Genomic DNA, 72,089 nt, shown 5'->3' with positions numbered 1-72,089 from the left:
AAGCAGAAATATAACCACTTCCACCGTATCCTGCCGTGGAGTGGACCAAGGTACAAAGAGCCCTTTGTTCTGCAGCCATGGCTTGACTGGAAGAGTGCCGGAATGCAATTGAAAAAGAATGATTTTGCACCAGCTCTGACAGGCATACGTTATTTGCAGAAAACCTGAGACCATTGAACACAGCTTCTTGGAGTGCCATGACTAAGTTTTCCTCTGGGATATCTTGAAGCGAACTTTGAAAAAGGAATTGCCAATAACGCCATTCGGTATCCGATATCTGCCATGCGCCGACCCTGAAGGAGTGGCGAATTACATGATAATATTATGTATGCATAGCGTATGGAAAACACGTATGGATGTCAGGAATGAGCGAACCGTTGTACACCCCGCTCGACACTACTTCATCGAGAGCGGGGTATACCTGAGAGAAATTCTGCGTGCAAAAGATAATTCTCCGGAGTGGCTACCTGTACTGGACCAGCTGGCTTCAGTAAAGCCCTTTTAAATCTTGTGCTTTAGGCAGAACGTGCCTAGTGCTTTTAGCATTCCTTTTGTTTTGCTTTGTTGTTGTGTATTCAGAGTGTATGCTGTGTGTTTAAAAAAATTGGTAATAAAGAAAGAAAATGCCGTGGTGTAGTGGTTAAGGTGCGTGATTGCTGACTGAAAAAACCGAAGTTCGAAGCACATGTTAAATTTTTTTCACTTTTCCTTTTTCCTTTTTTTTTCTTTTTCTTTATTTTTCTTTTTCAAATGCAGTGGTGTTATTTTATAGCTCTGCGTGATTTTCCAGCCTGTCGTCTAGTTTTTTCTTTTCTGAAACAAGGGCCACGGACCATACAGGAATTTCCGGAATGAGAGCTCCACGCGGTTTCATTTCGGTTCAGCCTGTATCATTAACCAGAAACCGGACGAACGCGTCATTTCTGGAACTGATACCGGGCAGAGTATTCCGCTTCTGAACAGAAGCCGGGCCAATCGACCAAGCTCAACCGGATGACCATGCCGGACATGCCAGCGCACTAAATAAGCATGATACCAAACATATTATACAACTATTCTGTATATAAAGAGCACGCTTCGTTTCCCAAATACCTCGAAAATACGAAGCCGTCGAAGTGCGCGCTAGCAAACATATACGCGCGTCGCGTCGCTTTTGCGCGTACAACAGTCGCTGCAGTTCGTACGATATTGCGGTGCGTCTTCATATCTGCGACTGTAGATCTGCCACCTTCAACGCGAAAGTGGAAGCACGAACGTGTCGTTTCGCTAGCGATGACAAAAAACTGTTCGAGAAAAATAAACAAACATCGCTGACCATCGAAAGATGCGCAGATAGCCGCACATCGCGCGACGCGTTCTCGAATGTTTACATATTGAAACCGCTCAGTCGGAAGTGTATTCATTGACATCGATGCTCCGCTGGTAGCACGTGAAGCTAAAACGCCCAGTACTACAAGTAGTAGTGCACCGGATATCTCTGTATGTAGGAAAACTTACAAACGTTCGTAGACAATGAAAAACACATCAGCACTAGTAAATTATGATATCTTGAGGTTTGCCTTCAATAAAGCGGTGTGTTATAAAGATACGGCACATTTGTGAACCCTCGTGATAGCCTGCAAAGATATTCAGTGCGTTTAAAGGGCGATCGGTGAATTACGGCCACAAATTCTACAGACAAGGAAAATATACAAAGTACGAAAGAGCAAAAGTAGCCACATATACTGAATACTAACCACTGTAACCGTAATCTAAACTTGTAGTCTAAAGGCTCATTTTCTTTCGAAGCCAAAAGAATAATTTTCTTCGCGCGGCAACTCAGTATCTAGGCTCGGCGCACTTGGCCCCTTGGCTGGCCACAACTAAGCCAATAGGCCACGGCATGAGAGCCACAGCCTTCTACAAGGAGGTAGTGCAGTCCCTGGCGCTGCTGCAGAGGCTTTTTTTCGTGGGAGTACCTGCGCGCAGTAAAGCCGAGAAAGCTTTATTGGGACTTGCTGGCACAATTTCTGCAACCTTCAGTATATCGACAACCACCCATAGGGGTGGGCAAGACTGATGTTCTCAAGCGAGTCAGGAAGCTGCCCGTTCCAACAGGCTCCAAGGATATCTCCCGTTTCCACACAGGAGTTTTTCCCGTGAAAGCTCGTCAGGAAGAGCGTGGTTTCGTCCTACCATGGGGCGCAAACTGTCTCCTGTGTGGCCGACGGGAGACCGCTCAACATTTCTTTATGGAATGCAACACGGCGCACATCTTCTGGGACGAACTACGGGGATTTTTCGCCACGGATTTGGAAGTCACATGGCCAGGGCTCTTGTGTCTCGACGCGTCTTGTAATCGTCCAGAGCTTCGATACATTGTGATAGTGCTTGCGTTGCATGCCCTTTGGCGTGCGAGCGTGGATGTGGTGGAGTGTGTGCGTTGGCCGAAACCAGCGTGGCGGCACCTATTGGACAAAACAGAGTGGACAATGAGTGCACTAGAGTCCTCTGGCACCGACGAAAACCTGCAGGAGGAACTACAGCGAGGCTGCCGCGCTGTGATTGTCTTCAAGACCCGCCAGTCCGAACGGTTTGGGTGCCGCTGATGCTTCACGCAGCGTTGCCCGTGTTTTTTTTTTCCCTTTTTTTTCTCTCCTCTTTTCTGGTTTTCCCCTTTGTCCTTTAGTGGCGCATTTTAGGCTTATACGTTACACTTTTTGTGACCCTTTCTTACCAGTCCTCTCGACATAATTCTCTGTTGTGCTTAATCTCCCCTCACGTTTCCTATGGCCGACGTTAACACGAGAAGCAATCAATGCACTCGGCTATTGGTTGAGTTGCAGCCTTGTACATATATTTATTTATTTATTTATTTATTTATTTATTTATTTATTTATTTATTTATTTATTTATTTATTTATTTATTTATTTATTTATTTATTTATTTATTTATTTATTTATTTATTTATTTATTTATTTATTTATTTATTTATTTATTTATTTATTTATTTATTTATTTATTTATTTATTTAACAATACTGCCCCTCTCAACCAAGAGCCTAGCAGACGGGCAAAAACATACTTGTTATGTTACAAGCATACAATATAAAAGAAATGAAAGAATTCTAAACAGTTCCAATAAATGCGGACAACAAAGTATACAATTTTTGGGAAAAACAACCGAAGAATACTCGCAACAGTATGGCAACATTTCATAAAAAACAAACAAACAAAATAAAAAGATAACAATAGTCGGTGTACCCCATAGTAATCCTACGAATTGTTAGGAACGTGTAAAGGGAACCGGGAATAAGAGTAAGAAGCATTAATAGTATATCTTGATTTTAAAAATGACCAAAAGAAACTTTTACTTGCTAGAAGGCTTCGGGGGGGGGGGGGGGGGGCAGCTCATTCAGCTTCCGTCATATCAGTTAAAACCACAGCTGCATCACGACCGTTTCACTTGAAGCTGACCCCAAGAGGAAAGCTTACTTGTATTTATGCCAGCAAACCGTGCATACCAAGTATCCCGGCGAAATTTAATCAAACAATAAATAGGTAGAGTGGTCTAGGCTGGTGAAATCAACCGAGGACTATTCAGAGTTGGTTTCCATAGTCTCCGGTGGCTTTCCATTTGCCATGGTTTTTCTGCAGTTAGTACAAAATAATTAGTGGCTTCTTCATTTATTGGCCCCAGGAGCAAAGCATCAGTTATAAAGTTGTAGGTAGTGTTGAAAAATAGGTGCCCGTAATCTTCGCATCATGGTATGATTTCCGTACCTTTATGCACTGGCTTCGAAATCGAGCTAACATATGACTAGCTGCTCACACATATCTCTCACCCACATTATGTAAAGCCATGCCTTGGAGAGCACTTCTTACGAAAGCCGATTTTGTTTTATGAGCCATGTTTTGGGACATTGAAGTGGAATTGCTGTCATGCAGACGCTTCCTTTATTGGGCTTGTTGGCGGTTCAGATCATGCAAAAAAAATCTACAAAATAGAAGGCACCTTGGTGCAAACATTTCTGTCAGCTGTTTTGGAAAACAGTTCACTACTTCCTTATAGATACTTGTTCTTGAAGCGAATATTTAAATGCTAACTATATAGTCTTAATTATTATATTGTTCAATATTGAAAATCAAACTATGCCAGGGAACTCTCAACAGCCCATAGCTGGATTAATTCACTGGGCTAGGGCATATCGACTTTTTGAAAGCTGGGACACCTGGTATATAACACACTCCATGGTCCCCCTCTCTCTCTCTCTTCCTTTTTTTTAGTTGTTTTAATGTCCCAGCCACCTTGAGTTTTAAGCACATCACACGGTATGTTAAGATTTGATTTCGGAAACTCTAGGGCTAAAAGAATGTGTTTTATATCACAACCATTTTTCGACTGAAAATAAATTGCATTCATCAGACATCAATGCTTTCAGAAAGCAGCAGCACATAGAGAGTCCTTTTAGATGGCGGTAGCGGTGGGTATCAGATAGGGGACTGATAACTAGAAAAACAACTACTCTGTCTTGTTATTTTTCGGATAGTTAAATAGAAACAAAGGAATGCTATGTTTATGTCACATACTTGTTCATTCTATGCCTAAGAAACAAAATTGCTACAAAGTTTTATTGCAACCTCCTATGTCGATTTTATTATTTGGTAAAGATTACTGATTCATACGCGACTTCCTTGTGTGGTATGTTTTGCAGCATTGCACTAGTGATCACGAGAATTCGCTATGTGGAAATAGTTTGTGAGGCATTTTTTATTTTTTTTTTTACATTTCATGAAGGCGATAACTGTACCCAAACTAGAATTTTTGAATGTAGTGTTAAGTTGGCCTGCTTCTGCCCATGACAGCAGAATCTTTGATAATAGCCGCGCAAGATTCCTCTACGAGGAACGTGCCATCCAGGGTTACTTCTTGAAGACATGGGATAAGCGTGCCGCCCTTACCTCATGACACCTTTGAGGGAATCCGGACAACGAGGCAGCCCGGATTTCCGGTAAGCTCATCGTAACATAACAAATCCTATGAGCAATAGAATACGTTTTCTTTTTTCATTTAGGTACAACAAGGCGTAGATCAAGACAAGGAACACCCTAAAAAGGGCATTTGGCATCTGGAAGAGGAGGCTCCCGTGCCTTGACATGAAACTCCAAACAGACACCACAATGTCTGCGGTAGTTATTACAGCTTGTGCTGCACTGCACAATTTTGGCCGCCGTCGTGGTGCAGAGGAAATGCCTCCAGCCCTGCTGCATGCAAACACTTGCAACATCCAACAGCCACAACCAAAACAGCAGCCACTGCCTGCGGACTCTCAAGGTGGTTCCAGAGCAAGAGGAAACATTATTCGGCAGCATTTCACACAAAACTTGGCAGTCTGAACAAAAAATTAAAAAAAAACTTGAAATTTTATTTTCACTCTTTGTTTCCTTCCTTCAAAGCAGCAGTTTGCAGCTGCAGTAGATCTTGTTTGGATTTTTCGGTCCAGTTTTGCAGCTCATACAACTCAACTGCATTCCTGACATTATGCTCATATTCAGCTTTCATGTGCTTCATTCTAAGGGCATGCTCTGTCCTTTTCCTTTTGTTCTCGGCTGCCACAGCCTGCAGCCGAGCAGTGAGCTCCGTGGCAAGAACAGCCTTTTGTGGAGCTGCTGGAGTCAGCGCCATTGCCTTGCGTCGGCGGTTATCAGGCTGTTTACAAGCAGGAAGATTGCTTTTGGAGGAAAGCTTGACTCCATGTGAAGCTGAAATCTGTGAAATGGTTTTGAATTATTTGTACATTAAACATGCTTCAATAAGCTTTCGATCAGTTTAATTCTCATAACAATACAGTATCACAGTATCTTCATAGAAGAGTAGGGGTGTGCACAGCATTATTATGCTGCAAGATAAGCCAGTTTAGCTTTATGCAAAAGGATGTTGCATATAAATTATGTTTTTACTTGCACAGAAAAACAGCAGTCATGTTCCCCTTAAAGTGGCAGTTGTGCGTTTACAGAAAACCACTTGACAGTTTAATAAATAATTCCAGCCGAATACAAAATGCTGAGGCTTAAGAAAAGTACTAGAGAATCGCAAGATAGAAACAATTAAGGACCGTTCTATAGTATCTTCCTTTCAAGCATCATGAGTATAGCCTCTTTTAGTACAAATTAAGACAAATGGACTAGTTTTTTAGTTATGAGTTAAACTCATCTTTGAAATGAATGCAGCTAGTATCCATTTTTTACAACATGTTGTGATATATTTATAATTAAGTGTCCTCAACCACTCAGTTAGGCACACAATATTGCAACAGATCTGTTGCATTCAGCGAGATGTGTTTGCTCTCAAGATATGTAATACAGACAGGTGATATGTTCACGCTATTCTTTGATGTGTGCATCATTCGCATTTGTATTGCAGTGTGCCATTTTGTCGCTCATTTCTAAACAATACTACGGGATATTTTGTCTTAAATATTTAAACCCAAAGATATGTCTTTGCTGACATTCAATAGTTTTCTTATGCAGAGCTCATTTTCTCGTTAATTCTTGCAATTGCAAGTATTTCAACTTAAAGGCCTATGGCCTAATTTAATGCATGGTGGCTATAAATTTGGTGCTGGCTATGCAGGATAAAGAAGCGTGGCTATGTCGGATAATAAAAAGTTATTTTTGGATTCAAGAATATGAATCGTGCTTTGCATCTCACGCACGTTGTTATTATTTCCGTGTTACACTTTGTTCTCCGTTTCAAGCCTTATATAACGCAATAATGACAGATTTTACCAAGATTATTCACATTCAGTTTTGCCTGACCAATGGTTAAAACCTCAAAGATTCAATACTTCATATATACTGACGCTACAAATTGCTGCGTAGCTTCATACCAATTGTGCACGTAGAGGTATGTATTTGAAATCAGACAAGCAAGAGAATTACGATCATCCGCTGTCTTTGGCTCAGACTGCGTTGCCTTTAGCAGAGCAGCAATGGCCGGAGTGCAGCCAGAACTTTATCTGTTGTTGTTATAGCGGCCGCTCTCACTTTTAAATCATTTAAAAACCCTTGTCTGCATGTGGGTCGCTACATCTCCAACTCTCTGCAGTTCCTCGTCTAGTTGGCTGTCTGCTGGTGTGCTTCCTCCTAAGTAAAAGAGCATGAATGCCAGGTACAATACTACTAAAATACGTTAAGATTTCGAGTGCCATAAATGTTTATTCCCGAGCGCAAAACTTCCCTATTTCGGTGCCCACTCCCGTCCTGACAACAGCAATATGTTCTTCAGCACGCCTGCGACGTACATCCGATATCTTCTGGGTATGTGTCCGGGCGAACCTGACCTCGCTGTATTTGTCTTTTGCTTTATTGCCTATTTTGATGTTCAACAGAACCAGCAATAGGATCCTATCTGCATTCCCGGCGACGTTTGGACTTCCTGTGCAGCACGGTGACAGCGTGAAAACTGCATGTGCTCATGAGCGAGTGCGTCAACGTGCGGTTTTATATATACTTTTTATTGTGCAACTGTTATTATACATTTTCTTTATTTAATGCGTCATCGAACCGCTTATTCTCAACGTCATCGATAATTACGAATAACACAAACGAGGCCAATGCCACATGAAACACTGATATCACGAAAACTAGGAGCTCGCTCGGTTAGTTCCCTTCATTTTGTTTCTCTTTACCGCTTCCTAACTATCCCTTCTATTTCAGCCGCACCACTGCAGTTGCTTCAGGTATAAGAAAGCAGACACCGGGTCTGGCAAACATCTTTATTTTCTGTTATCCGATAATAAATCACCACATACTACTACTACTACTCGGTTGGTGCAGGATTTTGAAACATGTGACACCGCAATAATGGGATCCGAAAATGAACATAAATTCCTAATTGTTTCGGCGCGTGGCTTTCGCGTCACGTCTTGAAGTACACGCCTGCCAGATTCGATGAACAAGTCTTGTAGCGGGAAATGCTTCGCAGCAAGCGTGTGGCGTGAGAAATTTTTCTTTTACCAAGCGAAAGAGAAGCGGGGCTCACTTGGGGCGAAACTCTTCTTCATGCCTGCAGCTTTTCCTTCGCGCCACTTTTCTTTTAAATTGTCCCAGCACTTCCTCAGCTGAGCTTCTGTGCGAGGCCGAACGCGTCAAACCTTTCCATGTCTTTCTCTTCTTCTCGAGGGAGGAGATGCTATCACTTTTCATGCATTCAGTTACCGATTTATGCAAGTTCGCGAGGCCGATCAATAGGGAGCCCAAGCTCAAGTTTCGCCGCGCGACGGCAGCGCCGCATTCCTGGCGTGGTGGCGAAATGTGAAACGGTGGGGCTTCGCCGGAGCAGACGCTCCGCTAGATTCCTGTGCACGCGCGGCGACCGCGTTGCGTCTGGCGGTTATTTGGCGATACAAAAACGCTTCCGCTGATGCGTAACGGATGTACTAAGTAGCATTGTGTCATGGGAAGCCACAATGGTAGGCGAAGCACCAAAATTCGAGGCCCACGTGTGAAACTTTGCAGATTCCTGTGGAAGCGTGTCCGCAAGACCTGTTTTCCAACACCATGACAGCGTTCTGAGAAGTCTCGCGTTCTTTGTGGAAACGAAAAGAGCCAATTTCCCCTTTCTTCGTTAACTCAGAAATGTTGACAGTTGACAAAGACGGCTTGGAGAGCCATCAAAAAAGTACAGTGGTTAAACACCATGCATAAAAAGTGAAGAGGATGGAAGATTATCCTGCTCGTCGCTCCCCGCGTGTCTAGTTTTGCCGATTTTTTGTGCTCTCTCCCTGCTTTGTGAGTGCTCTGAGAGCAACCAAATCAACAGATGTGACGTCCGCAATCGAGACTGATGTGTGAATGTGCCCTAAGTGTCCACAGCTGCCTTTTCATTTTTAGATTGACCAAGAAAATATCTAGGAACGAGGCCTTTTTTTTTTGTTTGTTTTTCGGGGGTGGGGGCGGCGTTAACATGCCTTGCTGAGACGCTTTTACAGATTTTCGCAAATTGGCCAATAAGTGAACCAATTATTATTATTATTATTAACGAAGATATGTCGGAAGTGCAGTACAAAAGTTATCCTAGCTATGGCTCGACTAACACTACTCGCACGGAGCATCCCATTCGCGTCACAAGGTTCGTGAGTGCAAACCAAATATTATCATAAATGAAGCGCAACCATTTAATAAGAACCGAAATAAAACACTGTGTAGTACAAGCTTGGATTTCACCTGCCTTCCGAGCCAGCGAGCCGGTTATATCGCGTGTAGCGCACGGAGCACGCATGGGCTTATGAGATTGCTAGCGTTCTTGTCTTTGATGAAACACCTCCTTCGGACTATATACTTACTCTTCTACTGCGACATTTCCTTTACTAACGTCGTAATAATAAAAAAACAAATCCGTATATAGATCGCATGCTACAGGCCAAAACGATAGTCAACAAGCGGGCCACTTTATTACACAGTATTGATGATACTTTAGCAGTTTTTAAAGATATTATGTACGACAATATAATTACATAGCGGACTTACCTCGAGATGCATTCCTACCTTTTTGCTAACGTGGGACGCATTCACAATCAATATTTACTCATCCCCGTCTGTCGTCTGCTCTACAGTGCAGACGTGAATAAAAAGTTTATCCTTCATGGAAGTACGCGTCAGGTTGCCCAATCAAGACGGAATGCGGGTTGCATGTCGCGGTGCGCCTGCGGGGGCGCGTCAATGCGCGTGCTCGTGCGAGAGAAAGCGCACGGCGCACGCCGTGAAGACAGCGAGCGAGCCGGCGGCGTCCAGTGAGTGCCCGCGCGACAAAGGAGCGCGAGACGTCTGCACGTGCGCAGAAGCGAGCGAGCGAAAGGAGAAAACTCGCACGGGATGCCTAGGTGGTGCCGCCGCGTTTATCCCCAGTTTCTATTTTTCTGTCAGAGATGGCGCTCCCTGTCAGGAGCAGCAGCGCCGCTCGACGGTGCTTTGGAAGCCTATATACCTCGTTCTGTTTCTGTAAATGTTGTTCTTTTCTGCTGTTCTATAATAAAATACAGTTAAAATAAATATAGAGTATAACAGAATATATATATATATATATATATATATATATATATATATATATATATATATATATATATATATATATATATATATATATATATATATATATACACATATGAAGGAAAGAAGCCAACAGTCGGCGAGGCCAAGGAAAGCGTTGGGGATGGTACTTTATGTCTTTTTTTTTCTTTAATGTTTGCTTAGAAAATCACAGAAATTAGTAATGTAATCTGTTTAGGGGAAAGATAATTAAACACAGAGTAGAAGAAAAAACAAAGTGCCGATGGTGGGAACCGAACCCACGACCTCCGAATATCGAGTCCGGTGCTCTTCCAACTGAGCTACATCGGCCGCTGTCCCCCTGTTACTTGCTTGGGTATTTATGTTGTCTGTATACGAACCTTGAGAGTGTTCACCAGCGCCGCCCACAGCCATAGCGGCAGACGTAGAACGCCCTTTGTTACCTCCAGCGTCATGTAGAACGTGATCAAGAGTGAGGGCGAAAGCTGTGCTAGAACCCCCTTACGCTACCTATGGCTTCAAGACTGCCGGAACCGAGACCCCCGTAAGCTACAAGCAGATAAATTAAGGGGAAATGAGGGTGCTCGTTATAATACATGAAGGAAAGAAGCCAACAGTCGGCGAGGCCAAGGAAAGCGTTGGGGATGGCACTTTAGGTTTTTTTTTTGTTTCTTTAATGTTTGCTTTTATATATATATATATATATATATATATATATATATAAAGCGTTGTTTTTCCTTCCGCTTGGCATTTAATGCTCTTTATTCCAATAATCACCATAAGACAAAATTCCTGTAAATGTCAACAGTATAAAAAAGAAAAAAAAAACGAACGTTTGTCTTGCATTCGTAGACTGTTCGCTTCTTTAAATGCTTTATTAACGAGCCCCTCATTTCCCTTTCAATTGTCTGCTTAATAGCTTGCGAGGGTCTCGGTTCTGGCCGTCTGGAGGTCGCAAAGCTGGCATGAGAGGACTGTAGCCCAGCTGCCGCCCTACCTAATCATCACGTGCTACGTGACGCTTGCAGTGTAACAGGATGTTTCACATCTGCCGCTAGGGATGAGGATGGCGCTAGTGCACGCTCACATGTTTAAACCGGTTAGTGACAATATATACCCAAGCAAGGGGGGACAGCCGTCGATGTAGCTTAGTTGGAAGAGCACTGAACGCGACATTCGGAGGTCGTGGGTTTGTCTCCCATCATCGGCGCGTTGTTTTTTCTTCTGCTTTGCATTTAATGCTCGTTATTCCAATAATCACCATAAGAAAAAATTCCTGTAAATGTCAACAGTATAAACAAGAAAAAAAAAGCGAACGTTTGCCTTGCATTCGTAGACTGTTCGCTCCTTTAAACTCTATATATATATATAGGATTCAATATGATACAAAAAAGGAAAGAAACTCAAACAGAGCAAAGAAAAGAAAGCGCGCATACACACCACAACACGTGTCACAAGGCACACAAAAACAATAAAAATCAACGTCGAGTCGACGCAAAGAAGGGACGGCTGCCCACTATTGTGGCTCGACCGGACAAAAATGTTGGTCAAAATAAAGCTAAATATATATATTTTTTCAATGATGTTTATAGCAGCTCTGATATATATTTAATTATCATTTTAGGCATAAAAACAAATTACGCGCACTTCGGTAGATGATGGAAACATATTTTTTCTTTAGCCTCGATACCATACCGCTTACTTCCGCGCTAGGGGCCCCTTCCGCAAGGCTGCCCAAGGCGGGATTTTGAAACGCGGCTTGGCCTATCCCCTACCTTCCCCTTTCCGTTAACTTTTTGAAGGCCGCCTTTCGAATTGTGTTAAGGTTAAGGCTAGTTCATGAATACGGGGTTAGCGTCCTACTTGTTGTCTCATTCATTCCGTCAGCCGCGGATCTCACGTTCTGGCACAAACATTTTCCTTCCTGTATGTTTTATTTTGATTTCAATTATCCGGCACAGTGGCCATGGTGTTTTAACCATCAGTCTGGCGCATTAGACCCATATTTTTATATAGCTTCTTGATTCTACTACTTTACAACGAACTCAGCCACTTATTTCTCTAAAGCAGCTATCAACAATGGTAAATGTCGACAGTGTGCTATGGCCAGTTGGTTCATGGTGGAATAAAGAGGCTACTCAGAGAAACACAGCAGACCTCAAACGCTTATTAAAATAAGAATGGACTCAGATGCGGGCTTTTAGTTTAACTAAGATGTCACAAATCCAACCAACAACTACCGTCAATGCATTCATTATCTGGCAGATACAAGCAAACACAGATGTTTTTGTATGCAAGACGTTGGGCAAGTCAGCAGAATCCTATTACTATGTTGCCCTCGCACGCGTGAATAATCTACATCTAAATAGGGTGGCGCGCTGCCCAAGCACTGATTCTAAATGTATTACAGCTTCATGCAAGAAACAAAGGAAACGAACCAAAATAATCATAATTACCACTATTAACTATTCCTGATGCATTTAATCAATAATACCACGCTTACTAGCCAGAACCACAACAAAGATGCAAAAGCCTGTGCCGATACTATTCGATAAACATTCCGCAAGGGTGCATTTAATTACACAGAAAACAAAAATTTACTGCATAATCAGCCTGGAAGGACGAAATACCTCGTTAAAGAACACAGGAATGTGTGCTGTTACATGACGCCACATATGGAATTTTATGGCATGCACGGGGCGATTCACAGCACCATTCTCGTGATGCTACTATGAAACTCCTCGCGCAATTTGGGCAAAATATAGCGCTAAATGCAGACGCTTTTAACCCACTGAGTATTCATATGGGCAGCTTCAGCAATACAAGGCTGCAGAAGTAAATTCTTTTATTCGTGATAAGCGATAAAGCTGCATACGGATCCCTGGGCGCGTCAGCATGCAGTCGATTTTATATTTCATGAAGTCCGGGGGAATAGGCTTGTGTATGCAAAAAGTGTCATTCCAACCTTACTGGCTCCCATTATGCAAAAAGCAAACCTTAACCATGCCATGTTTCGTTTTTACATTCTTCCTTAGCTATTCGGAGTCACGACGACTCACGCGCTGCGCTCGGGAAGCGAAGTGTCCGTATACTCACTTGGCATGTGAAGATCGGTTGTACAGTAAAATAGTGGACGGGCAAAAGCAAAATTCTGTTTCTGCAGCTCTAATAATGCATTTAAATGTAATTCGACTCAAATGCTTTTTTCCACAAATTTAATAAATGGCTTCTACCATGCGGACTTCTACCATTTCATTTTAATTATACATAACCTTTTGCTGCTACTACTTTCCAACGAAAAAGCGGAGAACAGCCCTCTGTTTCTCTAAAACAACTCCAAACACTCGGTTAACATACATGTACGGCCGTGTGCTGTGGCCTGCGGTTCATGGTGGATTAAAAAGCCTATCACATCCTGGCAGGCTCGCCAAATTGTGATGTTATCTTGTGGGCCCAGGTTCGTTCAGGAGCTCCGGCAGGTAACAGAGCAGGTTCACAGACACACGCACGCTTTTCTTTTCTTGACCAACGTATCACGGGCAACACACATACGTACAGCCTAGCTTGCTACCTAGTGGGACATATCCAAACACAAAACCGACCTATTTTTGTTTGTCCGCTCGTGCATTCGATGCCGGTGCAGGCGAGTCCGCCGGTGCTCAGCGTCCGGTTGAGGCAAGACCAGCGGCCGGGGTGTGACGCGGGCTCTGTTCACGCCCAGTCGCCCGAGGACTCGGTAGGGCGGCAGGCCACGCTCCGGTGTCTGTGTCCGGCGTCTGCTTCGCAGTCCGGGGTACTGCGGTGGTCACGCCCGAGTACTGCAAAGGCACCCGTGCGGCGGCCAGGCACGATGGAGCAGTCGAGATTCCTCCGGAAGTCGTTCGCAGGCTGGCGAAGAGCTAGGCGGCACCAGACCCCGGAGCAGGGGCCCGGCAGATGTTGGCGAGCCGGCCTTGTACGCCCAGACGATGAGTTCAAACGCCAGCGACGTCCAGGAACGTCCTTCTGCCTCGAACAAACTTCACTTCTTTTCGAGCTACCCGCACAATCACCATCATCACAGTAACTAAAATGATATTCTCAGTAATTTTATTTATTTTATTTGTACATACTGCAGCCTCGATGAGGCTATGGCAGGAGTGGGCAAACAAAGCGAACTGCACCAAGCAAATACAAACATATATGTATATATATATATATATATATATATATATATGTATATATATATATACATATATATATATATATATATATATATATATATATATATATATATATATATATATATATATATATATATATATATATATATATATATATATATATATATATATATATATATATATATTACACATATCAGTTCAGTTCAGTCGTTCAGTCGTGTCCGACTCTTCGTGACCCTATGGACCATGTCACGCCACGCTTTCCGGTCTCTCACTATCTTCCTAACATCACATAACTTCATCTGCAGTGCCTCGAGGATGCCATCTAACAATCGCGTTCGCTGCCTACCCCTTCTCCGGCGGCCCTCAACTTTTCCCAACATCAAATCTTTCTCCAGCGACTCCTCTCTTCTCATCAGATGACCAAAGCAGCTGAGCTTTAACTTTAGAATTTGACCCTCCAATGAGCAGTCAGCGTTCATGGTGGGCAATATCGACTGATTTGACCTTCTGGCAGTCCAAGTAACTCTCAAGAGTTTTCGCCAACACCACAATTCAAACGCGTCAATTCTTCGGCGGTCAGCCTTTTCACAGTCCAACTCTCGCATCCATACATCACAACTGGAAAGACCATAGCACGAGTTATACGGATCTTGGTTGGCAGACTAATGTCTCTGCTCTTTACTAGGCGGTCAAGGCTAACCATTGCTCTCTTTCCCAGAAGCAGGCGTCTCCTAATTTCATGGCTGCAGTCTCCTTCCGAGGTAATATTGGAGCCCAAGAACAGAAAATCTGTCACAGATATTACACATATCTCTGCTCCTAAGCTTAGCGTCCATAGGAAGTACTCCGTATTATCAACCTAGTACTCCGTATTATCAAGTACGTTGCTCTGTGCTAAATAACGACATCGTATGTGCCCTGTGAAATGAGAAAACCGTTTTGAAATTTTTCACTTCCATGTATTCCTATGGGTGTTAACCCTACTTTTCACCCCCAGTCGGACCACGCTAGCGACAGAAGCGCCACCGCATCGTACTTACGACACAGATCATCATCATCATCAGCAGCAGCCTGATTATACCCACTGAAGGGCGAAGGCCTCTCCCATATTTCTCCACTTAACCCGGTTCTGTGCTAGCTGCATCCACTTGACCCCTGCGAACTTCTTAATCTCATCCGCCCACCTAACTTTCTGCCTCCCCCTGCTACGCTTTCCTTCCCTTGGAATCCAGTTTGTTACCCTCAGCGACCATCGGTTATCCTCTCTTCGCACTACATGTCCTGCCCATGTCCATTTCTTCTTCTTAATTTCCACTAGAATGTCATTAACTTGAGTTATTTCTCTGACCCACTCTGCACGCTTTCTATCTCTTAATGTTACCCCTACCATTTTTCGTTCCATAGCCCTCTGGGTTGTCCTCAACTTAAGTAGAACTCTCTTGGTTAGCCTCCACGTTTCAGCTCCATAGGTGAGTACAGGCAAGATGCAACTGTTGTATACTTTCCTCTTGAGCGATACCGGTAAGCTGCCAGTCATAATCTGCGAGTGCTTGCCAGCTCCATCCCAATCTTATTCTTCTTGATATTTCCTTTTCATGGTCTGGATCTGCGGTTACTACCTGTCCTAAGCACACATATTCGCCTACTATTTCCAGTATTTCGCTACCTAATGTAAACTGCTGTTCACGTCACAACTGATGTTCACGTCACAGATCGGTGTTGGTCTATATGTGTATGTATATTACACATATACATACACATATAGACCAACATAGGAATACATGGAAGTGAAAAATTTCAAAACTGTTTTCTCATTTCACAGGGCACATACGATGTCGTTATTTGGCACAGAGCAACCTTGGACATCCTAAAACAGATCGTGAAAGTATGAAATCTCATTACCGAGGCGAAGTATTTTTAAAACACCGCGAAACGTATGGGGGTGTGAGTTGAGAGGGCGACCCATAGAAATACATGTAAACACAACTTACCACAACATTTTGCTCGGTCCAGCAGCGTTGAACCCTTCTCATTTTTTTTTTGTTGAACGTCTTATAACGCCTCGACGTCATGTTGCAGGACACACTATACATCCTCTTGCAAGTAATGCAAGTCTGACGCCTTGCGGGACCGCTCACAGCACGATAAAGTGACCGCGCAAGTTGCAGACGACCATGCACCACCCACTGTCGCTAGCAGACGCTCCGGAGCTGGAGGCGGCCGCGGTAGGTATCGCAGCTACGCTGTCGTCTGCTGCAATGCACGAATCTCGTTCGGTTTATATTGTCGTATGGCGTTTGACAACTGCTTTTTAAATGTAATTCTGAATAGCACGTATAACTGGAGCGACAGTATTATCAAGCTTATTTACCTTATGCGGCAGCATATCAGACTGTAAGCAAAACTGTGCGATTCGCTACTCCCAGCTTGCCTTTTGGCAGTGTCTGGATTCATAACATAGGTTATTCGGGGAGTTTTAAAAGTAGACTGCCTCCGTAATGACGCACCATACTTAATCACACACTTCTTCAAAGCGCTGGTCAACGTTTAAGGACCGGCCACCAGTTCTGATGCTCTGCGAATTGAGAAAAATATTCCGGTAAGTTGTGTATACATGCATTTTTACGGGTCGCCCTCCCAACTCGCACCCCAACATGTTTCGCGGTGTTTTAAAAATACTTCGCCTCGGTGACGAGATTTCATATTTTGACTATCTGTTTTAGGATGCTTATAGTTGATTCGTACCGAATAACGACATCACAGGTGCCCCGTGAAATGAGAAAACTGCTTTGGAATATTTCGAGTCCATGTATTCCTATGGACGCTAAGCCTATTTGTCACCCCCAGTCGGCTGTGGCGCCTCGAGCGCCCCCTTTGTTCGTAAACACGGTGTTGGTCTATATATAAAAAGGCATTAGGAAGCAATGGCTGTCAAGAATTCGTCATTTGGTAGCGAGCGGACGTGTCCAGGCAGCGAATTCCAGAGTTCAATGGTCAGAGGAAAGAAGCTGTGTTTGAATGTCTCTGTGCGGGAAAAGAAAGGGATGAGATTTAGGCTATGGGAACTTCTAGTTAAGGAAGGCTTGCTAATGTTCAAATAATTACTTAGTGATGGAAGGCGCTGAGAGTGAACCAGTATGTGCAAAAACTTCAAACATTCTTTTTGACGGCGAGATAATAGGGCTGTGAGACCTAAATCTGTATTATGGGAAGAAGAGAAAAATTGCGGCCGTAGTTGTGAAAGATGAAGCGTACTGATTTCTTTTGAACTGATTCTAATTTTTTGATATCGGATTTCTTATAAGGGTTCCCTACGATACAGGCATAATCAAGAATGGGGCGGATAAGTGTTTTATATGCGATCAGTTTGGTATCCTTTGGGGTTTTACACAGTGTACGATGGAGGTATCTGAGACGTTTAAAAGCTTTGTTACATAAGATGTCAACGTGTTTAGACCATGAGATGTCATGAGAGAAATGAAGGCCGAGGTATTTATATTCGGTGACTCGTTCTAAATCCTGACCGTGAAAACTGTAGGTGAAATGTGAAGGAGATGGGCGTCTAGAAAAGGACATGGAAACAGTTTTAGAGAAATTAATATTCATTTGCCATTCCTTGCACCATTTACAAAAATTAGAAGATGAGTCGTTAAGTATTTCATGGTCAAGTGGTGTATTAATCTCGTGATATAAGACGCAGTCATCAGCGTAAAGACGAATTTTTACAGATACTGTGGTTTCTACGTGGTCATAGGCCACCAACCACCGCGGGTTCGAGCGTCGCGCGAGCCGAAGCCCCGATCAGCCGTCACCGCGCGCGCACTGAAACACTGCAGCGCGCACTCAACCTCCACCGGGAGGAGAGCACTTCGCTGCAAGGACACAAACCTCCAAGTTCACAAAGGAGACGTTTATTGAAACGCCATCCTCCAGCGGCACACACACACACACACACGCACACACATACACATATTTACAAACGCACATACGCACTCACATACACATATTTACAAACGCACATACACACACATACGCAGTCACCGTGTCAAGGGAGCGCGCGAGGAGCTAGGCTCCCCTGCGCGCACGAAGTGACACGGAGTGCGCGCCGCAAGCACGCAAGGGCGTGCTGTGATCTCTCTCTCGCAGTGACCAGAGGGTTCCTTTGAGAGAAAGTGGGCAACCACCGCAAGGTACGCCTGTCGCGGATCGTTGGATCACGATCGACAGGCTCGAGTTGCGCTCTCAGGTACAACCCGGAGCAGACGAACTCGAGTACACACTGGTCTGCGCGGACAAAGGCCGGCAGACAAGAACAGTAGCGTACGCACCTTACGATGTCTCGGAGGAGTCTCTCTCTGAGCTCCGCTCGGACAGTCGCGCGAGCGCGGCTGTCGAAGCGGTGCCATGTTCCCGCCAAAAGGCGCCAATGAGAACAGCCACTGGGACGCCAGGGCGGAGCTGTGGCCCGAACGACAGTGACAAGTCGCTCGAGCCCCTCTCCGCCGTCTCAGGCGGGAGAAAGGGAACGGGGAGAACTGGGAAGCGGGCGGCGGCCGCGCAAAAGGCAGCCGCAGCAAGCCCGAATCCCACATCCTCCTCTCCTTAATTGCCCTCCTACCCATCAGCGAAAGCACGCGGCAGGTCCCCAGCATGAAGAAAAGAATGCTATCCTCACGCAACAAGTCAACTACGCTTCAGCTCCAGCCAAAAAGATCTCGAAACACAGACACTCAAGAAAGACAAACACCAACAAGGCACACACAAAAAGCAAAACAAAAAAAGGATAAGATGACCTGAAGAATAATATGTAAAGTTCCGAATACGAAGTAAATACGAAAGTGTCAGCGGCAAAGTTCCAAAGTTGGACACAGTTCGTCGGTGCAGCACAGAGAGCCGGCGGTATAGTGCCGGCGGTAACCGGTGACTCACCGCTCGTCGACTTCTGGGTGGCCAGTTGGCAGCTGCTGGCTGCAGACGATCTCCGATCGTAGTCGGTGCGGGAACAGTGAACACGCGGAAGGGGGCCCCGGAAACTTCTCGGCGGCCATCCAAGACGCACATGTGGTGACCGCGCGGGACGTTTTTTTTTTTTTTCGCTCAGCACACGCGGGCTTACTTTCCACCGCTCTCAGCACACGCCGGCAAACACACACGCCGCAACGTCGTCGCCTCCGCTCCCGGGCACGCTCACCAACAGCAACGCACACACCACACAAAGTGTTACGCCGAGCTTCAGCGGCAACCTGTCCCGAGCACCTTCGCAGCCTCGGCGGTCTTGGGTGAAGGGGAAGGGGGCATGGTCCACGCTGCTTGTCCCCCAACTACCCCAACTTCCCCTCTATACGCACCGAACACAGCCGCGCGACGGGCATGCTTAATGAGCCACCGTCGCGTGTTTAAAAGGAAAGAGGAGAAAAGACGCGCTCTGCAAAAGAAAGCACTCACTGTACAATAGGTGAAGCGAGAACGGAATAAAATAAACAACAACACAAAACAAAGATGCTAGAAGAGACAAAATTCAATAACACAATAACGCACAGAGGCTGGAACTAAGCGGGACAGAAAGGGGACGGCCGACGTTGTTTCCGGGTAGGGTCCGACGAGAAAGCTCGCTCGGTGAGGCGATATGCCTTCGGGTGCGGAAAAAGTCCGCCGTCCGGCATTAAATCACACAGGTGACCGTCGCCTCAGATTGTACCGGTGCGGGGCACGCTTGCGTTCCGCCGCATCGGGTGTGCCTCGTCGCTTGCCTGTGGTGACAATGGGCACCGACGCAAGCTCGTCAGACCGCGACACATAGGCCTTCAGGTCTGCGATGTGGGCACGGCTGGTTTTCCCCGTAGAGGAATCCTCCAGCAGGTACGCGAGTGGCGACCAGACTTCGACCACTCGGTACGGACCAAGCCACTTAGGAGCAAGCGCGGCTGAGAACCCCTTGCTCGCGTCACTAAGAGCGTGGTTGCGCTTCAGGACAAGATCGCCCACCTGAAATGTCAGGCTGCGGTGCTTGCGGTCGTACTGAACCTTCTGCTGGGCTCTGGCCGTCGCCAAACTCTGTCTTGCTCTGCTGAGAGCCCGACACAGCCGGTCCCGAAGCGTTGACGCATAAGCAGAGCAGTCTGCTCGCGCCCTCTCATCCTCGAGCTGCTGGCTCTGAACGACGCCTGACATCGGATTCGCCAGCTCCCTTCCGAAATTGAGGAAGGCGGGAGAGAAACCAGTTGAGCGATTCTCAGCTGTTCGAATGGCGAACGCGAACTCACTCAAATGGTCTGCCCAGTCTTTTTGACACTCGGCAAAGGCCGTAAGCATTGGTTTGAGCGTTCTGTTGATCCGCTCGGTCAGATTAGACTGGGGATGGTAGGGTGAAGTGGTGCAGTGCTCGATTCCGAGGGAACGGCAGGTATTACCGAACACCCGAGCCGTGAAGTAGGACGCATTGTCCGTGATCAGCCGTTCCGGAAAGCCGAAGCGACAGAACACTTTCTGGAGTTTATCCAGCACCGCTCGCGCTGTCACTTTCCGAAGGGGGTACAACTCGACCCACTTGGAAAAATGATCAACGACTACCATCAGGTAAATGAACCCCTGCTTGCTTCTGGGGAAAGGCCCCATCAAATCGCAGGTGACCATCTGCCACGGACGCACACTGTCAATTGGTTTCATCATGCCCGGTGGCTTGCCACCCCTTGACTTCACCGTTTGACAGACATGGCAGGAACGGCAATAGCGGAAAATGTCGCGCTTCATGCCGGGCCACGTCACCGATTGACTCAGTTTTGTGAAAACTTTGGAGCCACTCAGGTGACCGGCAAGTGGCTCGTCGTGAGAGAATCGCAACAGAGCGCCTCTCAGACTTTTGGGGATAACCACTTTAAATGGGTCAATGGACTCATCATCTGTGGCTATGTACTTCAGCAGGAGCCCGTCATGGTCCAGCAAATATGAGTCCCCGGGGCTCGCCGCGACACACGCTGGCTCTTGCCCCGCTGCGCCCGCTACAGTACAAGTAGCGTCACGGCGCTCCGTCTCCCTGAGACCGTCGCTAACCTCGCGACAAAAGGAGTCATTTTGCTGGGCCGTCAGTAGCTCTTTGCGGCTGAACACGATTCCAGTCATCCCAGAGGGGAGCCTGTTTTCGTCCCCGCGCAGGTTAGCCGCCAAAACTTCGCTCGCTAGCCTCGGCGCATCTGGGGTGCTCACAAAGAGCCTTCCCCGTCGCCCGCTTCACGAAGTGCTGCTAGCCTGGGTGGCGGAATGGGTAGGCCCGTTTGCGGGCGTCCCCCTCCTGCCGCTCGGCGGCTCGTCCGCTGTTTCGCCCCCTCCGCTTGCCGGCGCAAAGGCACCGCTGGCGAGTGGGGCACGGGATAGCGCGTCAGCTACCACGTTCGTGCTCCCCTTGCGATACTGCACCGAGAAGTCGTAATGCTGTATCAGGAGAGCCCAGCGCGCCAGCCGTCCCGCAGGCTCCCGGAGCCGCATCAGCCAGCTGAGCGCGCTGTGGTCTGTCTGCACCACGAAATGCGTTCCATCAAGGTAGACGTCAAACTTGCACAGTGCAAACACGATGGCGAAGCATTCCTTCTCGGTAACGGAATAATTCCTTTTCGCGGGCAGCAAAGAACGACTTGCAAAGGCAAGAGGTTGCAGCACGCCATCGAATTCCTGTAGGAGAACGGCTCCTAATCCCAGATCGCTCGCGTCAGTCTGGACTACGAACTGTCTGGTCAGGTCGGGTAGCCTGAGCTGCGCTGTTTCTGCGATGGCACTAGACAGGCGGCGAAAGGATTGCTCTTGCTCAGGCCCCCATCGCCACGCAGCAGTCTTTCCCAAGAGCTTGGTCAAGGGCGCCTGCACGCGGGCACAGGACGGGATAAATGACCTATAAAAATTTGTCATTCCCAGAAAACGGCGCAGGCCGCGTACGTCCTTGGGCACAGGAAACTCGAGTATGGCTCGAAGTTTTTCCTGATCCGGCTCAATGGAGCCTTCGCCCAGCGTAAACCCAAGCAACTGAACTCGGGTTCGCGCTATTTGGGCTTTTGCAGGATTCAAAGTCATCCCGGCAGCCCGTACCCTCTCGAGCACGTCGGCAATGTGGCTTAAGTGCTCATCAAAGGTTCGTGAATAAATCACGATGTCGTCCAGGTAGCACATGGCATGGGACCATTTCGCTTCGCCTAGGACGCGGTCCATCAGCCTCTGAAAAGTCGCAGGACCATTGCAGAGGCCAAAGGGCATGCGAGTGAACTCAAACAGCCCTCTGTGGCACGTGAACGCGGTCTTAGGCCGGTCAATGTCATCCATCTGAACCTGTAGGTAACCTTTGGAGGCATCTAGCGTGGTAAAATACCGCGCACTGCCTAGGCTTCCTACGATTGAGCTGATCGTTGGGAGCGGATAGGCATCCTTGCGAGTCAGCGCCTTCAGACGGCGATAATCCACACACAAGCGATGGCTGCCATCCTTTTTGGGCACCAACACCACCGGAGACGCCCAGGCGCTGGACGAGCGACGGATAATGTCCGACGATAGCATCTCATCCAACAACCCATCAATCACCTGCCTCTTCGCAAGGCTGACGGGTCTGGGATTGCACTTCAACGGAAGCGCTTCTCCGGTGTTGATCGCGTGGCTCACTAAAGTGGTACAGCCAGGTTGATCGGTGAAGAGCTCCTCGTACTGACGCAAAAGTGCTGTCAACCGAGCCTTCTGTGTCTCATCCAAAGTTACCGCAGAGGCGGCCAGTGGATGGGGTGCGTCGTCGTACCGCGCCGCTCGCTCCCACATGGGGGTGTGAACGGCATAACGCTCGACACAAGGGCAGGGCCCCGATCGCTGAGCGTGGCACTCTCCGAACGTCTCGACTGCACAGGCAGATACCGACGCCGGGGGGCTAATGAACGGCTTCAGCTGGGAAAACGGTCCTTCGCAATAGCCGCCATTCGCAATGTCCACCACGATCCCGGTTTTCTGGAGAAAGTCCCTTCCGAGAATCATGGGCACACTGAGCCCAGGGAGATGAATGAAACGCGTGCGTCTCGCTCGCTCTCCCCATCTGACAGTCAGCCTCGCGGCGCCAGCCGAATGGGCCACGCCTTTCGCGAGGTTAAATGTCGAACGGCAATCCCGCAAGCGCACAGAATGCTTTTGCAAGTGGGACAACACCTGTTCACTGAAAAAGGAGGCGCTGGCTCCTGTATCCAGTAACGTCGGAAATTCGCGGCCAGCAAGGGTGACCGAAATAAACGGCGCGGGCGCACCACCGAGGCAGCTTACCCTGTACGCAGAGGGAATTAGCAAAGTTTGGGCCGGCTGTCTCTTTACAACCGACCCCCGTCGCCGTTTTCCTGCCTCGCAGAAGGCCTGGCTACGGGGCATTCTCTTGCTAAGTGTCCCCTCTCTTGGCAACGGAAACAACGCACACCCCCGCGAGCTTGGCCGCGTGACAAAAGCGCGTCTCCCTGCCTGGGTCCGCTCGCTGCCCCACCGAACAAGGGCCGGTTTTTGCGAGCTTCTCCCTCCGCTGTGCTTTGGGTCGCATGGCGTCCTTCGGCACGCGAGTAAGAAAACTGTGCAGCGCAGGCTGCTCGTCTTCCGTACGAGTAAGGATCCAGAGCTCTTTCGCTCAGCTCCCAAGCGTCGTTTCGCCCGCCAACGGCTGCAAAGGCAGTTTGTGCGGGTTCACGCCGGTGAGGAAGGGTCATGGCCCCTCTCAATGCGCAGCGTGGCTCAAGGGCCTCGCTTGCCGGCGGTGGCGGGCGATAGGCACGCGCGGCGAGTATGTCGCCTTGAATGCGCTTTGCCTCGGCGGCCAGCTCCTCTAGATCTCGGAATCGGCCGCCGCGCAGGTATGCCGAAAAAGTCGGATGTGCCTGCCTGATCACTCTTTCGACGCGTTCCTCGTTTGAGGCTGTTGGCTCAGCGATTGAGAAAAGGTCTTCCATCGCCCGCACAAACTCCTGGAGCGACTCGTCCGGGGCCTGTGTGCGGAGCTCCAGCTCTCGCCGCATCCTACGCTCATAGTCAGCGGGCAGGAATTCGCGCATGAATGCTGCACGGAACTCCTCGACAGTCGCTGCTCGGTTGCCGGAAAGCCGGTACCACCTAGCTGCCGTGTCAGTCAGCGCTGCAGGGATGACGCGTGCAAGCACAACCTCATCAGGGAAACCCATAGCTCTCTGGTAATGGGCGAGGGAATCAATGAAATCCCGGGCACTGATAGGATCATCATAGCCGCGGTACGTCGGCATGGGCAACATGACCGCGGGGTGAGACAACTTCGGCGCGGCCGAAAGCGCCTCAACCGCCCCTGTTAGCGACTGAATCATCTGGGCAGCGCTTGTGAGCAGCGCCTGCGTCCTTCCCTCAGAGGAGGTTTGGGCGGGTTGCATGAACAAAGAAGGCAAACGGTCCTCCAGTTCGATGAGCGGCGCGGTCTCCGCAGGGAGTCCGGCCGGCGCCTCACCGTTCACCGAGCAAAACTGACTGCTAGCGGGGCACGGCTGCTGTTGCGCGTAGCTGCCGGTAGCGACGGCATCGCGCGAACTGCTTCCGCCATGGGCGGAAAACTGATACAGCGGAGGTATCTGTGTAGCGGTCCCACCACAGGGTGGTCCGGAGAAAGCTCCAATGGGAGCCGAGGGATCAACGTTACTCGCGGCATTGCCGTATAGCCCAATGGGGCCGGCGGCCAGCCACTGTGTTTGGCTGTTCAGAGGAACAGCATCCAACGGATCAAAAGACGCTACGACTGCGTAAGGAGCCGACATATATCGCGTTTCAGATTCGCTGCCGTGTGCCCCGCAGGGGGCGGCAGACATGGTGCAAGAGCTTGATCGTCAAGGCGACCGGCTCGGCCGATGTGCAGTCCAACTCAAAGAGCCAGGACAATTCACGTTGGGCGCCAGTTGTGGTTTCTACGTGGTCATAGGCCACCAACCACCGCGGGTTCGAGCGTCGCGCGAGCCGAAGCCCCGATCAGCCGTCACCGCGCGCGCACTGAAACACTGCAGCGCGCACTCAACCTCCACCGGGAGGAGAGCACTTCGCTGCAAGGACACAAACCTCCAAGTTCACAAAGGAGACGTTTATTGAAACGCCATCCTCCAGCGGCACACACACACACACACACACACGCACACACATACACATATTTACAAACGCACATACGCACTCACATACACATATTTACAAACGCACATACACACACATACGCAGTCACCGTGTCAAGGGAGCGCGCGAGGAGCTAGGCTCCCCTGCGCGCACGAAGTGACACGGAGTGCGCGCCGCAAGCACGCAAGGGCGTGCTGTGATCTCTCTCTCGCAGTGACCAGAGGGTTCCTTTGAGAGAAAGTGGGCAACCACCGCAAGGTACGCCTGTCGCGGATCGTTGGATCACGATCGACAGGCTCGAGTTGCGCTCTCAGGTACAACCCGGAGCAGACGAACTCGAGTACACACTGGTCTGCGCGGACAAAGGCCGGCAGACAAGAACAGTAGCGTACGCACCTTACGATGTCTCGGAGGAGTCTCTCTCTGAGCTCCGCTCGGACAGTCGCGCGAGCGCGGCTGTCGAAGCGGTGCCATGTTCCCGCCAAAAGGCGCCAATGAGAACAGCCACTGGGACGCCAGGGCGGAGCTGTGGCCCGAACGACAGTGACAAGTCGCTCGAGCCCCTCTCCGCCGCCTCAGGCGGGAGAAAGGGAACGGGGAGAACTGGGAAGCGGGCGGCGGCCGCGCAAAAGGCAGCCGCAGCAAGCCCGAATCCCACAATACACAACATGGCAGGTCGTTAATATATAATAAGAAAAGAAGCGGGCCTAAAACTGAACCTTGCGGAACGCCGGATGAAACACTAACAGGAGTGGAAATAGATGAATTAAAGTATACAGACTGCGAACGCTGTTTTAAGAAACTGGATATCCAACCAACCAGGGAAGGGTTTTTTAGAACAGAGTTAAGTTTGTGTAGGAGTTTAGGTTGTGGGACAGCGTCGAAAGCTTTGGATAAATCAACAAAAATGCTGTCGACCTGTCTACCTAGATATAATGACTCAGAAATGTCGTGCGCAAATTCAATTAGTTGGGTAGTGGTGTCCAGGCCTTGACGGAAACCATGCTGGTAAATGTTTAGGATGTTGTGGTTTTCAAGAAATTCAATGATATGTTTGAAAATAACATGTTCAAGTAACTTGCATGAATGGGCTGTTAAGGAGATAGGTCTGTAGTTCTGCAGTAGTTGAGTACTACCGGATTTGAACAATGGAATGACCTTGGCAAGCTTCCAGGAGTGGGGAACAGTGCTGGTGGATAATGATTTACGGAAGATTGTGGTAAGATATCGGCTTGTCCAAAGTGAGTAGCGCACAAGAAAGGAGTTAGGTATGTCATCTGGGCCACAGCTCTTTTTATTATCTAATTGGAGGATCATATTGAAAACACCTGTACCAGAGACAACGACATCTTCGATGGGAGGGTAAGAGTCACAGCTAAAAGAAGGAACGATAGAGTTAGCCAGTGTGAATACAGAATGAAAATATGAATTGAAGGCAGAAGCAATTGTCAGTGAATCTGAAAAGAGGAACGCCGTTAATTATAAAACTGTTGCAAGTACTGTTACTGGGTAGTATCGATTTCTAGAATTTGCGAGGGTTTTTTTCATTAATTTTGGCAATGTAACGGAATAGTAAAAATCCTTGGCAGACTTTAACCTGGCGCATAGCTCCTCCTTGGCATCATTGAACTCTGCAATTGTGACAGGATTGCCATTTCTTTTCGTCTTACGCAATCTTGCAACACGACGCGATAAATGCAGTAGGTTTCTTGTTATCCATGGCAAATCTCTATTTTTCTTTTTTGTTTTCAGCGGAACAAAGTGATTAATACATGTTTTAACAATATGTTCAAAAAACCCCACAACAGCATCAACATCACTGCTCAGGGATAATTCTTCAAACATTTCAAAGGATTCACTTAATGTGTCAATTATAGCAACATCATTGTCCTGGTTGAAGTCACGAAAACTGCTGTACTCGAACCGGGCTCTGGGAACAGTGCAGCTGACTCAGAATAATACAGCCTTATGGTCCGATGTGCAGTCAGTAACACAGCACTGGAAACCATTCTCGAATAGATTAGAGCAGAGAAAAACTAGATCTAGGACTGCCGCTTGCCTGGTGTTCGCATGAACAATTTGTTTGAGGCCAAGTGATAAGGAAAGGTGTAACAATTTTCTTGACAAAGAGACATCATGGCCGGTATTGCTAAGAGAAGGCCGGTGAATACCTGGCAAATCATGCAAAAGTTTACTTAGAAGAAATAATTGATTATCATCAGAGCCAGGAGGCTGATAAAACACTCCAATTAATGTGAATGTGTTTTCCAAATAAACTTTACACAAAAGCAATTAAATTTCACATGGAGATTCAAGGACAGAAAACTTCAAATGTGACTGTATACAGAGGGCGACACCACCGCCTCTACCATTCGGTCTGTCATCTCTCAGCAACGTGAATCCACTTAACGCAACTTCAGAGTCGTGTATGCTACAATGTCACCAAGTTTCAGTAACACCAATAATGTGAGGGGAATGAGCAGTTAGCAAGGAGTTAAGGTCGGTGAATTTATTAAGCAGGCTTCTAGCGTTTAAATTTAACACACGGAGGTTATTGCTGTGATGAGGTAGTCAAGGCGAAGGGGCTACTGCATTAGTAGCATTACTCAGTGACGCATTACGGGATGCTTTTTCCAGTGAATTAGAAGAACTGTTCTAGTTATACCGAACTTTCTCAATAAATACATGATCAAACCGTATTCGGACCGTGCAGCCATTGCTTCTGAAACTTTCAGTCGCTTCCTAAAGCTTTTTCCGGATATTGCGGACACGTATTGAGAAATCTTCCAATATACAGTAATCGGATTCCTTAAGCTTGTGGCCATTTTTTAACACTGAAGCTTTCTCCCGAAAGTCCAGAAGCTTCATGATCACGGGACGGGGACGGTCATGTGAAGGCCTTCCAAGACGATGGCACCTCTCTATTTGAGGGCAGTTCATATTGAGTTCTTCCTCAAACCATTTTGCGATGTGAGAGGAGAGACGTTCACTATTTTCATCAGAGGATTCGGGCAGACCATGCAATCATAAGTTGTTCCTACGTTCCCGGATTTCCAAATCATCGTTTTTATTTGAAAGACTGTGAAGTTCGGAACTTAGACGTGCAACTTCACTGTTGAGACTGCCACTGTCGGCGGCAGGCATTTGTAACAAGGACTCCAGAGCAGCCACGCGCGACTCAATTGTCTCAAAACGTGCAATAATAGATTCATGAAAAGATTTATTTCAGCAATATCCTGAGCTAATTTTCGCTGTTCGTTCAAAAGCTCAGCAAACCTATCGGACACCGACGGTTGACCGGTGGCGGCTTCCGAATTTGAAGGGCTCACATTACTTTGAGAGCGAGTAACCATCACTGATGGTGGAGGACCAGGATTGATCCAACATCCAACATCCCCACTCCTCAAAAGTAAACTAATTCAAGCCGCAATTTGCGAGTACAGCGAAACATAAGCAAACCACTTGCGAGAGTGGTGTTGGCAAGGAAACAGCAGTAGAAATCGATCATCAGAGCGAATACAAGGGGCATTCTGAAGATAACATACCTGCGTATTAAACAGGCAGCGAGTAAGCATGGTGCTCGCACTGCTGCCACCTCGCCCACTGATGAAGGAACGGTCCAGCACGCAATTTATAGGCAGGTCCTTGAACGTCCCGTGACTGGGCTTGATGAGGTATGGATGACGTAGAGTGACGGTCACTTTGCACGGATTGCATAACCGTGTGGTGACAGGCAGAAAAGACTATGATCCGTAAGAGAGATAGGAACGTTCGTATAGTGGCTAGCTGATTCATCCAGGAACATCGGCGATGGCGGCGAGTGCACATGAGTTGTGACGTCAGGAGCCATCAACGAAGCATAGTCGAAGTGGCAACAAACGAGGAAGGCAATCTGCGTAAGAAACAGGCAGCGAGTAAGCATGGTGCTCGCAATGCTGCCACCTCGCTGCTGCCACCTCTGCCACCTCTGCGCCACTGCTGCCACCTCGCATGTATTGAATTGCCTCTAATACATGTGTATAAAATATACGAATATTGATCTCTGTTTTGATTTGAATAATAACACTAAATATTATTTTGAAATCAAGCTAGGCCTCAGAGTGGCGCGAACAATAAAGGGACATCGCGGGAGAACTTGGTTCATTGTCGGCGGTTCTTTTGAACGGCTTGGCAGATATTGTAATAAGGCGAGAGAAATTGGTTCGATAGTGACAGTTTTTAAAACCGGTACAGGCCACAATGGGAGCACACAGTGCAAGTTGGTCCAATGTAGGCAATTCTTAGATGTGGCACGTCCGATAGTGGGTGGAAAGAAAAAAATTGTTCAATGTAGCCAGTTTTTAAAGACGGGTGTGCCAACATCGGAATGCTTGAGATAAATTGATCCAAAATCGCCGACTTTATATAACGGGGAGCACGTGAAAGTTGGTGCATCATTGGATGTGCTGTGGATTGGCGTAACCGATGCTATGAAAAACAGTGACAAAGTTGGGACTCTCTAGGGACACTATTTTTCAATACATTTTAATTTTGGACCATGTGAGGTTCTTTTCTTTAGATCTTCTGGCCACCTTATTCTGTGGCTTATTCAAATTCAGCAATCTAAATAGACGACCAGACTGACCAAGCTAACAACGAATAATTTATGTACACATATGGACGGGACGAGAGTAGGTCAAGCAAATTGGACGATGACAAAGCACAAGTTGTCAAAAAGTCACCAAGTTGTTGGATGGAGAAGCCGGTGCAGACGCTCCGGGTGGTGAGAGTTTTGAAGGGTCGGTGCAGTAGGGCCTCAGTAAGCCCAGCAGAAGGCTAGGCCACCTGACGGGGCCCCGTAGTTGCAAGAGGCCTCGAGTTGCCTTTCCACGGCCGATGCGTCACGCCTCCCCGACGTGCCTGGGCTCAGCACGGTGCCGAACGCTCGTGCCAGTGAAGAGCTGGCGCTGTGGCACTCCCGGGCCCGACCACCGTTCCGAGTTTCGTGGACGACCGGGGAACAGGACAGGATACGGCCGGCAGGCCCCAGGTCTGGATCCCCGGGACAGGCCTGGTAGAAGACGCACCGCTCCGAGCTCCTTCGACAGTCGATCGGCTCCGCTGCTCGCCTGTTCTCTCCTGCCCGTGCCTCGCGCTCCTCGAGCACACCTTCATGTTTTTCTCTTCTTCTTTCCCCAAAAGTCGTTTTCTTTCTTCGTCTTGTATCAAATTATCATACGTTCTTCACAAATATGCCCCCCCCCCTTTGCTAAGCTTTTTTTTTCGGAAAAAAAAAACTTGGGGCCATGACACTGATACTCTTTCGGAGGACGACCGCACACCACTACACTGCTGCACCCATCACTGCACACCCCACAGAGTGGCCACACCATTGCTATTGTCTGCTGAGAGTCTGAGTCACTCGCGCACACAAAATAAAAAACATTCGTACTAATACAACTAACATTAACACTCAACACTTGTCAGAAGAAATAAACTCTAAGAAACATACTATGAACAGCACGACGACACCTCCAGAAGCTTTGTACGAAATGTGCTCTAAGACATATCTCCAACGGCGTTGGAAGACAGCACAGAGATTAACATTGTCCCCCGTATCGTACTCGATTCAACAGTTCACTATTCTGTATCGAGTCTCGGTTCCCCACTCCACTCTGGGACCAAGGTTCTTCACTGCACGTTGACAACGTAGTTTTTGACTCGACGTTATCAAAAACTACGAAGGATGAAGCTTGTAGGGCATTCACTGGCTGGTGCTCTTCGTAGCTTTTTGTGTTAACAGACATACGTCCTAATGGAGCGATCCTCAGGTTTCCTTTCGGGATAGTCCTCTGACATGCATCGCACGACCTCACAAACCGCTTAATGTCAGCTTGTACCCCTGGCCAGTAAAAGTCATCAAGCACTCTTGCGGTAGTTTTTCTAACACCCTGGCGGCCGACAAGTGCACTCCCATATGCCTGCACGAGGACCTGACGGCGCAAAGCCTTTGGAACGACCGCTTGTTCAACCGTTTTTCCTGGACAAAGTTGATAGGTCCGGTACAAAATGCCGTCACTTAGATGGAAGGTGTAGGCAATCTGCCCTTTTCCGTGATAGGTTTTCTTAAGCTTGCGACGACACACGTCTAAGCTGGCGTCCTCTTCTTGCTTCTTGCGAAAAACAGACCGGGATAAGTGGAGTACGGTTTGAGTGGCATCCAAACAAGTCCCTGAAACTTTCGCCGCCAGAACTTGGAAAGAAGCACTGGACCCATCACTGACAGGTATGCTTGTCTGGCCCGTCAAGACTGTTGGAGCGTCGGCGAATGGGGCGCTTGCACCCGGAACGTTTCCGATAATTACGTCATATAATGGCGTCGGCAGGCACCTAGCAATAGCTTTGCCTGTGAAGTATGGCGACTTGATAATAACCTCCGCATCAGGCGCTTCGATGTAAGAACCATCCGCTAAACGTACAGATGCTCGTTCACCGGTATATGCAGCCTCGGGCACCAAATCCTGACGCACCACGATGCAATTAGAAGCAGTGTCGCGCAGCACCGAAACTGCTTGCCCGAACACTTCTCCATTCTCTACTGGCATTTTGCTAATAATCTGAAATGGACTAAGAGCCGAATCGTCCCTTCGAACATCTAGGCATGTTCTTCCCAGCTGACGACCAGTGCGGGAATCTCGAGGGAACGTGCAGCAAGCAGACGTCTCCCGGTCATTTGAATTTCCCTATCGACACAACTGGGTTTCATGCCCACATTTGCGATATAATGTGCAATATGGGGGCTTCGGTTTTGTACGGCAATCCGCCAACCTATGTCCGATCTCTTCACAGATGAAGCATCGAATTCTAGTCTTTGGGTTTGGGGCTGCGTCCTGCGGTTTCGCAGAATTCTGCTCAGCTCTATCTTTAAAAATCGCGAGGTTATTCTGTCGCTGAGCATCAAGAAAGTGATCGGCGGCCTCAGCAATCTCGTCCACCCTTCTGCAATCACGTTCTCGCAAGAAGAGAACTAAACGATTGTGACAGCTGTTTAAAAACTGCTCAGCCACTATCATGTCCCGAATCACTTCAAACGTGCGACCTTGTCCTCGCATCTCAACCCAGCGGTCAAAAAAACTTAACAGCCTTGTGGTGTACTGGGAAGCTGTCTCACCATCTTGCGGCTTGCTTCCACGAAACTTCTCTCTGTAGCCCTCAGCCGTGAACCGAAACCTCCGAAGTAAGGCAAGTTTCCCTACATCGTAATTGACTGAGTCCTCAGGAGAGAGTCGTCCAAAGGCTCTGAGAGCTTCTCCGCCGAGGCAAAGACTCAAAGCCATGGCCCACTTCTCTTTCGGCCAGCCCTGGCCAATGGCCACATGTTCAAAACGCTTCAAATACGCGTCCAAATCGTCCCTTTCCTCATTATACAGCGGAATCAATCCATGAGGACTAATTGGGAGAGACGGAGCTGGCACGGTACCGTGCTCAGCGCTTCCAGCACTAGGGGCGTTTTCTCCCAATTCCGCAAGTCGTACTCGTAGCTGCAAATTCTGGTTTTCTTGCTCCAAGCGCTGCTTCGCCGCTTCACGTTCTGCAGCTCTCTCTTCGCGTTCTGCAGCTTTGTCTTCCCTTGCCTTTTGCAATTCCTTCTCCACTCACTCGCGCAACTCGACTCCCTGCAAACCTATACGTTCCCCTACCGCGAGCAACTCTGGTGCACTCATCTTTCTCCAATCTCTAGCCGCGGGAAAATGCTGCTTGGCCGGAATGGTCCTGCCGTGGACGCCAAAATTGTGAGGTTCTTTCCTTTAGATCTTCTGGCCACCTTATTCTGTGGCTTATTCAAATTCAGCAATCTAAATAGACGACCAGACTGACCAAGCTAACAACGAATAATTTATGTACACATATGGACGGGAAGAGTAGGTCGAGCAAATGGGACGATGAAAAAGCACAAATTGTCAAAAAGTCACCAAGTTGTTGGATGGAGAAGCCGGTGCAGACGCTCCGGGTGGTGAGAGTTTTGAAGGGTCGGTGCAGTAGGGCCTCAGTAAGCCCAGTGGAAGGCTAGGCCACCGGACGGGGCCCCATAAAGGCAAGAGGCCTCGAGTTGCCTTTCAACGGCCGATGCGTCAGGGCTCCCCGACGTGCCTGGGCTCAGCACGGCGCCGAACGCTCGTGCCAGTGAAGAGCTGGCGCTGCGGCACTCCCGGGCCCGACCACCGTTCCGACTTTCGTGGACGACCGGAGAACAGGACAGGATACGGCCGGCAGGCCCCAGGTCTGGATCCCCGGGTCAGGCCTGGTAGAAGACGCACCGCTCCAAGCTCCATTGACAGCCGATCGGCTCCGCTGCTCGCCTGTTCTCTCCTGCCCGTGCCTCGCGCTCCTCGAACCAACTTTCACGTTGTTCTCTTCTTCTTTCCCCAAACGTCGTTCTCTTTCTTCGTCTTGTATCAAATTATCATACGTTCTTCACAGACCAGTATCTTGTGCTGCCTGGGCGATCTCTCTAAACTGAACTGTCTGCAAGCTAATGCCACGCATGGTCACCAATCGACTCACACATTACCTTGAGACCTCAAATGATTTGCACCCGTTCTAGACTGGCTTCCGCTCTCAGCTAGGAACATAGGGCAGCCTTTATCTTCTCCACACCAACCTGAACAGAAAATGCCCATGGTGCAAAGGCCATCCCGACATTCTCGTAGCTGTCGATTTACACAAGGCATGCGACATCACCAGCCATCAAGCCATTGTCGACGCGCTCAACAAAGCTCAACAACAACAACGCCCACGTCATCAATTTTGGGTAATCCTTCCTGAATAACTGAACCTATGAAATTCAAATCGATACCAATCACATGGCACAAAATTTCACAAACCAGACGACTGTGCCTCAAGGCTCAATCATTTCGTACACATTATTTAACATCTTCATGGCGAAACTAACACTGCCGCTAGTCGAAATTGAAGGCCTATGATTCACAATATGCGCGGACGACATAACACTTTAGAGCACATATCGTAATACTGCTCGAGCACAAACGGAGATGCTGCAATTGGCTTTAGATACAATCGACAATGAGCTTCATTCTACAGGCATATGTCCATCCACTGCAATAAACCAAAACTTCTCGCCGTACATTCACCGCTTGGCGGCGTGGAAGTCAACCTTCAATTTGGCGGTCAAAGCATCGAAACCCCCTCGGGAGGCCATCTCCGGGTGATTGGAGTTCCCATAAATCAGCGTGGTACTGCTAAGAATTGGATCCAACAGATAAAATATCAATGGAAGCCATCAGTCCACTTGAATAAATGGCTCAGTAACAAGAGCGACAGCGCAGGGATGGAAGTAGGACGTCGCCTCGCTTTCGCTATTCTACTCGCTAAGCTCCGCTACACTGTCCCTTAATTTGACTTGACCACAGCAAACTACAAGACACTTGGCTTACTTTTACCTCTGTTTTGAGGGTTATAACCGGTCTACCTGAACACATGCGCCTCACTGAGCTTCACAGATTCGTTCAGCTCCTACCATTGGTTGCACGTATTGCTACGCATCGAGCCAATCAAGAAACTCGCCTGTGACAAATACCCAACGGGCACTGCCTTCTTACTCGAATCTTTCACGACGCAAATGTTCCCTTGCCCATATTTGACTACCTTCCGGCACCATGAACAGAAAGGTAGGTAAATGATCCAAAACCCTTTCCAACCAACCCCAAAGGGCCAGGAGAGATCAAATGCAACGCAGGTAATTGATATACAAGACCAGCACATTTACACCGACTCCGCCCGTACCATGACGATGATACCGGCAGCATTTTGGCCACCACCGCCTACTACCAGGAGAGTTCAGATCCGGTTCAGGAACCAGCACGCCACTAGCCACAGCGGTAGCAGGTACTGGTCCGCAACTGGACTCGAGTTAACGGCCATCGACGAGGCCCTTCAACACTGCACCAAATGAACAGATTGTATCATTTACATATACCCCAACAGTCAAGAGGCTATAAAAACTCTGAAAGCCCTTTCGTAGAAGACCACAGTGGAACACCGCATCAAACAGCACTGCCGCTACATGCAAGAGACCTCGCATATCTAGAACGGGGTTTAATGGACACCTGGACATCGCGCACAAGGAACCGGCAACAGGACTTCCAACGAGGCCACTAACGCGAAGCTAGAGGAAAACCGCCGGCATAGCATTGATGTGGGCCCGTCCAAATCGTACCACCTTTACTGTTCTCCCATCTCTCTTATCCTACCGGACTCAGTCATCATACAGTTTAAACACGAGCGAAGGGGTTTGTTGCAGGACCTTGTCCCTGACATTACTCATCCGATTCCATCCGACCTATCTCGCCTTGCCCCAGTTCTCACTCACAAGGCTCAAGCCGGCGCAGCGCACTCACCGGACATCCTGAGTCGATGGCGCTCAATCAGCATCGGCTGCCACAACTTCCCTGCTAACACCACTGACCTGCAGCACTTGATCTGAACCTGCCCTGTCACGGTGAGCTTCCGTGCCCGCTACACATCTGTTGACCACATGCAGACATACGAAGGCTGGACAGCCCCCAATACCATGAAAAAAACAAGCTTAGTGCCCTGCTAGACTTCATGTTGGAGTCTGGCGCTCTGAACCTCACCCCTTTCCCTCTAGGCCTAAGGTCACCCTTATAAACAAAGGTTTATAAGCGAACAAATGAATGAATGAATGAATGAATGAATGAATGAATGAATGAATGAATGAATGAATGAATGAATGAAACCTCGCCGGCCTTGGGAGTCCGCCGGCGGCCATGTTCATGTCCTTACTGGCGGCTCCGCGGCAACCGGCACATGTCATTCGCTTCGTCTCCTTTTCTCTTGGTCCTGACGGGGGGCGCATCGAAAAATGCCAGGTTGTTGTATGTTGCATTTTACAAATACTCCATAAACAGATGGAGACTATTTCAGTTCACGAGAGACCCCAAGAGAAGCCTGAGTAAAGACAAAGGGCAACAAGGTGCAGCCGTCAAACACATCGTACATTTGCAGCATTAGTAAAACTTTGTTCTTCATATGCCATGGGATTCACGTGTTGCAATTCATTTTTATTAAGAGAATGTGTGGGAGGTCTTAACAGAAAAACGTGTGCATGTGATAGCCTAATATTAACGATCGCTTAGAATGTGCCACTTGGTTAGTGGGGTTTGTGTGGCGAGCAATTGTGGGCAAATTCGACTACTGGCAGAACCAGCATTGCTACGTGACAACGATCCGCACCTGCTAAAAAAGCATGAAAACGTTCGCATTCACTTGAAGGGTTGTATTGCAAAATAAAAAAGAAAGGAGGGGGGAGGGGGGGGGGGGGCATCGAGCGGTTTTTCAAGAATGAAAATTTTTGGCAACAAAAGTGGGAGGCCCCTTCTTGGTGCGCCCGCATTTCTTACTCACTGACTGCATTTGAGCCTGAAACAATACCTCCAAATCTCTTCACAAGGGAGGACATCATTTCCTCTTCATTATAACATTCAGCAAGAAAGAAAACAAAATTGGGGCACCTAAGCAATCCTTCATCTACAGCCTGACTATACCCACTGTAGGGCGAAGGCCTCTCCCATATTCCTTCAATTAACCCGGTCCTATGCTAGCTGCTTCCACTTGACCCCTGCGAATATCTTAACCTCATCCGCCCACCAAACCTCCTGCGGCTCCCTGGTACGCTTTCTTTCCCTTGAAATCCAGTTTGTTACCCTAAGCGACCATCTGTTATCCTCTTTTCGCACTACATGTCCTGCTCAGGCCCATTTCTTCTTCTCGTTTTTCACTAGAATGTCAGTGACTTGAGTTATTTCTCTGACCCACTCTGCACACTTGCTATCTCTTAACGTTAGCCCTATCATTTTACGCAGAGCGCTATTGAACGAAAAATGGAAGCAATCCTTAGAATGTTTAACTTCGAGAGCGCTATTTGTCGATGAGTGTATTCCAACGTTGAAATGCTGCTGCAATGAGTGCAGCTGCGGTATTTTTTGCTAGTCTCCGAATGTTGCTGCTTATAAGGTTGTCACAAAAGAAGACAATGAATTGGTAATATATATATATATATATATATATATATATATATATATATATATATATAAATACCCTTCATGGATCCCTGCCTTGTCGTGGCGGAGGGGCCTGCGAAACTCGATGAAGTCGTGAGCTCTGCTGTGTAGGGCCACCCAAGATAGACAGGTCACGGCAGAGAGTTCTGACAAAATGTGATTCACTGGAGAAGGTAATGGCAACCCACTCCAGTATTTCCTGCCAAGAAAACCCTATGGCCAGTCACAATACCAATAATGATATGGCGCCGGAAGATGAGCCCCCCAGGTTGGAAGCCGTCCCATATGTTACTGGGGATGAACAAAGGGCGATTCCTAGTAGCTCCAGGACGAATGAAGCGGCTGGGCTAAAGCCAAAAGGACGCTCAGTTGTGGATGTGTCGGGAAGCGACCGGAAAGTCCGAGGTTGCAAGGAGATGTATCACATAGCAACATGGAATGTAAGATCTATGACGCAAGGTAAACTGGATATTGTCAAGCGAGAAATGGACAGATTGAACATTGATATCTTGGGTATCAGCGAGCTCAAGTGGACCGGAATGGGAGAATTTAACTCCGGCGACCATTATGTCTTTTATTGTGGGCACGAATCCAAGAGAAGGAATGGGGTCGCTCTCATAGTAAACAGAAGAATGGGCAAAGCAGTGCTAGGGTACCACCCCAAAAACGACCGAATGATTTCACTTCGGATCCAAGGTCACCCTTTCAACATAACAGTTATCCAAGTGTATGCACCGACCACTACTGCTGAAGAAGCTGACGTTGAGAGATTTTATGCGGACCTACAATGCCTTTTAGACCGCACCCCATCATCAGACGTCGTTTTTCTCATAGGAGACTGGAATGCTAAGGTAGGGAGTGAATAAATATCCGGAATTACAGGCAAGTTCGGTCTTGGTGAGCCAAATGAAGCTGGGCAGAGGCTAGTAGAGTTTTGTCAAGAAAACAACCTGACCATAGCGAATACTCATTTTCAACAGCACAAGAGGCGCCTGTACACATGGACTTCGCCGGACGGTCTGTACAGGAATCAGATCGATTATATTATTTGCCCACAGAGATGGAGAAGCGCTATACAAGCAGTAAAAACAAGGCCTGGGGCCGATTGTGGCACCGATCATCAGCTTCTTGTTGCCAAGATTAAGCTTCGATTGAGGAAAACGCAGAAAACTAGAACGCCTTTCAGGTATAATCTGGATCAAGTTCCTTTAGAAAACGCTGTGGAAGTGAGGAATCGATTTCAAGAATTAGATCTAGAAGACAAAGAGCCCGAAGAGAACAAGTTGCTACTAAGGTAGTTCCAAAGCAAAAGAAATGCAAGAAAGCAAACTGGTTATCTGAAGAGGCTTTGCAAATAGCTGAGGAAAGGAGGATGGCAAAAGTTATGGGGGAAAGAGAAAGATACAAGGTTCTCAATGCGGATTTTCAGAAAATAGCAAGGAGATATAAGAATGCCTTCCTGAACATACAGTGCCAAGCAGTTGAGGACAACAGCCAATTAAGGAACACAAGAGCTCTGTATAAGACAATCAAAGATATCAAAGGAAGCTTCTGTGCTAAGATGGGCGTGATAAAGGACAAACGAGGCAAGGACCTCACTGAAGCCGCAGAGATAAAGAAGAGGTGGTAGGAATACACAGAAGAACTGTACAAGAAGGACCCGAATGTGCAAACCCAACATAAGACGGTTGTGATCACTGATCTCGAGCCGGGCATCCCGAAGAGTGAAGTTGAATGGGCCTTAGCCAGCCTTGCCAAGAACAAAGCTAGCGGAATTGATAGCATTCCAGCTGAGTTGCTTCAAAACCTCAACCATGACGCTGTTAACATTCTGCATACATTATGTCAGAAGATTTGGACAACCCTGCAGTGGCCACAGGATTGGAGGAGGTCAGTTTACATCCTCATTCCAAAGAAAGGCAGTGCCAAAGATTGTTCCAACTACCGCACGATCGCGCTTATTTCGCATGCTAGCAAGGTGATGTTGAAAATCCTCCAAGGTAGGCTGCAGCAGTATGTGAATCCGGAGCTTCCGGACGTGCAAGGTGGGTTTCACAAGGGCAGAGGAACTAGAGACCAAGTTGCCGACCTTCGCTGGATCATGGAAAAAGCAAGAGAGTTCCAGAAACCCATCTACTTCTGCTTTATTGATTATGCGAAAGCGTTTGACTGCGTAGATCACAGCTGATTGTGGCAAGCTCTCCAAGAGATGGGAGTTCCAATTCACCTCATCTGTCTCCTCAGGAACCTCTATGAAGGGCAAGAGGCCACAGTCAGAACTGGGCATGGTCTTACTGATTGGTTTCCGATTGAGAAAGGAGTGAGGCAAGGCTGCATACTGTCGCCCTGCCTATTTAACCTATATGCAGAGTGCATCATGAGGAAGACCGGTCTGGACGAGTCTTCAGCTGGAGTGAAAATTGCTGGAAAACGTATCAACAACCTTAAATATGCGGATGCTACCACTTTAATGGCAGAAAGTGAAGCGGAACTCAAGAGACTTCTGATGCGCGTACAAGAAGAGAGTGAGAAGTTTGGGCTTAAACTGAACATTAAAAAGACAAAGATCATGGCGTCTTGCCCTATCAAGTCCTGGAGCATCCAGGGACAAGAAGTGGAAGCTGTGACAGATTTTCTCTTCTTGGGCTCCAAGATTACCTCGGAAGGAGACTGCAGCCATGAAATTAGGAGGCGCCTGCTTCTGGGAAAGAGAGCGATGGTTAGCTTTGACCGCCTAGTAAAGAGCAGAGACATTAGTCTGCCAACCAAGATCCGTATAACTCGTGCTATGGTCTTTCCAGTTGTGATGTATGGATGCGAGAGTTGGACTGTGAGAAAGGCTGACCGCCGAAGAATTGACGCGTTTGAATTGTGGTGCTGGCGAAGACTCTTGAGAGTTCCTTGGACTGCCAGAAGATCAAATCAGTCAATATTGTCGACCATAAACCCTTACGGCTCATTGGAGGGTGAAATTCTAAAGTTAAAGCTCAGCTACTTTGGTCATCTGATGAGAAGAGAGGAGTCGCTGGAGAAAGATTTGATGTTGGGAAAGGTTGAGGGTCGCCGGAGAAGGGGTAGGCAGCGAACGCGATGGTTAGATGGCATCCTCGAGGCACTGCAGATGAAGTTATGTGATGTTAGGAAGATAGTGAGAGACCGGAAAGCGTGGCGTGACATGGTCAATATTGTCACGAAGAGTCGGACACGACTGAGCGACTGAACTGATATATATATATATATATATATATATATATATATATATATATATATATATATATATATATATATATATATATATATATATATATATATATATATATATATATATATATATATATATATATATATATATATATATATATATATATATATATATTGTAGTGTGGTAATCTTCATCGATATAACCACTGACATGCGTCGCGTGCTGCCGCTCTCAAAGACGAAGAAGTTGTTCGCTGCCTTGCACTTTCGCCACGCCTGACGCTTCGCTGCGAGTCTCCCCTGAGCGGCTGGAATCACCTGGGTTCACCGAATAAACACACCCCTACAATTGGTGCAGGTGCTGCGGGGTACGTTCCCATCCACCCTGGAACTTAGAAGCCGCACGTTGACCACTGCTTCCACCATGCCAGACGAGACCACCTCGACATCGGCGCCCCTACCAACCACGGTACTGTGTTCTGGCGTTCTACGGCAGCGTGATCCATGCCTCTTCAGTGGCACGGCTGACCAAGACGTCGACGACTGGTTGTCGGCGTATGAACGTGTCAGCAGTTATAACAGATGGGACGACACTATTAAGCTAGGTAACGTAATCTTTTACCTGACCGACGTGGCGAACCTCTGGTTTCGCAACCATGAGGCAGACCTGCCATCTTGGTCTGCATTTAAGAAGAATTTTTCGGAAGTGTTTGGCCGTCCTGCAGTTCGCAAACTCCGAGCAGAACAACGCTTGCGTGAGCGCACACAGCATGCCGAAGAGTCATTCACAAGTTACATAGAGGACATCGTTGACCTGTGCAAACGTGTCGACCCAGTAATGTCCGAAGCGGCTAAGATCGGACACATCTTGAAAGGTATCTCCGAGGACGCGTGTCAGATGCTCTGGCTGAAAAATCCTGCCTCCGTCAGTGAAGTGATTAAACTTTGCCAGAGCTACGACGAGCTTCGAAAGCAGCGCGCTTCTACCCGGCGGTCCGATTTTAGAGACGACACCATTTCTACACTAGCACTGGGTGGTTCTACTTCATCTGAGGACAGCCCTTTGATTCAATAGATAAAAGCCTTCGTTCGCGAAGAGGTCGCCCGCCAGCTATCCCTGGTCCCTCAATTACAAGACACTGGTCGCCTTGTTCCTGACATGGCTCCGTCTTTGGCCCCTACCATACGGCGTGCCGTGCAAGACCATATCGCTGATGTCCTTTCGCCCAGTTCCGTGCTCTCGCCCAGCCCAGTGCTTCCGACCAGCCCCGTGCCACCGCAAGTAACGGCACCACTAATGTACGCCCAAGTTGCGGCCAGGCCGCTAATGCCAACCGCACCTGTTTCCTACCAGGCCGCCCCTTCCAACCATCCTTCACCATCGCCTGGGTCGGCGTTCCATGTCCGTATTCCAAGGGTACGCCAACGCCCTACGAACCCTTGGCGCACCGCAGACAACCGGCCAATTTGCTACTCTTGTGGGCTGCCGGGCCATGTAGCCCGTCTTTGCCGCCAACGCCTTCCACCTTCTTGCCCTGACCCCTGGAACTACACGTACGACGCCGACCAGCCCTCGCCGAGAACTCAACCCGGTTCCGAGTTCGTTCCTCGGGACAATCAAACGTATACCTCTCGCCGATCATCTTCCCCTCGTCGCCGTTCACCATCACCGCTTCCCCGACGTTCTACCGGCGCTGTTGAGGGAAACTAACAGTCGCAGTTCCCGGGGCAAGAACTGCGCTTGGTTCGAACTCTTCAAGTCCTCCGTCTTCTCCCGCAAACGTAATACAAGTGTTCGTCGACGGTGTCGCAATACTCGCTCTTGTTGACACGGGCGCTGCCGTATCCGTCATCAGTGAATCTCTTTGCCGTCGTCTTCGCAAGGTGACCACCGCACTACCCGACTTTTCGCTTCGCACCGCTTCATCCCAGCGCATTCATCCCTCAGCAGCGTGCACGGCCCGTGTTCTCATCGAAGACGTCTTATACACCATCGAGTTTATTGTACTGGCTCACTGCTCACACGACATCATCCTGGGCTACGATTTCCTTTCCGCTCATCATGCCGTTATTGACTGCGCCCGCGCGGAAGTTTCCTTTTTACCTCTTTGTGATACCGTCTTGTGTGACGTCCCTACCCGGCCTGCAAAACTCCTCGTCGCCAGTGACACAGACATTCCTCCATTTTCTGCTGCCCTCGTTCCACTCTCCTGTGAAAGCGTTATTAGTTCGACTGTCTTCTTCACACCTTCCGACGCCGCTTCACGCCATCCCTGCCTCCTGCTTCCATTTGCTGTCCTCAAGTTCGAAGATGGCCTTAGTGCAATGTACGTCTCAAATCCATTTTCGTGTCCGTCCGTCCTGCTACGCGGCGAGTGTCTCGGTCGTATTGAAGAACTTGATCCCGAGCTTGTAAATACTCTTCCTGCAACGCCTACTTCATTAGACGTTAATGTGCTCAGCTCTTGCGATACAGCGACCGCTTCGACACCACCCGATGTTCTTCAACAAGCTATTGACGCAGATCTCCCACCCGCACAACGCGATCAACTCGCTGCTCTTCTACAGAACTTCACTTCTGCCTTCGACCTTCCTCACACTGCTCTGGGTCGCACGTCTGTCGTTACGCACGCAATCGACACTGGTACAAACGCACCTTTACGACAGCGTCCTTATCGCGTGTCGGCCTCTGAGCGCCAAGTCATTGCTGACAACGTGCACGACATGCTTCGCCGGGGCGTCATACAGCCATCTAACAGTCCATGGGCTTCTCCGGTTGTTTTGGTCACCAAGAAAGATGGTTCCATCCGGTTTTGCGTCGATTACCGTAGGCTTAACAAAATCACGCGCAAAGATGTCTATCCTTTGCCGCGAATCGACGACGCCTTGGACTGTTTACAGGGAGCCGAGTATTTCTCCTCTTTGGATTTGCGCTCCGGCTACTGGCAAGTACCGATGGCTGATAATGACCGCTCGAAAACTGCCTTTATAACACCGGATGGATTATACGAGTTCAACGTTATGCCCTTTGGCCTCTGCAATGCCCCGGCTACTTTCGAGCGCCTGATGGACACTGTTCTTCGTGGACTCAAGTGGCAGACCTGTCTTTGTTATCTGGACGACATCGTAGTTTTTTCTGCCGACTTTTCTTCTCACCTTCTCCGACTAAAGGATGTCCTCACGTGTCTCGCCGGCGCTGGGCTTCAGTTGAATTTGAAGAAGTGCCACTTTGCCGCCCGAAAACTCACAATTTTAGGCCACGTAGTTTCTAAGGACGGCATTCTTCCCGACCCCACCAAACTTCGCGCAGTTGCAGAGTTCCCGAAGCCAACCTCCCTGAAGCAGCTTCGGAGCTTTATCGGCCTCTGCTCCTACTTTCGACGTTTCATCTTGAACTTCGCCTCTATCATCGCTCCTCTGACCCAGCTCCTTGCCGGCAGCTCCGACCTTTCCGCCTGGACTCCAGCCTGCGATAAAGCCTTCGACACTTTACGCCGCCTTTTGGTTTCGCCGCCCATTCTACGCCACTTTGATCCGGCTGCGCCTACGGAGATCCACACTGATGCCAGCGGTATTGGGCTTGGTGCCGTCCTTACCCAACGTAAGCCTGGTTACAACGAGTATGTTGTGGCATACGCCAGCCGAACATTGACAAAGGCAGAATCTAATTATTCAGTCACAGAAAGGGAATGTTTGGCCATTATTTGGGCTATCGGAAAATTTCGTCCTTATGTGTATGGTCGACCGTTTTACGTTGTGACCGATCACCACGCTTTGTGCTGGCTTGCCTCTCTGAAAGACCCATCCGGTCGCCTTGCTCGCTGGGCTCTTCGTCTCCAGGAGTTTGACATTCATGTCATTTATCGATCAGGCCTAAAGCATACGGACGCGGATGCTCTTTCCCGCTCGCCATTGCCTAGAGATAATTCGTCTGACCACGTCTATGCCTACGATTTGTCGACTCTTACAACTATCGACATGGCTACCGAGCAGCGGAATGACCCCTGGATCAATGCACTTTTGGATTTTCTCTCAAGTTCTACTCCCGGTCATTCATCCAAAGCGCTCGTCCGCCAAGCCCACCACTTCTCCATTCGTGACGGTCTTCTCTATCGCCGCAATTATTTGCTTGATGGACGGAAGTGGCTTCTAGTCATCCCGCGTCATCTCCGTGCCGACATTTGTGCTGCGTACCATGGTGACCCACAATGTGCTCACGGTGGCGTATTGAAAACCTACACGCGCCTACGTCTGCGATTTTACTGGCGTGGAATGTACCGCTTCGTAAGACATTTCGTGCGCGCTTGCGAATCTTGTCAACGCCGAAAAACTCCTCAGAAGTCCTCTGTTTCGTTGCAGCCGTTACCCTGCCCTGCTCGTCCGTTTGACCGCGTTGGCATAGATCTCTATGGCCCTCTTCCGACTACTCCTGCTGGAAACCGGTGGATTATTGTGGCAGTAGACCATCTGACTCGCTACACTGAAACATCACCGTTACCCTCTGCCTCTGCAAGAGACGTTGCTTTGTTCATTCTCCACAACTTGATTCTTCGCCACGGGACACCGAAGGAACTGCTCAGTGACCGCGGACGCGTTTTCTTGTGCGACGCTCTCGAGGCCCTACTGAAAGAATGTCGCATCATTCATCGCACCGCTACTTCTTACCACCCTCAGACGAATGGCCTGACAGAACGCTTCAACCGTACTCTGAGTGACATGCTGGCCATGTACGTCAACGACGCTCATTCCAACTGGGACCACGTTCTTCCCTTCGTAACCTACGCGTACAACACTGCGATACAGACCACCACCGGATTTTCTCCCTTTTTTCTTCTTTACGGGCGCGAGCCAACCTGCACAATGGACGCGCTTTTTCCCTACCGCCCTGATGTTTCTGAATCGACGCCACTCTTGGACGCCGCCCAGTACGCAGAAGAATGCCGTCAGCTCGCTCGTTCGCTTACAAAGGAAAATCAGTGGCAACAAAAACACCATCGTGACACAGGTGAGGCGCCTTCATATGCGCCCAACTCCCTGGTGTGGCTCTGGGTTCCTGCCACAACCGCCGGCCTGTCAAAGAAGCTTCTTGCTCGGTATCACGGTCCATACCGAGTCCTTCAAAAAACATCTCCTGTGAACTACGTAGTTGAGCCGGTTACGCCATCTGCGGACTTGCGTCGCCGTGGACGCGAAATAGTTCATGTGGACCGAATCAAGCCCTACTACGATCCGTCTGTCCTTTCGGCACCATGAGTCGCCAGGATGGCTCCTTCTCTGCCCGGGGGGAAACTGTAGTGTGGTAATCTTCATCGATATAACCACTGACATGCGTCGCGTGCTGCCGCTCTCAAAGACGAAGAAGTTGTTCGCTGCCTTGCTCTTTCGCCACGCCTGACGCTTCGCTGCGAGTCTCCCCTGAGCGGCTGGAATCACCTGGGTTCACCGAATAAACACACCCCTACAATATATATATATATATATATATATACGCATATATGAGGAAGTGCATTTGCGGATCAAAGTTAAGCCACCACCGCTCCGGTTCTGCTCGCTACCAGTGCTTGGATCCCCGCTTAACACTTGTTGGAGGTCGTGGGATTTATCTTTCATCTCCTCGCCCTGGAGCTCTGCAGCCGCCGAATTCCGACCTCAATGACTGAGTCCAGCACCAACACCAACAGCCCCGCTCCCTCGGCCCCTACTATTCCATGCACCCACCGGGGTGCTTCGACAGCAGGACCCGCCGGTCTTCAGCGGTACCGACTTTCAGGACGTGGATGACTGGCTTTCTTCGTATGAACGTGTAAGCACCCACAATAAGTGGGATGACATACTGAAACTTAACTAAGTGATCTTCTACCTGACCCAAGTAGCAAAGTTGTGGTTCACAAATCACGAGGCTGACATTCCAACTTGGGCCTTGTTCAAATCCCGATTTGTGGATGTCGTATTCTGAGATTTCTTTGCGCACCGCCACTGCTCAGCTCATCGAACCGGTCGGTACCTGCACGGCTCGAGTCACCATTCAGGACGTTCTTTATGTCATCAGTTTTATCGTTCTCCGTGACTACTCCTATAACATTATTTTAGGATGGGACGTCTTTTGTCGCAATCGCGCCGTAATGCATTGCGCTCGTGCCGAAGTAGAGCTTTCACCGCTGTGCACCGCACCGACCGCCGCTAACGTTCATGGGGAAGCAAATTCCACGTTGCGGATGCTACTGACATCCCGCCTTGATCTGCTGCGATTGTGCCTATAAAATGTGCCTCTCTACAAGACTGTACAGTGCTCTTCACCCCATCTTCCGTTTTCGTCTTGCGACGCCGTCTTCCCTTCCCCTGCGCTGTCCTTAGCGTACGAAGCGGCCGCACCAAACTCGCATTAGTAATGATTCGTTCTATCCTCTCATGTTGCAACGTGGCGAGTGCGTGGGGCATGCCGAGCCTGCTCGGCCAGGAAATGTTGTGAACATCCCGCCGCTTCTCTCCACCTGCGCCTACGCAATCTCAGACAGCGTCAGTGCCCTTAGCCCACCTCGTTTCTCGTCTCCTTCGTCGCCTCTGGCTGCCTTCGACAAAGCCATCGGCAGTGCTCACGCTCCAGATCAACGCGCCAAGCTTTTCGACTTGCTAAACCGATTCCGAGCTTCCTTTCACATCCAGCAACTATAACCAAGTCGAAAAAAACTAAAGAACCGTGTCAAAAATACGACAAAATATTGTGTAGTTCTGTCGTAAACGTCAAATTTTTCTGTAGTTCTGTAGCACTTTTCTGTCGTAACTACAGAAATTTGTGATGTTACTACAGAACGTTCTCTTGTCACAACAGGTTTCCCGTCAAAAACCGCACAGAAATCCTGTCGTAACAACAGAAAATTTTCTGTAGTAATTTTCGCCTGGGAATTGGGTCGTACATCAACTGTTGCCCGCCACATCTATACCAGTACGCACGCCCCATTACGCCAACGTCCTTATCGTGTATCAGCCTCAGAGCGCCGCATTATTGATGAGCAAGTCGACGAGATGCTCAGTAAGGGTGTCATTCAGCCTTCCAGTAGCCTTTGGGCGTCCCCGGTCGTTTTAGTCAAAAAGTAAGACGGGTCTATTCGATTCTGAATGGACTACCGCCGCCTTAATGCGATCACACGAAAGGACGTGTATCCGCTACCACGCATAGACGACGCGCTGGATACTTTGCATGGAGCAGAATTTTTCTCTTCAAACGATTAGCGTTCTGGCTACTGTCAAGTTCCAATGGCTGGGGACGATCGCCCCAAGATAGCTTTTGTCACCCCCGACGGGCTCTATGAGTTCAACGTCATGCCGTTTGGCCTGTGTAACGCGCCCGCCACCTTTGAACGCATGATGAACAATATTCTCCGCGGTTTGAAGTGGCACACATGTTTTTGCTACTTGGATGATATCGTCGTATTTTCATCAGACTTCGCGACCCACCTAACTTGCCTTGAAACTGTCTTGCAATGTCTTAGCGATACCGGTCGGCAGCACAACCTGAAAAAGTGCCATTTCGCCGCTCGCCATCTCACTATTTTAGGGCATTCAGTGTCCAAGGATGGCATCCTTCCGGATCCTTCTAAACTCCGCGCAATCGCTGAGTTCCCGAAGCCGACACCTATCAAGCAATTACGCAACTTTATAGGCTTAAGGTCCGATTTTAGGCGTTTCGTTCGGACATTTGTGACCATCATTGCCTCTCTGACGCGACTTCTCAGCGCTCAAAACGATCTTTCTGCCTGGTCGCAGGCTTGCGATACTGCTTTCATGAAACTGCGCACGGTACTTACCTCACCCTCCCCATTGCAACATTTTGACCCGGCTGCTCCTAACGAAATGCACACCGATGCCAGCGACGCCGGCCTCGGCGCTGTTCTTGCCCAACGAACACCCGGTGTTGATGAATACGTTGTGGCGTACGCAAGTCGAACGCTGACCAAGGCCGAGACCAATTACTAGGTGACAGAAAAGGATTGCTTGGCTATTGTTCGGGCGCTTCAGAAATTTCGGCCATACTTGTATAGACGCCCTTTGATGTTGTTACAGACCACCCCGCTTTGTGTTGGTTGTCTTCACTAAAAGACCCCACCGGCCGTCTCGCCCGCTGGTCGCTTAGACTACAAGAGTATGATATCAGAGTCATCTATCATACAGGGCGGAAGCATTCCGACGCAGACGCTTTATCTCGCTCGCCGGTGCCTCCTGACGCTCCGTTGTCCTCTGCCCCCAGCTCCGCCTTGTCTTCCCTGTCCATCGGCGGCATGCCATCAGAGCAGCGCAAGTATCCGTGGCTAACTTCACTATTCATTTCATTCATTTATCCATTCATTTGTTAATACTGTCAGCCACCATAAAGGGCTGTAACAGGAGTGGAAATACAAAACGAAAAAAATGGGCAATATAGAACACGATGAAAATCAATAGTCAATCAAAAATTTGGAGGACGCTTAAGCTTCGCCTTCAAGAGTGGAACGCGATAGCCTTATTGCACCTCGTCGAGAAAACTTATTAAACGCAAGGGTATTGGGGCATCCTCGCACCAGTACCCGCGCGGCCCGAAGGGGAGAAGCGGGTGAGCGAAGATAGTGATCTAAAGAAAGGAAAGACGCTTGATTCTGGAACCCGTGAGGGTGCACGACGAAACGTCAGGGGCGAGTGGCGCGCCACGTGTCGGGGCAGCGCCGCACATTGCGAGGAGGGGTTCTTCTGTGTTTGCCGCAAAATGGCTCTGCATGTGCGCAGAGCGCAGTAGAAATGTAGCGGAAACGTACTTCCGTACTAGTTTAACTGCGACTTCTGTAAGTAACATGCTCATAATTACCGATATACACCGCCGTATAACGTTCAACGGCACGTTTCTAAGGCAACACCGCATTCACTAGAAGCGCTTTTGTACCGCTTTCAAGCATCGAACTCGTGGCTGAATGGTAGCGTCTCCGTCTCACACTCCGGAGACCCTAGTTCAATTCCCACCCAGCCCATCTTGGAAGTTGCTTTTTATTTATGAAGTGCATGACGGGATTTAACGCTCACGGCCAATGCCGCCGACGACACCGGCTTTTCTGCGACACGAGCGCCTTAACGCTACCGCGTTAAAATTGTCTCTGAATGCACACACAAACAAAACAAAAATGAATTACACAGAAATCGGAACAACAGCCATCCTACACAACAGCAATAGAACCTCATCACCCTGCAGTAGTGCCATAGATGAAATTTTCAAAATGGCGTACAAATTCAGATAATGATGATGATCGAACAGTAGAATCTGGAAGAGAGTTCCAGTCCTTACAAGTTCGCGGAAAATAACTAAACTTGAAGCAATTACTTTTTATAGCCGGCAATGGAATGAACCTACTATGACGATGCCTTGATGTCTCATTAGTTTTGATCTCTAAGTAGTCTGATTTATCAACTTTTAGATAATTATTGATAATGAGGTAAAGAGTTTTTAGTCTTTCATACCTGGTTCTGCTTTCTAACATTGGTAGTTGGGCTTGTTGGCAGATGTCTGTTGAAGTATGGTTACGGCGGTATTTATTAGTTATAAACCTTGCAGCGAGCCGCTGAATCCTATCTAGCATGTGAATGTTAGTTGATGTGTGAGGATCCCATACTACTTTGGCATATTCGATAATTGGTCTGACTAGGGTTTTGTAAGCCAGGCACTTTACATCCGGGGTGGCACTGTGTAATGTGCGCCGCAGGTACCATAGTGTTTTAAAAGCTTTGGAGATGACATTTTCAAGGTGGGTATTCAATCGTAGGTCTGATGTAAAAGTTAAGCCTAAGTATTTATACTGATCAACTCTTTCGATCATGTAACCATTTATTTGGTAATTGAAACTAAGAACATTCTTTTTCCTAGTTACTGACATGAACACTTTTTTAGGTTAAACTCCATCTACCAGTCGTTACACCAATTGACTATTCTTTGTAGGTTCAAATTTAATTTAATCTGATCATCAATCGTATTTACGCTACTGTACATCACGCAGTTGTCAGAAGTCTTATTGGAACATCAATACTACTTTGCAAATCATTAATGAAGATGAGAAAGAGGAATGGGCCTAAAACGGTACCCTGTGGCACACCAGAAGCAACAGGAAGAATGCTAGATTCACAACCTCTAACAAATACATACTGTTCACGAGAGGATATATACGCGGAAAAACACTGTGTGAGTGTTTGATTTTTAAAGACCGCATTAACCTTATATAACAATTCTTGGTGTGAAACTTTGTCAAATGCAAATGGATTCGCAAAGTAAAGGTATATAATGTCTGTTTGGCCCCGTGAATTTATTGCTGCTGCGAGGTCATGAACTATTTCTATCAGTTGGGTAGTTGTGGACAGTCCCTTTCGGAAGCCATGCTGGCGATAATACAGGATATCATGGTGGTCGAGGTAGTTGAGCAGGTGTTTAGATAAGATATGTTCAAGCAACCTCGAAACTGTACTAGTGAGTGAGATTTAGCGATAATTGCTAACAGAATTATTTCCGCTTTTATGGACTGGTATAACTTTTGCTCGCTTCCAGTCAGTTGGGAAGCATCCGCTAGTAAAAGAAGACTGAAATATTTTGGTCAAGTATTTAGATACCCATTCAGAGTGCCTATATAAAAACTCGTTAGGGATACGATCAGGACCTTGGCTTTTCTTGATGTCAATATGTAATAGCAGATTTAGAACACCTTGCTCATCAATTTGTAAGTCAGTAATAGGAGGCCTTTCAGTTCCAGCATTAAAAGGAGGCAGTACACCATTATCACGTATGTAAACAGACGAAAAATATAAATTAAAATCTTCGGCACGTTTATGGGCGTTCTCCTCGGTCTCAGCGTGGCGCAGAACCTTATACGAATTTATATAGCGCCAAAATTTACCAGGTGACTCGCGAAGAAATTTCGTGAACGTGACATTATAGAATCTGTCTTTTGATTCCTTAAGAAGTCTCTTTAAATCCTGGCTCATGCGGCGAATACAAAGTTTATTTTCGGGGTTTGGGCTGTGTGAGGAAGCCTTACTTTTGCGTTTATTTCTTCGTTTGAGATGAAGAATGTCTCTAGTTATCCAGGGACTCGTTTTATTGGTGCTCTTAAATTTCTTAGGAACAAACTGATTAAGGCACCGCTCTGCTAATTCCGAAAAGAATTCCCATAGTTGGTCAGTACTAGCATCAGAGTCATACAGCTGCACAAAATCTTAATATGAATAATCGATGCAGTCAATCACAGCAGCATCATCAGCATAATGGAAATTAAAGAAATGTTTTTTGGACAAAGTACCTGTGAAATCTGGTGATGCCTTTAGGGATAACAAAACCATCCTATGATCGGACAAGCCATCCAAGATCTCACATTCACAGAAAGAGGTTTGTATACGTTCAGAAACAAAAATCAAATCCAGTATAGATGACGTTGTAGTACATATCCTTGTGTGATCAGATACAAATTGAACTAAATTACGACAAAAAGCCATATCAAGTAACTGCTCACAACTAAGCACTTCTCGTGTTCCAGGTAATTTCGAACACCAGTCAATGCTGGGTAGGTTGAAATCTCCCAATAATAGCATCCTACTATCGTGAGGCAGGTAGGAATCCATAAATGTTCGAAGATTTACCACAATGTCTACCGGAGCATTTGGGGCCCTGTAAACACCCCCGATGAAGACTGTTTGTTTATCTAGTTTTATTTTGACCCATAGCGCTTCTACGCCGTTTGCATCTGGAAGTACAGAAAATGCTATGTTGTCCTTGATAATTAATGCAACTTCCCCGCCTCTGTCTTCTCGGTCCTTTCTCACTATTATACAGCTAGGAGGAGTAACTTCAATGTCTAGTATATCCCTATGCAGCCCCGGTTCTGTGACTACTACTATGTCTGGTTCATATTCTATGATTATGCTTTCTAATTCGACAGTTTGATTTAATATGCTTCTGGCATTAACATTTATGACTTTGAACGGTTTTGATCTTGTGTTCCTGCGTCAATCGCTACTCCCAAAAAGGGTATGATCTTTGTGCCTTTGTTTCGTAGTTTCGTCCCAGGCGTAAAGGATTTTGTTCACACTCATCTTATAGAATACCATCTTAACCTTGGCCCCGTTTTTCCTTTCGTCTACAGTGGAATTCCAGAGGTTCTTCCCTATATCATGCACTCTTTTAGAATAGTCCTCTGAAATGCTTATTTGCCCTCCTTTAAGCTTGTAGCAATTATTCATAATCTTAGTTTTTTCCATAAAATCACCAATCCTAAGGATAAATGGCCGATGCTTTCCCGGAGACAACTTACCAAGACGGTGTATTCTCTAAATGGCACTTAGCTTCTCTCCGAGTTTTACCTCAAAAACTTCGTCGTTTACTTTTCTCAGCAATGTTTCTTCGTTTTCATTTTCTTCTTCCAGTATACCTCTTACAATCAGGTTGTTCCGCCGGCACTGATTTTCCAAGCCACCAAGTTGTTTAGCTAGTGCAGCGATTTCCGCCTGGCAATCACTCACAGTAGTCTCAAGATTAGATAGTCTTATTTGGGATTCCTCTAGGACCAAGAGCTTCGCTTCGATGGAATCGAGTCTTGTTCGCATTTTCACTATACCTGCCTCAGACGATGTTTGTTTTTCTTGAATAATAGCAACTGTGGCCAATATTTCTTTTTGAGTTTTGATAATTTCATTTAGGATAGCTCCAGAAACAGGCCCAGGGTTTTCCTCTACATCCTCTGAAAGCTTCAGCAACATGCATACCAATGAAAGACAGTCGTTGACACAATCATGAAGTACTTGTGGACACGGCAGCATAACTAGACAGAGGTTATCGCTACGAAAACCGTATATTTTTGCACTAACCTGCACAAACAAAGGTACTTGAGGTGACATCATCACGGCAGTGCTGCCGTGTCCACTGGTGAAAGTTGGTCGGAGCAGCAGATTTATAGCCGGCAGGCTCCGTGACGTATGTTGGTGGTGTGACGTCACTGTGCTCATCGAAGGTGCGCAGAGGACGTTTTCCACGAGGCGATGATCGTCCATACTTGGTGCACGGCGAGAGGCATCGGCTATAAATCCAGGAAGCCGCCACAGCGTTTCGTTGATCGCAGCTGGGAAATAAGATGGCTGCTGTCCGACGGCCGTTATGACAGTCGGTGTGTCGGAGACTAGGATCAGGAGCGATGCGCAAACATGCACAAACAAAGGTACTTGATGTGACATCATCACGGCAGTGCTGCCATGTCCAATCAATCTTCGATCTTCTAACGAACTAGTCACTTTCACCGGCTCCGCGCGCCCTCCGTCGTCAAGCGCAGCGTTTCGCCCTTCGTGACCGTCTTCTCTATCGACACAATTATATGCAAGATGGCCGTAAGTGGCTGCTAGTCGTACCTCGACACCTCCGTAGTTATATCTGCGCATCTTACCATAACGATCCGCAGTGTGGCCATGTGGGTGTATTTAGGACTTATGAACAGTTGAGACAGCGCTTTTACTTGCGCGGTATGTATACCTTCGTCAGTATGTGCGTTCGTGCATCGATTGCCAGCGTCGCAAGCCTCCTCCTCTCCATCAGCCGGCTCCACTACAGCATCTTTCGTGCCCACACCGACCATTCGATCGTGTTGGCGTCGATTTGTATGTACCTCTGGCATGTACACCTGCAGGGAATCGTTGGATAATCGTGGCCGTCGATCACCTTACTCGCATGCGGACACAGCAGCACTTCAGGATGCCACCAGAACCAATATGGCGTCCTTTCTTCTGCATCACTTCATTCTGCGGCACGGGGCCCCTCGTGAACTTCCAAGTGATCGAGGCAAATCTTTCCTATCCTAGGTTGTCGTAGCGCTCCTACGTAAATGTCAGACCATCCACCGGACAGCCAGCGCGTGCCACCCTCAAACCAACGGCCCCATAGAGCGCTTCAACCGCACACTCGGTCACATGATGTCCAGGTACATTGCCTCCGACAACTCCGATTGGGACAAGATTCTCCTATTTATTACCTATGCCTATAACACCGCCTTTCAAGCAACTACCGGCTTCTCGCCATTTTTTTTTCTTGAACCTTCGTCTCCACTCGACATCATCCTCCCTTATCGTCCTGATATGTCAGAGTATACATCACTTTCAGCAGCTGTCAGGCACGCTGAATAAGGCCGCAAGCTGGCTCGCTCGCTTACTTCGGACGAGCAAGCCCAGAAGAAAGCACACAGCGACAGCAGCCACTCTGCCCACCAATTCTCTCCCGGTTCTCACGTATGGCTCTGGGTCCCATCGACAACACCAGCTCTGACCAACAAGTTTACTGCCAAGTACTGCGGACCCTATCTAGTGCTCCAACAGACGTCTCCCGTCAATTACCTAGCTGAACCGCTAGCTGCTACTACCGACCTTTGCCGCCGTGGGAGTGCGATTGTTCACCTCGACTGCTTAAAGCCTTATTACGATCCTGCTATCATTTCGTCTCCTTGAGTCGCAAGGATGGCTCCTTTTTTCTGCGGTGACCAGATTGTAAGAAGTTCCGATGAAGCGGACAGATAGCCGAGAAAGACGACGAGGAAGTGCTTTTGCTGACCAGCTGACTCAAAGGTAAGCCTCCATCGCTACGGTTCTGCTAGCTAACAGTGCCTGGATCCCCGCTTAACAATATGCATGTATATATATATATATATATATATATTTTTATATACATGTTGTGTGTAAAGATGGAGTTCTGCCTGATCCTGAGAAGCTGCGCGCCGTCGCTGACTTTCCGAAACCGACCACTTTGAAACAACTGCGAAGCTTCGTGGGCCTCTGCTCGTACTTTCGTCGTTTTGTTCGGAATTTCGCAACCATCATAGCCCCCCTTACACAGCTCTTGAAAGGCACCCCTAACCTCTCCTCTTGGTCGCCAGCCTGCGATGATGCATTCGCAACACTGCGCAATATTCTGACGTCACCCCCAATCCTTCGCCATTACGACCCTACTGCACCTACAGAACTTCACACCGATGCCAGTGGTGTCGGCCTCGGCGCCGTCCTCGCCCAGCGCAAGCCTGGCTTCTCCGAATACGTTGTCGCCTACGCAAGCCGTGCTCTCACCAAAGCCGAGTCCAACTACTCCGTTACCGAAAAGGAGTGCTTAGCAATCGTGTGGGCTGTAACGAAGTTCCGCCCTTACTTATACGGCCACTCCTTCGAGGTAGTTACAGATCATCACGCTCTCTGCTGGCTCGCGTCTCTCAAGGATCAGTCTGGCCGTCTCGGGCGCTGGGCTCTCAGGCTTCAGGAATACGACATCCGTGTTGTGTACCGCTCTGGCCGCAAGCACTCTGACGCCGACGCTCTTTCTCGGTCACCGGTGCGCTCGCCTAACTCATCGTCCCCTCCTCAAGCACTCTTGTCAGCACTCACCATTGAGGATATGCCTTTCGAGCAACGACAAGATCCTTGGGTTTCTAACCTGCTGGATATCCTTGGCACTACTTCCGCGGCTACGCATCCTCGGGCACTCCGCCGACAGGCCTCCCATTTCGCCATTCGGAACGGCCTTCTCTACCGCAGGAACTACAACTCAGACGGCAGAACGTGGCTTCTTGTCATTCCGCGCCACCTCCGCTCCGAGGTTTGTGCCCACCATCACATTGACCCTCAAAGCGCTCATGCCGGCGTCCTCAAAACCTATGATCGAATTCGTCAGAGGTACTACTGGCGGGGAATGTACAATTTCGTACGGCGCTACATTCGCTCTTGTACCACCTGTCAACAACGCAAGATTCCTCGCCACCCCGCTGGCCCTCTCCAGCCTTTACCTTGTCCAGCTCGCCCGTTTGATCGCGTGGGAATCGACCTTTATGGTCCGCTACCATGCACGGTCGCTGGTAATCGATGGGTCATCGTCGCAGTCGATCACCTGACCCGTTACGCCGAGACTGCTGCACTTTCCGCGGCGACAGCCCGAGAGGTAGCCCATTTTCTTCTACACCACTTCATTCTTCGACACGGCGCCCCTCGCGAGCTACTGAGTGACAGAGGTCGTGTCTTTCTTTCCGAAGTAGTTCAAGAGCTCCTGTCGTCTTGCAAATCGATACATCGGGCTACAACCGCGTACCACCCACAAACAAACGGCCTCACGGAGCGCTTCAACCGTACGCTTGGGGACATGCTCGCAATGTATGTTACATCTGAATCGGGAAGCTCCAACTGGGACCAGGTACTGCCATTCGTAACGTTCGCGTACAACACAGCCACCCAAGCAACAACTGGGTTTTCGCCCTTCTTTCTCTTATATGGCCGTGAACCATCTTGTACTCTGGACACAATTTTGCCATACCATCCAGATGCCTCTGAGTACAGTGCCTTGTCAGATATTGCACAGAAGGCCGAGGAATGCCGTCAGCTAGCTCGCACGTTTACCTCCAACACTAAAGGCTATCGCAAAGATCAGCGTGATACCGATACCCCTGCTCCCACGTTCCTGGCCGACAGCTTCGTTTGGCTATGCGTTCCTGCCACCAACAAACTAGACACCAAATACCACGGACCTTATCGCGTCTTGGAACGCACATCCCCTGTGAACTACGTCATCGAGCCAGTCACCCCTTCTTCCGACCACCGCCGTCGCGGCCGCGAGGTTGTCCACGTTAGCCGCCTCAAGCCATATTACAACCCTCTGGTCGTCTCTTCTCCCTGAGTCGCCAGCATGGCGACTCCTTCACGCGGGGGAAATGTAAAGAAGACAAAGAACAGAAAACGCTGCGGCATCGCCATCACCATCGCTGGTCTCCGGCGCCCATCTCGCTCGCGCTGAAGCTGTGCCCTGCGGCTGGTAATTCGATCCCTTGTGCCCAAAGTACTGCCAGCGCTAGACGTTCCAACCAACCATTAAATCCACATTACAATATATATATTCGGAAAGTTGTGACATCCTGTTTGAACATTATATATATATATATATATATATATATATATATATATATATATATATATATATATATATATATATATATATATATATATATATATATATATATATATATATATACACATTAAAAAAAATAGACCAGGTGAAGAATACTACAATTCTTTTGACGTTCCGGCTGGAGAGCGACCTTCGTCTGCAGAACCTGAGCTGCAGGCAATCTCCTAAATTTATACAGTGCTGCTATCACTATCAGTCCCAATGACAGTGAAGATATATAAAAAAAAAGACAGAATGGGGCCGAAATGATGCAATCGCAGAGGCGCTAAAGACATATGGTACACTTTAAAGGTGTAGAGTAATGTGGAGCGCATATGTGCGAAAGTGCACCGTAAAAATTAAAAAGGAAGAAGAGAGATTAGGTGAAGCTACATTCTAGACGATAATGCGTTGCCTCAGATGTCTACATTTTTTCCCATAAAATGAATAAAAACACGTGAAAGGGGAATGATTCACATTGGCACGCAACCACAATACCTGCGTCTTGTCTGGGTAAGCATAACGCACTGTGTTAAAAATAAAAGATACCGGTTACGTCCCTGTTATTCTCAAGTTTCTCGGAAAATGGGGCAATTAGGACAGACTAGTTAGCTTATCAACGCTTTGGTTTATACGTGACGAAACGGCTTTAAACTTGTGAAATAAATACGGTTCTCTGACTTCTCGGTCGTAGTGTAATTGAAACCCAGGTTCCAAGATGATGGCGTTTAGTTTGTCAAATGAGGGACCCGGAACATTTACACGCTCAGATATGGGCACGTTAAGTAGACTTACACCGTGAGCTTTATGGTTGTTTAAGCGCAATCTCAAAGACGTCACAGTCTCACCTGTATATTGCAGCTGGCAGACGGAACATTCTAGCATTCTAGTAGATAAATTACGTTTCTCACTGTCGCAAGTTAAGTTACCTCTAATTTTTACACTGTAGCTGGAAGCAGTGCTAACAGCTGTCTGCGACGTCGTCATCTGTAGGCAAAATTTACAGCGAAATTGTTTGGAAGGTATGCAGCCCGTAAACATTAAACGGTCGACTTTGGAAGTAGTTATATATATATATATTTATTTGAAAGCTTCTATGAAGATGTAGAATCGGCAATGTGAAAAGTAAAGACGCAGTATACTGTACTAATGGGCGACTTCAATGCCAAGGTAGGGAAAACGCAGGCAGGAGACAAGGCAGTAGGTGGCTATGACATTGGTTCTAGGAATAGCAGGGGGGCCCCGCCGGGGTGGTGCAGTGGTAAGACGCCCGACTACTGTACCGGAGTACCCGGGTTCGAGCCCGACCTCGGCGGCTGCGTTTCGATGGAGGCGAAACGAAGAGGTGTCGTGTGCTGTGCGATGTCAGCGCACGTTAAAGATTCCCAGGTGGTCAAAATTACTCCGTAGCCCTTCACTACGCCTCCTCTTTCTCTCTTTCCACTTTCAATCCCATCTTCCTCCCTTCCTTTACGGCGCGGTTGCGGTGTCCACAGAACAAAGAAGTGAGACAGTTACCGCGCCTTTCCCTTCCTATAAATAAATTAGTTAAAAAAAATAAATTAGTAGGGGGGAGTTACTATTTGAGTTTGTAGAGCGCAATAACTTACGAATCATGAATACCTTCTTCAGCAAACGGAAGAACCGGAAATCGACACGGAAAAGTCCTAACGGAGAGACTAAAAATGAAATCGACTTCATAATGTGTTCAACCCCCGCCATTATGCAAGATGTAGAGGTAACCGGGAAAGTGCGATGCAGTGACCACAGGATCGAGAGGTCCCGAATTAGTCTAAATCTGAAGAAGAAACGCACCCGATTAGTAAGAAAGAAACCCATCAACGAATTACTGGTGAGGGGGAGGGCAGAAGAGTTCAGGATCTCGCTACAGAATAGGTATTCAGCTCTAACTGAGGATGGCGACATTACCCTAGAGGCAAGGAACAATAATTTCAGAGATATCATTACTGAGTGCGCGGTAGAAGTAGGCAGTAGGATAGTTAGATAGGATACCGGTAAGCTTTCTAAGGGGACCCAAGAGTTGATTAAGAAACGCCAGAGTATGAAAGCTTCCAATCCAACAGCCGAGATTGAATTTGCCGAGATATCAAAGGTAATCAATAAGCACAAGGTGGCCAATATAAGGAAGTATAACATCGAGAAAATTGAACATGCCGTAAAGAACGGGGGAAGCCTTAAAGCGGTAAAGAAAAAGTTGGGCATAGGCAAAAGCCACATGTATGCGATAAGGAACAAGGCGGGAAACGTCATCACTAATATGGACAAGATAGTCAAAGTACACGAGGAGTTCTGTACAGATATCTACAGTAGCCAAAGTAGTGAGGACCGTAATGAGATTGGCGATATGGAAAAACAGTCAGACGTTCCACCAGTGACGAAGGACGAGGTCAAGAAAGCACTAACTATGAAAAGGGGTAAATCAGCTGGAGAGGATCAGATAACTACAGATTTGCTGAAGGACGGTGGGAATATCGTGCAAGAAAAACTGGCCACCCTGTATACGCAGTGCCTGGTGTCATCGACGGTACCGGAACCATAGAAGAAGGCAAACATCCTTATTCACAACAAAGGGGACTCTAAGGACCTTAAAAATTAAAGACCATTCAGCTTACTGTCTGTTACGTGTAATGTATTTACTAAGGTAATCGCTAATAGACTCAGGACAACCTTAGACTGCAATCCAGCATAGGATCAAGCAGGGTTTCGGAAACGGTACTCTACTGTCGACCATATCCATACCATCAATCAGGTGATAGAAATATGCTCGGCATATAACCAGCCCTTATACATAGCATTCATTGATTACGAAATAGCATTTGACTCAGTTGAAACCTCGGCGGTAATGCAGGGATTGCGAAATCAGGGGGTAGACTAGCCGTACGTGAAAGTGCGGGAAGATATATATAGTGGCTGCAACCCTACCATAGTTCTGCAAAAAGAAACAAAATTCCCATAAAGAAAGGTGTTAGGCAAGGAGACACAATCTCCCCAGTACCATTCACAGCTTGTTTAGAAGTAATCAGAGACTTGGATTTGGAGAAGTTAGAGATAAGGGTAGATAGAGATACCTCAGTAATCTGCGATTTCCAGATGACATTGCCTTGCTAAGCTACTCGGGGGATGAACTGCAAATAATTCTTGATGACCTAGACAGGAAAAGTAGAAAGGTAGGCTTGAAAATCAATATGCAGAAGACTAAGGTAATGTTCAGCAGCCTCGGGAAGGAACCGCAGTTTACATCAGCTAGCGAAATACTGGAAGTAGTAGGCGCATATGTCTACTTAGGACAGGTAGTAACCGCAGATCCGGACCATGAAAAGGAAATAACAAGAAGAATAAGATTGGGATATGGAGCGCGTTCGGCAAGCACTCGCAGATTATGACTAGCAGCGCACCGGTATTGCTCAAGAGGAAAGTATACAACAGTTGCATCTTACCTGTACTCACCTATGTGGCTGAAACGTGCAGGCTAACCAAGAGAGTTCTACTTAAGTTGAGGACAACCCAGAGGGCTATGGAACGAAAAATGGCAGGGCTAACATTAGGTGATCAAAAGTGTGCTGAGTGGGTCAGAGAAATAACACAAGTTACCGACATTCTAATGGAAATTAAGAAGAAATGGACACGGGCTGGACCTGTAGTGCGAAGAGAGGATAACCGATGGTCGAGGATGGTAACAAACTGGATACCAAGAGAAGGAAAGCGTAGCAGGGGGCGGCAGAAAGTTAGGTGGGCGGATGAGATTAAGAAGTTTGCAGGGTTCAAGTGGATGCAGCTAGCACAGAACCGGGTTAAGTGGAGAAATATGGGAGAGGCCTATATATATATATATATATATATATTGTAACTGAGCGGTATTCGCTGGCCGTGCTGACGAAAAAGAAGTGCGACAGACTCCGAGAAGAAGAAGACGCAGACGAGTGCTGTGCTGTGCGAGTGCTGTGCTGTGGTAGCTGTGATCATCCTCAGTGGTGTGGACAAGTGCCTTACTGTGAATATTTCCCGTAACATCTCTTGGTGGAGGTGCGGGGTACCATACCAGAACCGGACCACCCTCCCGGTCCTTAACTTCAGCTTATCAACTCAGGTTCTGCCCGAGGGAATTTCACTAGCAGAGCTGTCGCCGATGTCCGATTGTGCCATTTCAGCTCTGATTACCGATAATCCAAATGCCGTCCCTGCAACACCTCCTTCGTCCTCTACATCGCGCACTGATCCTGTTAAAAGCATGATTGCAGCTGATCTCCAGCCTCAATTCGCCGCAGAGTTAAAACAGCTTTTGCTCACCTACAGTGACCTTTTTCACTTCGGTACCCGCCATTGGGTCAAACCACAGTTGTCAGCCACCGCATTGACACCGGTGACGCCAGTCCTATTCACAGGCGGCCCTATCGTGTTTCGGTTGCCGAGCGACGCGTCATCCAAACAGAGGTCGACAAAATGTTGGCGAACGACATAATTGAGCCTTCCAGCAACCCCTGGGCATCCCCTGTTGTGTTGGTCAAAAAGAAAGAAAACAGTTGGAGATTCTGCGTTGACTATCGTCATTTAAATAAGATAACCAGAAAAGATGTGTATCCTCTTCCGCGTATAGACGATGCGCTCGATACTTTGCACGGAGCCAGCTACTTTTCGTCCATCGACCTTCGTTCCGGCTACTGGCAGATCTCTGTCGACGAGAGAGACCGTGAAAAAACAGCGTTCATCACCCCTGACGGCCTTTATCAATTCAAAGTCATGCCTTTTGGCCTTTGCAATGCTCCAGCAACCTTCGAACGTGTGATGGACTCTTTGCTCCGAGGCTTCAAGTGGACCACTTGTTTGTGTTATCTTGACGATGTAATAGTTTTCTCGTCTACATTTGAAAGCCATCTTCGTCGCCTTTCTACAATCCTAGCGCTTTTTCGCCGCGCGGGACTGCAACTAAACTCCAAAAAGTGCAGCTTTGGTCATCGACAAATCTAAGTCCTTGGTCACTTGGTTCATGCTGCCGGCGTTCAGCCTGACCCCGACAAGATTCGTGCCGTCAGAGAATTTTCCACTCCACGTTCATCCAGCGATGTTCGAAGCTTTATTGGCCTATGTTCTTATTTCCGACGATTCGTCCCGAATTTCGCAGCGCTAGATCGTCCTCTCTTCAATCTCCTAAAGAAAGACGTTTCATTCTCCTGGGGGGCCTGAACAAGTTGCAGCTTCCTCGGAACTTATTGCTGCTCTCACAACTCCACCCGACTTGGCCCATTTCAACCCATCTGCCAATACTGAACTCCGCACCGACGCAAGTGGCCACGGCATTGGAGCTATACTTGCCCAGCGACAACACGGCCACACAAGGGTGATTGCGTATGCCAGCCGCCTCTTATCTACGTCCGAACAAAATTACTCTATCACAGAGCGAGAGTGCCTGGCATTTGTTTGGGCTATTACAAAATTCCGCCCTTATTTGTTTGGCCGGCATTTCACTGTTATAACAGACCATCATGCCTTGTGTTGGCTTTCCTCCCTCAAAGATCCTACAGGCCGTTTGGGGCGCTGGGCGCTTCGATTACAAGAGTATACATTTTCCGCAGTGTACAAGTCCGGCCGGCTTCACCAAGATGCAGACTGCTTGTCCCGTCATCCCGTCGACTCCCCTAGCCCTACCGACTTTGACGATGACGCATGTGTCTTGTCTGTGTCGGCCTTTTCTAACATTGCCGACGAACAACACTTAGATCCTTTGCTCCAATCCATTATGCTCCGTCTGACCGGCGACCGACCTGATCCATCTCTTGCCTTATATGTACTCCACGAGAACACCCTTTACCGACGCAATATGCGACCAAACGGCGCAGACCTTTTGCTCGTCGTTCCTCAACATCTGCGTTCCACTATCCTTGACCAGTTTCATGATGCTCCAACAGCTGGCCACCTGGGTGTCTCTCGCACATACGACAGCCTGCGCCGACGCTTCTACTGGCCGGGGCTCTATCGCTCCGTTCAGCAATATATTGCCGCATGTGATTTTGCCTTCAGGCCATTTGCAGCCGATCCCCATACCCACTGACACGTTTTCCCGTGTAGGTGTTGACCTTCTTGGGCCATCTCCAGTTTCCGCCTCAGGGAACAAATGGATCGCCGTCGCCACCGATTATGCTACGCGGTATGCTATACCAGAGCCATCCCGACCAGCTGCGCCACAGACGTCACTGGCTTCCTCCTAGAAAACGTGATTCTACATCATGGTGCCCCTCGTGAGCTACTAACTGACTGTGGTCGCTGCTTTCTGTCGCGAGTGGTTGACGAAATTCTCCGTTCGTGCTCCGTCCGTCACAAATTCACCACAGCCTATCACCCCCAGACCAACAGCCTCACCGAACGCCTAAACCGTACCCTCACAGACATGCTGTCCATGTATGTGTCTGACGACTACCGGGATTGGGACGTTCATTTACCCTTTGTGACATTCGCCTACAATTCATCAGTCCATTCTACCGCTGGATACCTCCATTTTATCTGTTATTTGGCCGACACCCGTTACTGCCCTTCGACACCTCACTACCCGCGGCAGACGCCACCAGTACTTACGCCAGTGATGCCGTAGCCCGCGCTCATGATGGCCGCCGGATAGCTGATGCCAGGCTCTCTGCATCCCAAGACTCTCAAAAGTTCCGGTACAACAGTCGCCACCGTGATGTCCACAACAGTCCTGGGTCACTCGTCTTGCTGTGGCTCGCGTGGGCTTGTGTGAAAAACTTTTGCCCCGCTACACAGGCCCTTACCGAGTTTTGCGCCCAGTGACAGACGTCACATACGAAGTTGAATCTGTGCCTCCGAAATCTTCGTCCAGACCGCCATCGTCTGAAATAGTGCATGTGTCCCGCTTAAAGCCCTATTATGCACGTTCTGTTTCACAAACGTAGAACGCACCGGGACTGTGCTTTTCCCGAGGGGGGATAGTGTTACTGAGCGGTATTCGCTGGCCGTGCTGACGAAAAAGAAGTGCGACAGACTCCGAGAAGAAGAAGGCGCAGACGAGTGCTGTGCTGTGCGAGTGCTGTGCTGTGGTAGCTGTGATCATCCTCGGAGGTGTGGACAAGTGCTTTACGCCAAAGTCGTGACGGCAAGGCAAGGTACGCCGTGTCAGCGTTTTAATCTGATGGTGAACCCAGGCGGTTGCTGGAGCCGGCGCCGCGGGACGATGACGATGGTATGTACAAAAGAAAGAAGAAGATTATGGTATGTACAAATGAAAGAAGATCCGTGGAAGGCTCACACAATCTTCCCGGGGGGGGGCGGGGTCAGAAGCGGCCAGCCTGGCCGCTCCTAACCAACCGAAGCACGGCGGCGCACAAACGGCATTAAGCGGGAGACATGAACAATTTCAGTTCCACGGTGGCGTCGATCGGCTGGGGGATCAACAGGTGTGACTTGGTAGTTCACGGGGCAAGTTGGTTTATGATCTTGTAGGGACCAAGATAGTGACGCTGAAATTTATCACTAAGGCCCGGGGAGCGCAGTCGTGTGTAAAGCAGGACTTCGTCACCGGGACGAAAAGAGACCGCACGATGCGTAGAATCGTAGCGACTCTTGCGGTCTTCCTGGCGCGCTTCTGTGTTGAGGCGGGCAAGATGACGGCATCTGGCCACACGGGATAAGAACTGGGCTGGTACTGATGAGGAGTAGTCGGGTGTAGAGAAGAAGGAAGTGTCGAGCATTGCAGTGGGAGGACGGCCAAAAACAAGGAAAACGGAAAGTAACCGGTAGTCCGCTGTACTGCTGTATTATAGGCGAATGTGACGAATGGTAGAATAGTGTCCCAATTTCGGTGATCCGGTGTGATGTACATGAACATCATATCGGATAGAGTGCGATGAAATCGCTCAGTCAGACCGTTAGTCTGGGGATGGCAGCATGAGGTTGTCTTACGATAGAGTAGATGACGCATGAAGAACTTCGGCAACGACTGTCGATAAGAAGGCCATCCCGCGGTCACTTAGAAGCACCCTAGGAGCACCATGACGCAGGACATCATCATCATCATCACCAGCCTGATTATACCCACTGCAGGGCGAAGGCCTCTCCCATATTTCTCCACTTAACCCGGTTCTGTGCTAGCTGCATCCACTTGACCCCTGCGAACTTCTTAATCTCATCCGCCCACCTAACTTTCTGCCGCCCCCTGCTACGCTTTCCTTCCCTTGGAATCCAGTTTGTTACCCTCAGCGACCATCGGTTATCCTCTCTTCGCACTACATATCCTGCCAGAGTCCATTTATTCTTCTTAATTTCTACTAGAATGTCGGTAACTTGAGTTATTTCTCTGACCCATTCTGCACGCTTTCTATCTCTTAATGTTACCCCTACCATTTTTCGTTCCATAGCCCTCTGGGTTGTCCTCAACTTGAGTAGAACTCTCTTGGTTAGCCTCCACGTTTCAGCCCCATAGATGAGTACAGGCAAGATGCAACTGTTGTATACTTTCCTCTTGAGCGATACTGGTAAGCTGCTAGTCATAATCTGCGAGTGCTTGCCAGGACAATTGATCGCAGGACAATTGATCGCAAAAAAAATTAGCTACCTCTTCGGCAGTACCAGTCGGTACAGGGGCTGTCTCAGCGTAGCGTGTAAGGTGGTCAACAGCTGTTATAATCCAATGGTTATCCCCATCGGAGAGAGGTAGGGGACCATATAAGTCGATGCCGACTACGTCGAATGGCGTGGCGGGACATGGAAGAGGCTGTAGAAGGCCAGCGGGCGAAGACGTCGGCCGCTTGCGGCGTTGGCACACATGGCAGGAAGCGACGTATTTAGATACGGTAGAAGATAGGCCAGGCCAAAAGAATCGTCTTTTCACGCGGTCATATGTTTAGTCAATACCAAGGTGATCTGCAGTAGTGTCATCGTGGAAAGCCGCCAGTATACGTGGGCGAAGCGCACGCGGCACGACTGGGAGCCAACGAGTTCCATCAGGGCAATACACGTAGCGGCGTAGTATGCCATCTTTGAGTTTGAAATCGCGAAGCTGTCGGCGAAGCCTAGCATTGGGCTGGTTCGAAGCGCCGATAAGGTGGTCGATGATGGGCCGGCAGTAGGCATCAGCTAATTGCTGCGAGCGGAGTGCGTGTTTGTGCTCAGAATCGTCAGAAGAAACTGCTGTGGTGTGCGTCGGGGGAAGAGATTGCCGGCTGTGGTCAGAGTGGGAAATTTGTTGCGAAGAAAAACAGCAGGCCGATTCCGTAAGTGGGCAGCGAGAAAGAGCGTCGGCGTCTTGGTGTTGGCGACCCGATTGATAAACGAAGTCGAAATTGTATGCTTGCAGGCGCAGAATCCAGCAGCCAAGTCGGCCTGTCAAATTTCTCAGTGAAGACTACCAGCAAAGAGGATGGTGATCAGTCACAATTGTGAAGTGCCGACCATAGAGGTAGGGACGAAACTTTTGAACAGCCCAGACGATGGCAAGACATTCCAGCTCGGTAATGGTGCAGTTTTTCTCACCTGGAGTCAAGGCCCGACTGGCGAAGACAATGACTTTCTCACGCGAAGTTGCATCACGCTGCCGCTGTCGCTGAAGTGGCCAAGAACGGGATCTGATGTCAGGGCGTGCTTTAGGTCTGTAAAAGCAGTGTTGCACTGTTCAGTCCACACGAAACAGCTGCGCGCTTTAAGTAGGTCATGAAGTGGCGCAGCAATAGTTGCGAAATGCCTTATGAAACGCAGGAAATATGACGCCAGGCCGAGGAAACTGCGCAAATCTGCAGTCCGTTGCGGACGAGAAAAGTTCAAGACCAGGCTGATTTTATCTGGGTCTGGACGAATGCCGTCACGGCTAACCAGATGTCCCGATATTTTAATTTCCTTCTGTGCAAAGTGCCACTTCTTGGTATTGAGCTGAAGGCCCGCTGAAGAAAGACACGTCAGGACTTCATTCAGGGCGTGTGATGGTCGTTAAAAGTTGCCGATAAGATAACAATGTCGTCCAAGTAACATAAACAGGTTCTCCATTTTAGGCGACGAAGTATCGTATCAATCATTCTTTCAAATGTTGCTGGTGCGTTACACAGGCCGAAGGGCGTAACATTAAACTCGTAAAGTCCATCGGGAGTTGCGAGAGCGGTTTTCTCTTTGTCGCCCCCATGCATTGGTATTTGCCAATAACCTGAGCGAAGATCCAAGGTCGAGAAATATTCGGCGCCTTGGAGAGAGTCAAGGGCGTCATCTATTCGCGGCATCGGATAGACATCTTTACGGCTAATTTTGTTTAGTGCGCGATAATCAACACAAAATCGTACCGATCCGTCCTTTTTTTAACTAATACTACTGGGGAGGACCATGGGCTTGTTGATGGACGAATAATATCGCGACGGAGCATGTCATTCACATTTTCTTCGATTGCTTTTCGTTCCGAGAGAGAAACCCGATAAGGTCGTCGGCGTACGATCGAGTTACCTTCAGTAATGATGCGGTGGTGTGCAACACTAGTCCGTCCCAGTGGAGGGGAAGTGGCATCAAAAATGGCTTGATGGGCTTGAAGCAATTCCAGCAATTCTTTGCGTTGGTGCGGCGTGACCCCGGACTGATTGTCTTCGACAGCATCGGAAGACAGACGTGCGATGAATCACGTTGCTGAGGTAGCGGGGCGTTGAGCACCATCATAGACTTAGGGTGAGCATCCACTATGCATGGCAGGGAAGTTCCTTCAGTCAGCACGATGGATTCACGGGATGTGTTCTTGGCAGCTACTGTCACTGAGCCGCTGCGGAATCGTACAGGACTTGATGGGAAAGCAATTCCACATCCAAGATGACGATGAGAGGGTGCTACAAGTACATCCTCGTCAGTGATGTGTTCCGAAACAACGGTAACAAGTTTTTCGCACTGTGGAGGCAATACAGTGGCAACTCCGGCAATGAGGGAATGACGTCCTTCAGACATGTCAGATGAAAAATCACTGTCTGTCAGATGAATGACATGGTCACCACAAGAAATTAACGCTGAAGCGGTCGAAAAAACATCAAAAGCAAAAATCATCTGATGCGCACACGGTGAAAGCACAGCAAACTGCACATGGTGGCGGACGCCGTCTATAACATTTCGAACTGTACTCTTTGCTGAAGGATGTAGAGGGACGTCATTTGCTCCACGAAGTTCAGGTCCATCATATGGTGTCGTTACTTTCCCCAAACGGTGGCACAAATCAGCGCGAATAACAGAAATTGCAGCCCCTGTGTCAATCAAAGCTTCGACCGGTACTCCTTCAGCTGAAACGAAAATCATATTGTACGGGCGATGAGGAGGACTTTTGGTAAGTTCGCAAAGTGCAGTTTCACCTCCGAAAACTGCATCACTCAGTTTTCCGAATGACGGACAGGAACAGTTGTTGCTGGTCGAAGTGGAGAAACAGAGCGGCGGTATGGGGAAAGGGACCGGCGTCGGGATACATGGGCGCCAGTTCGTTCAGACGAGAATACCGGCGGTGGAGAGGATCGACGAGGTGAGCTGGAAATAGATTGTCGCTGATAATATGAGGGTACGTCACTTTCGAAGGCGTGGTAACCACGCCGCTCGTTCTGAATGCGTCGACGACAGAAGCGGGAAATATGTCCTCTGATTCCACAGTAGTAGCACATTGGGCGAGAGGGGCGCCAAGGTCCGTAATAGGGTGGCGTAGGCTGAGCCGTCGTCACGGCGTTGATGTGGTTGTAGGGCGGTGCTTGTCGTGGGGGTGGAACAAAAGAAGGCGGGGATGCAGCAACGTGAGCATAAGTCGGCGCTGTACGAGGTGCAGCAGGGTCAGGTGCGACAGGGTGGGTGACAGTTGCCAATTCTTCTTTAATGATGGTGCGGAGGCTGGTGCCATTAGAAGAAGAGTAATCACACCCGTGCCGGCAGAAACGGCTCAAGGCTTTGAGCTCTTCGCGGATTATCGCTCGAATTAGGGTTCGTAGATCAAAGTCAGTAGAGGGGGGCCAGTAGAGAAGCCGGGCTGCAATTGGGAGGACTGCAGCTGTTCGAGGCGTTGGCAGGTCGTAATAATGGAATCAACACTTGATGGATTCTGGGCAAGTAGGGTGTTATAAGCCACAGAATTGATTCCTTTCATGACATGGTGCACGCGTTCAGGTTCAGGCATGGTGGGACTAATACGCCGGCAAAGTGCGTATGGCCTCTATGTAGGACGCATACGACTCATCGGGAACTTGAAGACGGGAAGCGAGCTTGTTCCTCGCGATCTCAGTCCGAACTTTCGGGTCGGCGAAGTATTGGCGGAACTGCTGTTTGAAGATAGGCCAGTTAGTGGTGTGGGACTCGCGGTTGATAAACCAATTCCTGGCGACCTCAATCAGGTAGAAGGAAACGTTGAGGAATTTTAAAGCGTCATCCCACCGGTTGTAGGCACTGCAGCGTTCTTAAGTGTCAAGCCAGTCATCCACGTCCTCGTCGCGACGACCGGCGAACAGCGGCGGGTCGCGTTGTCGTGCGGGCACAGTGGCAGGCGGCGGTGTAGCCGAGGTAGAGGGTCCGGCCGGGTCGGGACTGCTCTCGGTTGACATAACGATGGTGGTTGTTGCCAAACGGCGACCGGAACGTAGCTCCAGTGAGAGGCAGGGCACAAGGCAGCAAGGGAATCAAATTTCACCTCCACCACTTGTGAAAGAAGGCCAGGTCGAGATGCCAAAGTCGTGACGGCAAGGCAAGGTACACCGTGTCAGCGTTTTAATCTTATGGTGAACCCAGGCGCGTGCTGAAGCCGGCGCCGCGGGACGATGACGCTGGTATGTACAAAAGAAAGAAGAAGATTATGGTATGTACAAATGAAAGAAGATCCGTGGAAGGCCCACAATATATATATGTATATATATATATATATATATATATATATTGTACTGTGATAGTCAGCACTTCAGCCATCGACATGCACCAGTGCGTTGTGCGACGAAGACAAAGAAGAAGTCTACGAAGAAGTGATACGATTTTCTATCGACTCATCAGGCCTTTATTGACTGTGCTCGTGCGCAAATTGCCTTCGCCCCCCTCTGTGATGCCCCCTTCTGTGATACCCCTCCCCGCACTGCAAAACTTCTCGTCGCCCATGACACCACCATTCCTCCGTTTTCTGCTGCCCTCGTACCACTGTCTTGTGAGTGTGTAACTCCTTTGACGGCGATTTTTACACCTTCCGAAGCCGCCTCCCGTCATCCCTGCCTCCTTTTTACGTTCGCAGTTCTCGAAATTCAAAACGGCGAGAGTGCACTTTACGCCTCGAACCCATTTTCTTGCCCAGCAGTCCTGCTCCGTGGCGAATGAATTGGACGTCTTGAAGAGCTTGATCCCGGTCATATCACCACTCTTGCTGACTCAACCCCCTCCTTCGACGTTAGTCTGTGCTCTTGCGATGTTGCGACCGCTTCGACGCCCTCCGACGTTTTCCAACATGCTATCGATGCTGATCTTCCACTTGCGCAATGTGATCAACTTGTCGCCCGCTTGCAGAACTTCGCTTCTTCATTCGACCTTCCTCAAACTGACTTGGGCCGCACGCCTTTCGTAGAGCACACCATCGACACCGGTAAAACTGCACCTTTGCGCCGGCGCCCCTATTGCGTGTCGGCTTCGGAGCGCCAAGTAATTGCTGATCATGTGGACGACATGCTCCGTCGTGGTGTCATTCGGCCATCCCACTGTCCCTGGGCGTCTCCAGTTGTGTTGGTACCTAAGAAAGATGGCTCCTTCCGGTTTTGTGTCAACTTCCGCCGGCTCAACAAGATCACGCGCAAGGACGTCTACCCTCTACCACGCATCGATGACGCACTGGACTGCTTGCAGGGTGCCGAGTCCTTCTCCTCGTTGGATTTACGATCTGGCTACTGGCAGGTGCCAATGGATGACGCCGACCGCTCTAAAACTGCCTTCATCACACCAGATAGATTATATGAATTCAACGTCATGCCCTTTGGACTTTGCAACGCCCCGGCCACATTTGAACGCCTCATGGACACTGTGCTTCGCGGATTCAAGTGGCGAACCTGTCTTTGCTATCTCGATGATATCGTAGTCTTTTCTACCGATTTTCAGTTCCACCTGCTCCGACTGAAGGACGTTCTCACTTGTCTCGCTACCGCCGGCCTCCAACTGAATCTGAAGAAATGCCGCTTTGCTGCTCGCCGACTAACTATTCTAGGTCATGTCGTTTCTAAGGATGGCATTCTTCCCGATCCCACCAAGCTTCGTGCAGTTGCCGAATTCCCACGCCCAAAATCACTGAAGCAGCTACGAAGTTTCATTGGCCTGTGCTCCTACTTTCGCCGCTTCATCTTAAATTTCGCCTCTATTATTGCTCCTCTCATCCAGCTCCTCTCCGGTAGCTCCGACCTCTCCGCATGGACACCTGCTTGTGATGACGCCTTCAACACTTTACGCCGTTTTTTGGTTTCGCCTCCCATCCTCCGCCACTTCGACCCGAATGCGCCAACTGAGATTCACACTGACGCTAGCGGTATTGGGATAGGCGCCGTTCTCACC

The 72,089-nt window shown here is 48.5% G+C and overlaps 1 protein-coding gene, 1 non-coding gene and 2 pseudogenes across 2 annotated transcripts; all 4 read right to left on the bottom strand.

Annotated features, from left to right (window-relative positions):
- Window positions 1-10,307: 10,307 nt before the first annotated feature.
- Window positions 10,308-10,380, bottom strand: TRNAS-CGA (transfer RNA serine (anticodon CGA)). Its single transcript has one exon. It is a non-coding gene; the product is annotated as a tRNA-Ser (tRNA).
- A 13,159-nt stretch (window positions 10,381-23,539) lies between these two features.
- LOC146175224 (uncharacterized) lies at window positions 23,540-25,109 on the bottom strand. The gene has a single exon (XM_084585553.1). The coding sequence runs from the start codon at window positions 25,037-25,039 to the stop codon at window positions 23,540-23,542; it is 1,500 nt and encodes a 499-aa protein (XP_084441679.1). The 5' UTR covers window positions 25,040-25,109.
- A 2,793-nt stretch (window positions 25,110-27,902) lies between these two features.
- LOC146175223 (uncharacterized) lies at window positions 27,903-35,735 on the bottom strand (annotated as a pseudogene).
- Window positions 35,736-52,618: 16,883 nt separating this feature from the next.
- Window positions 52,619-53,614, bottom strand: LOC146175222 (uncharacterized; annotated as a pseudogene).
- Window positions 53,615-72,089: the final 18,475 nt, after the last annotated feature.

This window comes from Amblyomma maculatum, chromosome 11 (genome assembly GCF_055883805.1).
Source record: "Amblyomma maculatum isolate TAMU_Amacu chromosome 11, ASM5588380v1, whole genome shotgun sequence".
Lineage (NCBI taxonomy): Eukaryota > Metazoa > Arthropoda > Arachnida > Ixodida > Ixodidae > Amblyomma > Amblyomma maculatum.
The sequence above is the reverse complement of the archived record's forward strand: the minus strand, read 5'-3'. Positions and strand labels throughout refer to the sequence as shown.

Bases quoted from the DNA above. Each gene is read 5' to 3' on its own strand.
- LOC146175224 (XM_084585553.1), bottom strand. From the start codon at position 25,039: ATGTCTGCCGCCCCCTGCGGGGCACACGGCAGCGAATCTGAAACGCGA.